Source organism: Macrotis lagotis, chromosome X (assembly GCF_037893015.1).
Source record: "Macrotis lagotis isolate mMagLag1 chromosome X, bilby.v1.9.chrom.fasta, whole genome shotgun sequence".
NCBI lineage: Eukaryota > Metazoa > Chordata > Mammalia > Peramelemorphia > Peramelidae > Macrotis > Macrotis lagotis.
In genome coordinates this window covers 358,917,953-358,990,041 of record NC_133666.1, presented here as the reverse complement: position 1 = coordinate 358,990,041, position 72,089 = coordinate 358,917,953, and positions in this window count along the sequence as shown.

Sequence of the window (72,089 nt, the reverse complement as noted above, 5' to 3'; positions counted from 1 at the left end):
TGGGGTTAAGTGACTTTCCCAAGGTCACACAGCTAGGCAATTATTAAGTGTCTGAGGCTGGATTTGAACTCAGGTCCTTCTCTTGACTACAGGGATGGTTCTCTATCCACTGAGCCACCTAGCTACCCCTGAGTCATGATATTTCAATAAAAAATCATCAACTAAGTATTTTATGTGGGACAAAAAGGGCTTTGATTATCAACCCCTAAAAGAAAAAGATTACTTGAGAAGAACCTAGTAAACAGGAATTTTTATCACTTTCATCAAAACCACAGAATGAATTTAGGTTTAGATAGGAATGCTCCTGCTTATTTTCAAACTGTGCTTCTGTCTTTTCCCTGGATGCCATTTAATCTTTTCTAGTTAGTTTTCTATTAAAAGTTTTTTTTTAAGAATAGTGCCAAAACATTGTAAATCTTACTTTATTTTATATTTTTTCTAGTCTGTAGTTTAGCATTTATTCTTATTTTTTTTACTTCTCTACTCTTATGTACTTTAGGTCTTATAAAAGTGTGTCCTATAAAATTACTTAATAAATTATCATTCTGTGTGATTTTTGTCCATGTTCTTTCAAAAATATTTGATAGATATCTGCAACAGGCTAGACAACTTCTATTATGTCTTCTAAAATCTGGTAACACTTGGGCTAACCATTTCATCCTTCATTCTCACTACCTGCCTGGCGCATTCTTTCCTGTTACTATGTATCTCTGTTGATAACATTAATACAATTTTTGTTAGCCTACATATAAATGTATAGGCATGGTCTTGTACAGATATATGAAAGATATTTGTTTGATTTTATGTGTCTGTGTGTGTGTGTATGTGTGTGTGTGAGAGAGAGAGGGAGAGAGAGAGAGAGAGAGAGAGAGAGAGAGAGAGAGAGAGAGAGAGAAAGTGAATGAAATTAGAGAGAAAAATTTCTTTGATGAAGGATTCTAACTTTGTGACTGTTCACTTTAAACATGAATGTCCCAGTGTCTGAGGCTGGATAACATATGCACAAAGGTATTCATTCCTGTATCCATGTTTCTTAAAATGTACATCCTTTCAATCATCCTTCCTCAAATTCAATCATCCTTCATCAAATTAATTGATGAGGCTGCTCAAATATTTAAATGGGAACATAAAAGAGTATGTATAGATACAAAAAGATAATATGCTGTTCTTAAATTTACAGGATATCTCTCTTTGGAAGTCCCTAAACAATTCTCTCTGTAGAAAAGTATTATTTATATATGAATTATACAAAATGACTTCTGAACTCCCCACTGACTGATTCTGGAGTTATTTTACCCTTAAAAAGAGCATTTGGAGAACCTCCTCATCCATGGAGAAAACTGTTGACTTTGCATAAATCATTCTGTACAAAACCCCACAGATAGTTAATCTGGTTTGTCTTTTTTGTGCCAGTTTTAATGTTTATATTAAAAACATCATTAATGTTATTTCTGTGGTTAATCTATCACTAAATCTTGTAAAGTCTTGACAAATCTAGAGATATTTTTTAGAAGACATATTTTTTAGTCTATTCTGTTGAAATATATTTTTGAAAACAGTACAGTCATACATGGCAATATTTCAGTGCTCATAAAGTTATAGAGTTATTATTGGGCTGTGAAATTATTCACACACAGACACATATACCCCTCTAATAATTTCTAGGATAATCTGAATATCATGATGGAAGTAGTTCATTCCCATAAATATTTTGTACAGGTCAAAAGTGAGGCATATATACCCTTTCAATAACGAAATCATCCATAAACTTTTGTGCTGCTTTAAATTTTTTTAGTAATAACATATTTTAATTCATTTTGTTAATATCAATTACATGTAAAAATTTTATATCTTTTTATAATTTTGAGTTTCTGATACTCTCCTTCCCTCCTGCCTCTCCTTGATTCCTTGAGAAGTTAGGAAATATGTTATTACTTATAAAAATCATGTGAAGCATATTTCCATATTACCCATGTTGCAAAATCAAACATGCATACACACATAAAGAAAACAACGTTTTAAAAAAACTATGCTTCAATAAGCAGCAACCAAAGTTTGCAACGTTTTTACCTGGCAGTGGACACCATTTTCATTATGGGTACTTTGGGGTATTCTTGGATCATTTCTTTGCCAGAGTAGTTAAATCTTTTACAATGTTGATAATACAACACCTTACTTTGTACTAGTTTATGTTTTCCCAGGTTTTTCTGAAATCATCCTACTCATTATACCTTTAAGTTTGATAACATGGCTAAAAACATCATGCTTAAAAAGTATGGGAGCATGGACACATCCTTGTCTCACTCCATTGGTGATCAGGAAATCTTGAGAGCATTGTGCACTATTCAGCACCAGGCAAGCAAGCTGTCATGAAGATGACATACAATACTGATGAACTTCTCCAGGCAACAAAATTTGATGGGATGTCCCATAATCCCTCATGTATGACAGTATCAAATGCCTTGGTCAGATCTACAAATGTTGTATATAGACCTCTCTTTTGCTCCTGGCATTTTTCCTGAAGCTGTCAGACAGCAAACCCATATCGACTGTTCCTCTACCCTTTCTGAAGTCACACTAGATCTCAAGAAAGTGACCAACTTCCAGGTGAAGGATCAGTCTATTGAGGACTCTGGTAAGAATCTGACCAGCAATAACTAAAAGAAAAATACTCCTGTGATTGTCACAGGACAATCTGTTCCCTTTACCTTTATAGAGGTGGATTATGGAGGCATCCTTGAATTCTTGGGGGATAACTTCTTCATGCCCTATAATCTGGAAAATTTCAGTCACCTTTTGGATGACCTTGAAGTTTTCACCTAGAATAGAACCAGAACCAGGTGCTTTGGCATTCAAGGCCATTAGTGGCCTTCAAAAACCTTTTCTTCACTGAGGATGAATATGGCCTCAAGGTCAGGTACCATGCTCATGGCAAATTCTTAAACCTGAAAAGGTTACAAACAAAGACTAAAGTGCAGGAACTGTTGGTGCATAATCTTCTGTTTGCAGATGATTGTGCACTCAATACAGCCTCTGAAGTTGAGATGCAAAAAAGTATGGATCAATTCTCTGTTGCTTGTGATAATATACAATTTTCTTATAACAATTAACACCAAGAAAACCCAGGTACTCCAACAGCCAGCACCACACCTTCCATATGTGGAATAATCAATTACAGAAAATGGAGAAGTTTTGAGTACTGTGGATAAGTTCATTTACCTTGGAAGGGTCCTTTCCAGGGAGATACACACGGACAATGAAGTTGACACTGGCATTGCCAGAGCTAGTTTAGTATTTGGGAGACTCTGAAAGAAAGTCTAAGAGAGAAGAAGTATTAGAATGACCACCAAACTGAAGATCTACAGAGACCTTGTGCTGACCTCATTGCTAAATACCTGTGTAACCTGGACAGTCCACTATTGCCATGCCAAGAAACTGAATCTCTTCCACTTAAATTGTCTCAGGACAATTCTGAAGATCACCTGGTAGGAGAAGATACAAGACATTGAGGTCCTTTCTCAAACTTAACCGCCTAGCATTCCAACATTACTACAGAGAGTGAAGCTACAATGTTGTTAGAATGTCAGGCTTATGCTTGCCAAAAAGACTATTTTATGGAGAACTCACAAAGGGCAAGTGCTTATAATTGGGTGGGTGGGGGGAAGAAGAAGTGATACCAGAGACACCCTGAAGGTCTCATTAAAGAACTTTAGAATTGATTGCATATCCTGGGAGACACTGACACAGGACCTCCCAGCTTGGTGTGCCCCCAATCAGTGAGGGTGATGCACTCCATGAGGGAGGCAGAATTGAAGCAGCTCAAAGGAAACATGACATACATAAGTTTAGAGTACCCACCCCAGGTGTTCACATGGACTATTTGTTTCCAATCCGTGGCAGAACATCCAAGCTCATATTGGTCTGAGCAGTCACACTGTAATTTGTCTCAAACATTGTGATGTTATCTTGTTTTGGTCTTCTTGGATAACAAAGAACAAGAATCAATCACTATACCTCAACTTATTCAGCCATATGATAAATATTCCCTTTTTGCTGCTACAAAAAATAGCTGCTATAGTGATTTTGTACAAATAGGGTATTTTTCTTTAATCTCTTTGGATTCAGAATCAGTAGTGGTATTGCTAAGTCAATGAATGTGTAGTTTCATAACCCTTAGGTCAAAATTCTGAATTGTTCTCCAGTATAGTTGGACTAGTTCATAACTCCACCATTAGAGTGTCACTGTACTTATTTTTCCACTTGTCATTTTCCTTTTTTGTCACAATTGCCAGTTTGATAAATGTGAGATGATATTTCAGTTTTGTCTTAGTGTGAAGGTTAAAGGTTATCCCTATTACAGATTATGCTTGCTCTTGGTTCTAGGTAAATGTTATGTATAATTTTATGAAAAACTCAATTTATTCCTATGCTTTCTAGTCTTTTTAATAGAAATTGTTGTATTTCAACATTTCCACTTTTCCATACAATCCTATACCTCAACTTATTCATTCATATGATAGATATTCCCTTTTTGCATTTATTAATATAATGATTTTGCTATTGCTATTTATTTGCTATTGTTATTAATGCTATTTGTTATTAATACAGTCTATATTGATAGTTTTCCCAATATTGAACCAGCCTGGCAATCTTGTTATAAGTCTTACCTGGTCACAGTGTATGATTTGGTTTTATATTTCTGAAGCCTGTTTTATTTCTATATTTTTCTCCCCCCAGTTTGGATATGAAAAAACAAATTTGGTAGGATTTTTTTATATATTTTTAAATTTTTTTTATAGTTTTAGGATTTACTGTTACTAAAATGTTTGATATAATTCACTTGCAAATACACTATATTCTAGAGAATCTTTTGTTGCTGTTATTAGAAAGTTTATTCAAGGTTTGATCACTTTTTTCTAAGATAGATCTATCTAATTATTCAATTTGTTCTTTTAATCTCAATAATTTGTATTTTAGTAAATATCTGCTTCACTTAGATTGTCCATTTTACTGGCAAACAATTAGGCAAAATGTTTCCTATTTGAATTTTACCTTCATTAGTGGTACATTAACTTTAAAAAATTTTTTATACTAAATTTGAATTTTTCCCTCTTTTTAATGCAAATTATCCAGTGATTTATCAATTTTATTGCTTTTTTCATAAAATCACACACATTCATATAAGTATTTTTGATAATATTTTCCTTCTAATTTTATTCTTTTTTAAATATTTTTGAAGATTTTTGTGATTTAAAATTTGTTCTTTTTTCCCTCTTTAGTTGCCTGCCCAAATAATTGATCTGTTTTTCTCTTCTACTGATAAACTCATTTAGAGATATAAATCCTCCCTATGTAATGCTTTAGCTACATCCCACAAATTTTGGTATGATACCTTTGCTGTCATTCTATTTATTGAAATTATTTTATGATTTGTTCTTTTACCCATTCATTCTTTTAGATTAGATTTATCTTCTAATTAATATTAATCTAAGCTTTCACAGCCTTTTATTGAATGTTGAATATACTTTAAACTGCTTTATTATCTGACGATAGTACATTAAATATTTCTGTTTTCTGCATTTGGTTGTGAGGATTTTATGCTCTAAAGTATGCTTAATTTTAATGAATGTACTATATATATATATATATCTGAAAAAATAAGTAAATTCTATTTTATTCATCTCCTTAATTTATTTTCTTCTTTATTTTATGATAAAATTTACCTGTCTGTGAGAGAGGATAGTTGAGATTTTTCCACTAGTATAATTTTGTATTTCTTCCTAGAATTCATTTATTTTTTCCTTTAAGATTTTGGTGCATGCATATTTAGTATTGGCATTATTTCATTTATGTATTTTCCCATAATAAGGTCTATTTTTTGATTTATCCTTGTCTAAGATACTGATTGTGACTCCAACTCCTTTTCACTTCAACTGAAGCAAAATAGATTCTTCTGGAGCCCTATCCCTATATTGATGTTTTTTAAAATTTATTTAAGGCAATGGGAATAAGAATGACTTGCCCAAGATCACACAACTAGGCAATTATTAAGTGTCTGAGGCCAGATTTGAACTCAAATCCTCCTGACTCCAGGGCCAGTGCTCTATCTACTGTGCCACCTAGCTGCCCCTCCTATAGTAATTGTTAATCCATTTTGCTATCTGTTTCTATTTTATGATTAAATTAATCCCATTCACAGTTACAATCATGATTACTGAGCATTTCTGTATATTTTATTTTCTTCTACATGTCCTCTTATTATTCTGTCCTTCTTTTCAAGTTTTTTGCTTCTGACTCCTGCCTCACTGCTTTCCTTTATTCACATTCTCTTTTATCACCCCCTATTTTTTCCTCCTCCCCCTCCTGTTATCCTTTTGAGTAAGATATAGTTCTATAATCAACTGTTTATATATGTTTGCGTATATTTTTCTTCCTTTAAACTAAATTAGATGTGAGGTTGAAATGCTTCCTGTACCTTGTATCCCCATTTTTCACCATCCTCTATAAAGACTATTCCTTGAATATCTCTTTTTTGTGAGATAATTTTCCTCTTCCTCTCCCTTCACCTTCTCCCAGTTCATTACTCTTTCTTACCCACTCCTTTTTGCTGTATTACCTCAACATAACTGACTCACTTTCAGACTCTCTTTCTATGATGAATGCTCTCTATAGTTCATTAGCTTCAACTTGCCCAATTCTAATTTTATAGAATAATTTTCCTCAATTTTTTTGTACATCTTTTCCCATTTGATGAATTCTCTTTTCTAAGGTGCTTATTTTACCTGTCAATTGTCTTTTCTTTATTGTCTTCTCTTGCTCTCACTTCACTAATTTTTTTCCTGTGTCACTCTTATTTGTTTTTTAAAACATTTTTTCATTAAAAAGAATTTTGTTGGACCTATATATCCAAGTCACACTTTTTTTCCCTTTGAGGCTTTACTTTAAATGTTTTACTTCCTTATCTTTTTGGGTTTGTGTTTTGTTCTCAGTCAGCACAGTAGATTTTTATGATCAGGTTCTTTTTTGTTTGCTCTTACCCCCCCTCCCTTATTTTTCTTGACTTCTAAATTAATGTCAAAGTTGGTCTCTGTTCCCTGTATGGTGATGTGATAGGATACTGTTCTAAGCTTTAGATTTTTTTGTACTGGAGTTTTCAGAGTAGGATATACAGGTATGGAAGTTTTCAAGGCTTCCAAGATAGTAGAGAGAGGGATGTGGTCAATACTCTCCTAGTCTGTGATCTGGTCCTTTACCCAGGATCCAGGGAGAGGTCTGGTCAATGATCTCCTAGTCTCTTAACTGGTCCTTTACCCAAGATGTAGAGAGAATTGTGGTCAATACACTCCTAGTCTCTCATCTGGTCCTTTACCCAGGAAGTGCCTCTGATTCCTTTGAATTGTGATTGATTTTGCTCCTCAGAATTTCTGTTCACTTAGTGCCAAAAATTCTATTCTTCATTACTGAGGGTGATCTCAAAGTGGGCAGAGACAATGTTATTTCCAAAAAAGATCTTGTCCTGCATCCCCTCCCCTGGAGGACCTTGCAATCTCTTTTTGTGCAGTGACCAGATCTTGTTTCCATTTGTGGCCTAAGGGTTCCTGAAGCTCTTGGTGCTTCTTAATCTAGTTACAATAGTTTTGTTGTATTCATATGACCCCCATGCTAATCTCTACTCCCTGATTTCTCCTTTCCATCTCATAAATTTTCTTTAATTGGAATAATGTTTTCCTGTCTGTCACTCCAGAATTGCTTTTGAAACATTATTGTAGAGTTCCTTTCTCTACTTTATTATCTTGGCACTGTCCTATCTTGAAACATTACAAAAATCAATTTTGTGAGATTTTAATACTCTAGTACATATAGCATGTTTTTTCAATAATTTTTTTCACCAGATGTAGCTATTCATTGTAAATTATTATTAACTGTTATCACTATTTCCTCACTTATAACAAGTTACAGGTAATAAAGTGGAAGCATCCAAATATAATGATTGCATTGTCTCTGTAATTATTAAAGAATAACTGTCAAACATATTTCATTTTAGTTTATTATTCTTATATTTTAATCTTGTATACTCATAGTCATCTAGTTAAGTTGAGATGATCTGTTTTGTCTCTTGCCAGTTTACTTCAGCCACATTTGTTTTAACATTATGTTTTTTGCAATTTTGAAACAAGATACTCTTCTAATATTTTAACATAATCTTCAAAATTTTTTTTCTATATGTTCTTTCTCTTGGCTACCATGTTTATCAATTTTCCAAGGAACATCATGTGTTTGCTATCTGGGTAAAAGCAATGCAAATCAACAGAGGATTTCAATCTACAACTTTTTTTTATGCTGATCAGTAAGTCTTAATATTAACACAAAAATATTACTTTATTATTTTCAAAAATAGCAAGCATTCTTACGCCTATGTTTTGTTAAATAAAAGATGATAAGAATATAGGTAGATAGAGGAGGTAGAGTCAAGAATGTAATCTTACATAATAATGTAATTATGCTTCACATCTTATGGGAAAGAATGAACTCCTTCATATTACACATATTCCTTATTATATTTCATAGCTACTTATAGGTTATTATTAAACTAATTTAAATATTTTTTACAAAAATCACACCCAGGATTTTTGATAAAATTGTGTAAAAATATCTTAAACCAAGGAAATTGCTGTCTCAAAGAATTCCACTTTTGTGGGAGTCAGTTCATAAAGAAAGTAATAACATTAAGGGTAGCATAAATTTTTAAAGATCAATTAATACTACTAGGAAATTCCTATAGAAAAGAAATTTTTTTCTTCTTTGAGAACAAAGTGGAAAATTGCCTCTCATTGAATGTATAAAAGGGAGTAAGCTTGTGGTTGAGTAGCGCATATACATATATATATATATATATATATATATATATATATATATTTGTATATAAATATTTCCTAAATAACATTATCTTTTATTTCTTCTGTCACATGGAAAATCTCAGTTGGAAATAAGAGGCAGAAAATAGGGATAAATTTAGGATTCTACACCTCTTAACTTACAGAGAATCCCATGAAGCAGACAAAGGTTAAGGGAATAGACACTGCATACTAGGAACCAAAAAGAAGTTAAACTTGGTTAGATTCAAATAAGTTAGGAGTTTATATTGAAAGGTTATAGCTTCATGGCCCAAGACTTTCCTGAGATCCTTAAATAACAAGAGGTACTCAACATACAGAAAGTAAAGTGGCAGAGCTCAAAATTAGGTCCATCCTTATCTGAAATCCCCTTCAGTATGTTGCAGTTGTTCAGTTGCTTCTGATTCTTTGTGAACCTAAGTGGAATTTTTTTGGTGAAGGCATTAAAAATGGTTGGCAATTTCATTGTCCAGCTTATTTTACAGATGAGAAAACTAGGCAAATGGGGTTAAGTGACTTCCCCTGGGTCACACAGCTTTGAATATGAGTCTTCACGACTCCAAGCCTCAGTGCCACTTATTGACTCCAGAACAATCCCTGAAAGAGTGGCCTATTAATCCATAGAACTTTAAAACCATATCTTTGAAATACATATTATTTTTAAAAGAGTTCAGATTAACTATTGACATGGGGAAACCAAAGTGAATAAACATTCATAGAGTCCACTTTGTGTCATAGTAATGTACACGAAACTCAGCAAATTTATCTATCCATGTATATTGTTCAAGCATGGGCATTCTCATTTTCCTGATGTGAAAATTAGGATATAATATAATCTTGCTACCTACCTTCAAATGAAGGCCAATGTAAAGAAAGCACTTTATAAATGTTAGATAGATGGATGGATAGATAGATAGATAGACAGATAGATAGATAGATAGATGGAGAAGACTTCTTGATCTTGAGATTAAAGAAAAAGAATTTCATTACCTTTCTTTGCCATATTCTCTCTTAGGACAGTAGCTTATGGCTTGAATATAGAATTTGTTATCCAGTATTTAAAGTGGCAAAGCTGTACTCCAAGCCTTGTTTTAAATTCCCTTCTTATTTGCCATTGGTCTAATTTCTTATTTTCTGCTCCAGAATCACAGCCTAGGTCCATCAATTTCTCTACCCTGATTTTTCTGGGAAAATAGTTCTTTATGGTTTCCCCTTGAATTTCTCAGTAACTTTTCCCCTTTAATCTTTAGTAGAATAATTTTGGGGTAAATTTGAACTGGACTGTTTCCTCCTCTTCCTTTAACTTTTCTGATTTACCCTACATATAAATTCATTTTTAAAAGTCAAGAAATAAGGAATATGGAAAGTATGAATACTATGACTCCAAAACCAATTAGAAACAGTGGAGGTTAAAACTGGTTGAAACAAAGATTCCTGAGAGTTATAATTAAGCAAACCATTTTAAGGTCATTTAATGGTTAACATACAAAATGGACAATAGGTGAAAGATGGAATTTTTAAAAATAAAACTCATAATGATGGAAAGGGAAATCAACACACACACACATACTCTGAGGTCATAGTCCTATATTTGTTCTCAGGAAGTATAAGTAAAACTGAAAAATAAAAGAATGAATACAAATTGTTAATATTTATCATATTATATATATATATATATATATATAAATGCAAGAAATTTCTTGTTCTCAAGGAGCTCACACTTTAAAAGTGTGTTACCTTGAAAGGGTTTAAATGCAGGAAAGATGAAGAGATTCAATGGTCCAGAGAGTAAAGTGACAGAAGACAAAGTTCACTGATTCTTAAGGTGAAAATGTAGGATAAGAGATGTAATCCCTCTGGCTGTGTATTTCAGGATTAAAAAATTGGGCAGAGGACAATGCTTAGAAATTCAGAAGGTACAGAAGTAGGTTTCATCATTAGGGAAGGTGTTAAAACACTGGGAGCCACGTGACACATACTACAATTTGCCTTGTAAGGAGGGCATCTTGCATCAGAATAAACTTCACTAGACTTTTCTCTGGTCACTCAGTTCTACTCGATGAGAAGTGGTGCCAGAATGAAATTATATTTTTCTCTTTAAATATTCACAGTTTACTTCAGGGGCAGGGAACCTCTGGTTGAAGGTAGTATTTGGTCTGTCATTGCCAAGGCAACTGCAGGTGGGACTCAAAATTCAATAAATCTACGAGTTTTTAGGGATCAATTAATTAAATGTTTGACCATGTATAACACACAAATTGTGTTATACAGTTACCAATGGCCATTGGCAGAATAAAACAGATTCCCTGCCTCAGGAGAGCATGTGGTCCAATGGGACTGACTGCTATATCACTGTAAGGAAAGGAGAAAGACACCCAAGTCTTATATCAAGAGCTGACTGCCTTTCCAGCATATATTTTCATAATGAACTCTTATAGTATTTTTCAGATAAATTCATTTCTCTAATTTGATAACAAATAGAATTGAATGAGTTAACTCATTTTAATGAATAGAGAGAATCCTAGACCTCAGCCAAGGGGAAACTCTTTAAAGTCTATGGACAGCGATATGAGGGAAACTTCCATTTCCCCCCACTTAATTTCTTCTGAGAGACTTTTCCTTCAGCCTGCTGAAGTAGATTTGGCATCTTTGCTCTTGAGGATGAAAGCCAGGTTTTAGAACTAATTTACCCTATGTCCTTTTTTACTTCTTACCCTCCATCAAACTTGACTATGTCCTCCCGGCAGTTTTGACTCTCCAAGTCTTAGTTAGACTTGCTAACTAAGCTAAAAACAAAGTAGTAAGAAGGTTGATAAGGACTAGTTATGAAATATGCTACAATTTAATGAAATATTTATATTTTCAAATAATCAGTCTTGGGTTTGGACCTGAAAAAAGATCATTAATCTGATTTGATAATGTTTATTATCAGTAAATGTCTTCCACAATTATGGTTTACTTTGAGGTATACAAAAAACCGAACTTTATCTTGTTGGATTACTATGATAAATTTTTTCATTTTTTAATCTCAACCATCAGTAGGTCATATGACTTACCCTGGAATGATCACTTTTATGGCAATGGAAAATACTATTTTCTAATTTATCTTGAATTGGAGCATCTACTTTTAATACATTAAAAATTTTGTAAACTGTTTTCATCAAAGAATATAACCTACCCAGTTCTCAACTTTTTGGTCTACAATTAATTCTGACATTACACATTGATGTCTTTTAGTTTATGTTCAGTAAACAAGCAAATTTGATGTTATATGTTTTAAAAAGCAATATGATATTCTGAAACCTCATTATATCCATCTGTTATGAACTATTTGCTAAAGTTTATTCAGTTTTTATTCTATAAATAAGCAATGTGAAAAATTTGAAGCAGTGCCATGGGATAACGGTGAAAGTTTATGAAATGTTTAAAATTGAATCAGCTGTGGCAGAGGTTGCTTCCAGAGAACTCAGTTCACAGATGATAAAGGGGGTCAAAAAACTATTTATAAGGACATAACAGTGGTCTTTTTACTAACAATGGGAGTAGAACTCTATTGTTTTTCTCATATCTGAATCCTAGCTTCAGTCCTTGGTGGGAATTGTAGGGTGAAAGAAGTACTAGTACACCACGTTTTTGTGCTTCAGGAAAATGGTAACAATCACTCTTTAAAGCAAAGAGAGCTTATGGTCCCTCATAGACCTGAGTACAGGTTAAGAGAGTAGAAAACTCTCCTTAGATCACACACTACCTTGGAAGAAGTAAAAACTTAACCTCCCAAGAAATGTTTTTGAAAAAAAATTGAACAAAATCCCTAAGTCTTGGAATAGCACACCTCCAACCCTGGAAGTAGAGTCACACATTAGCATAGGTGACTCCTGGGTAAGTGATAAGCCAGTGACCAGTTCTCAGTCCTAGAGCAAAAAAGCATGGGACTATATTCTCTGTTCCCCAAGAACAGAGTTTGTCTATCAAAATGAACAAAAAAAATGTGCTAACCATAGAAAGGTACTATTCAGATAGGGATGATAAAAGTGACATCTCAGAAAAAGCAGTGACAAATTGCCTACATGTGAAACTTCAGAGGCATGATCTCATTCATGAATTGACCTCAAATTCAAAACCTCAAGGAAGAGCTCAAAAAGAATTTTAAAAGCCAAAGAAGAGAGGAAGAAGAAAAATTTAAAAAAAGAGTGATACATGAGAATTAAGAAAAAATTGAGAGATCCAGGAGAGATAATTTATGAATTTTGGTCTACTAGAACATCTCCATCAAAAAGAGACCCTAGAAAATACCTTTCAGAAAACTGTCATGTAAAACTACCCTAGTTTTAGGACAAGAAAACAAAATAGTCTTTGAAAGAATCTACTGATAATCTCCAGAAAGAGACCCCAGAATAAAATCTCCAAGGAATATTGTATTCACATTCCAGAATTCTCAGCTAAAGTAGAAAATGCTGCACATAGTCCCCAATGAAGCGATTTAAATACAAATGAAGCACAAACAGAATTACACAGGACTTATCAACTTCAATTACAAAGGATCAGAGGGCCTGCAATATGATATTCTGGAGGGCAAAGGACCTTGTATTACAAACAAGATTTAACTATCCTGCAAAATTCAGAATATTCTTTTAAGCAAAAAGATAGGGGCAGCTAGGTGGCACAGTGGATGGAGCACTGGTCTTGGAGTCAGGAGTACCTGAGTTCAAATATGGCCTCAGATGCCTAATAATCATCTAACTGTGTGACCTTGGGCAAGTCACTTAACCCCATTTCCTTACAAAAATCAAAAAAAAAGAAAAAAGAAAAAGATAGATTTTCAGTGAAATAAAGGACTTTTGGAATTCTCTGATTAAAAAGACCAGAACCGAACAGAAAATTCAATCTTCAAATTCAAAACTCTAGAGATGTGTAAAAAGGTAAATGGAAAGGAGAAAAAATGTTAGTTATGAATGTTAAATTGCATACATTCCTACAAGGGAAGATAATATTTATAACTCTTGAGAATTGTGGTTCTCTTAGAATAGTTGAAACATACTTAGAGATAAGGTATGGTTGTAGGATGACCACGAAAGTGTTGAGCCATTGGTCAATACCTTAGTTAATAAAGGTTAAATATAGTTGGCAGAATGGTAATTAGAGAATATAGGTATAAATGAGTCATGGTCAATGTTGATTATGAGGCTTGCATTTCAATTGGCACAGAGGGAGTACTTAGGTGGTCTGTACATAATTAAATCATAAAGCAATCTTACTTTACTTGATACTTTAGTTAATGAGGGTTGTAGTACAATAGGGATAGAGGGAGAGGCTATACTTAAAAGGGCTGGAAATAAATAGATTTTGATCTTGTATTATCCCATACTTTAGTTCACAAAGGTTGTGGTGCCATAGTTATTTTACTATAGGAACAGAGGGAGAAAATGTACCTAGAGGAACTGAACATAAATAGATTATGAAGCAATTTTATTTTAATTGAGAATTTAACTACATTTTGAGGGAGTGTACTTAAACTGGGAGATTATAAATTGTTTATGACTTGATTTTGCTTCACATGATACTTTAATTCATGTCCATAGTGGATACTTGAAAAAAATAATTAATTCCAATTTGATGTTATTCATGACCCTCGAGAACACTTTTTCTAATGGGACAGAAGAGGTGTGTGTATTTAAAGAAGCAATTTGCTCATCAATCAGTCAATTAATCAACCCTTGAGAAAGGTGCTACTTATCAGGATAGATAAAAAGAATATATTTTGACAGAGGGATTGTAGGTATAAAACTAGGTTAAAAAAGACGTGAAAAGGAGGCATAACAACCTTACAATTAAATGCAGAAAGGCAGAAATATTAAAGGCATGTTTTTTCAGGTCATGATGCAATAAAAATTACATGTTATTACCACGGAACAATTAATTGGAAACTAAATAATTTTAAAGAATGATAAGGAGCTGTGGAGTTTGAACAAAGTTCAAGGACTATTCCCTTCAATTTAGAAAAAAGCAGATATCTTATTGTCTGATCTTGTGACCTCTTAGACTTTTCTTCTTTAAGGATATGATTTCTCTCTCATCACACCCAATTTGGATCAAGGTACAACATGGAAACAAAGTAAAGATTGACAGAGTGCTTTCTGTGGGGGTGGGGGTGGGGGTGGAGGGAGGGAAGTAAGATGGGGGGAAAATTGTAAAACTCAAATAATATCTTTAATAAAAATTAATTAAAAAAAAGAATGAGTGGATCAAACAACAAATCCTAGACATAAAGAGTGTCCTGGAGTCAGGAGAACTTGAATTCAAATCTGTCTCAGACATTTGATACTTACTAGCTGTCTGACCTGAGACAAATCACTTAACCCCCTTGTCTTGCAAAAACCAAAAATTCCCCCCCCAAAAAATTTATCCTAAAAACAACAATTTCATTAAAGACAATAACAGTGAGACATGATACCAAAATTTATGGGATATAGCCAAAACAGTTTTGAAAAAAGCTTGAAAAAAGAACAAATTGAAAATCTCCAATTACATAACAAATTAGAAATTCTGAAAATCAATAAATCAATAAATATTGAAATCAATAAAACTGAAAGCAAGAAAACAAGAGATCTAACAAATAAATCTAAGAAAAGCTTTTAAGAAAAAAGCATTAATAAAATAGATAAACCTTTGGTTAATTTGATTTTAAAAAAAGAAAGAAAGCCAAATTACCAGTTACTGAAATGAAAAGTGTAAACTCACCTATAAGGAGGAGGAAATTAAAGTGATAATTTGGAACTATTTTGCCCAATTGCATGCTGATAAATTTAAAAATCTATGTGCAATAGATGATTATTTACAAAAATATAAACCACCCAAATTAACAGAGGAGCAAAAGAAACACTTAAATTAAAAAAACCTCATTACAGAAAAAAATAAGAAAACATCATTAAACTTCCTTTGAAAAATTCCTCCAGGCCCAGCAAGTGAATTCTACCATACATTTAAGAAACAATTAATTCCAATTCTGTGATTCTATAATAGTTCTATATAATTCTATAATAGTTCTTCTAAATTCCTTTTATGACACCAATATGGTGCTGATAACAACCAGATAAAGAAAATAATAGACCTTTCTCCCTAATTAATATTGATCAAAAATCTTAAATAAAATTTTAGCAATAAGATTACAGCAAGGTATTACTTTGATGATACACAATGATTAGGAACATTTTATACCAAGTATGAAAGGATGGTTTAATATTAGGAAACAATCAATGTAACTGAACATATCAATAACAAAATTAACAGAAATCATATGAATATCTCAATAGATGTTGAAAAAGTCTGACGAAATTCAACACTTATTCCTATCAAAAACACTAGAGAGAGAATAGGAATGAATGGAATTTTCCTTAACATAATAAACAGTATCTACCCAAAATCATCAACAAGCATTATATATAATGAGGATAAATTGGGTACGGGGTGAAAAAAGGATGTCCATTATCTATTACTACTATTCAATAAAAATACTAGAAATGTTAGTGTTCGCAAAAAGAGAAGAAAAAAATTGAAGAACTTTGAATTGGTAAAGAGGAAGCAAAATTTTCATTCTTTGCAGATGAAAAGATAGTATACTTAGAGAACCCTAGAAAAATCAACTAAAAAATCTCCTTGAAACAATTAACAATTTCAAGTGTAGTATAAAACAAATGTATATAAATCATTGGCATTTTCTATATATGAACAACAAAACCCAAGAAAAACAGATAGAAAGAGAAATTCCATTTAAAGTAACTATCGACAACATAAAATACTTTGGAATCTACCTCCCACTACAAATCTAGAAACTCTATGAACACAATTACAAAATACTTTTCAAACAAATAGTGAATTCTAAACAAATGGGACAACATCAATTGTTCATGGTTAGCCCTAACTAATATAATAAAAATGGCAATTATACTGAAATTAAATTACTTATTCAATATCATACTAATCAAACTACCAAAACACTTTTACAGAGCTAGAAAAACATAGTAACAAAATTCATCTGGAGCAACAAAATTTCAAGAATATCAAGAGAATTAATGGAAAAAAATGCAAATTTGTACTGGTTAAAAATAGAGTAATGGACCAGTGGATTAGAGTAGGTACAAAAGAAACAGTTGTAAATGACTACTATAATCTACTTGTGACAAACCCAAAGACATTATTAGCTTCTGTTTTAAAAATTCTTTCTTCAATTAAAAACTAGACATAGACCCACATTTGCTCCCTATGCCAAAATAAAAGCAAAATGAGTACAAAATTTAGACATAAAGGGTAAAATCACAGACCAATTAAAAGAACAAGATAAATGCTCAATCTCCTGGATCTATGAAACTCCAATGTTCTGAGGAAACACTGAACCACCTATCTGCCTCAGCAACACAGATAACAAGAAATATGTTTTGCATGAGTCTACCTGAATAACTTTATCACAGTAATTGCCTTCTCAGTGAGTGGGATGGAAAAAAAGAGTTAGATAATTTTGGAATTCAAAATTTTAAAACTATATGTTAAATTATTTTACATTTAAGTGGAGAAAATACAAATACTTAATAAAATAATTTAATAACTTAAGACAAAAGTGATGTGTAAAATTTCACTTAGAAGTTCAAGGGAATTTGGCAATGTGTATAATAGCAAATTTCTTAATGATTAAATAAGAAGTGTTTTTATGTTGGTCTAATAAAAGGGAAAAAGTCAAACTAAGGCCTTTCGTATTTGAAATTTTTACATTGAGCTTAAAAACTTTCCACAATTTGTTTTGATGTATATGAATTTATTTGTTGATATATGACATTATAAGATGCACTAAGGGTTTCTAAAAACCTTGAGAAATGTATTTTAAATAAATATTTTATTCCTTGGCTTTACTTTAAATTCGGCTTCAATTAAAATTGTACCACAGGAAAGAAAATTACCAAAGTAATACAAAAATTAAGAAAAATCTATAGATTTGAAAAGCAGTAGATGCATAGAAGTGATAAAATCACAAAATTGTTCTTTATTAAATATATGTGTGTATATTTATATATGCATGTACATGCACACAAATATATATGTAATTACATTTTGACATTACAAAAATATAAATAACATCTTTTGGCTTTTGGCAAATAAATTCTTAGTATTATAATTTTTGTCTCATTTGTTTACCTTAATTTTCACCACAAATAAATCTTCAACAAATAATGTGCTTAAGGAATGCCATTGAATAGAATTGTACTGATTTGAAAGCTCTTCAAGAGCATTTTCAGGACTTTTCTTCTTTTGCACCCAAGAGTGATAGCAGCTGCTGTCAGATTGCTGACTCTGGTGCTGACTAAGCTGACATCAAAGGATTTAAAGAGTGTATTCTATAGCTTTAAGTATGACTAAGGAGGTTATGACTCCACACATCCCACTGGCAGCTTTATATTGATTAAGATTAGGAGGGTGTGGTAAATAGATAAGGACAGAACTTTTTTAGAGAGGAAGGCAAACTAAGGGATAAAAAGTTAAAAGGGAGAAAAGATAACAGGGGTAGGAAGAAAAGAGAGGATGAGAAGAAAAAAGTGAGGAAAATAAGATGGAGGAAAATATACAAATAGCAATTATAACTTTGTGAATGGGGCAAAAATTTTGGAATGGCTGAACCAATTGTGTCATACTTCTGTGCTATAAGAAATCATGTGTCCAATGATTTTAGGAAACCATGGAAAGACTTGCATGAAATAATAAAGAGGGAAATGAGCACAACCAAGAGAGCATTCTCTACAGCAATTGCAATATTGGTTTAAGAAAATTTTGAGTGATTATGTTGTTTTGTCTATTAAAATTGTCAAAATTGGAGGGGGGGGGTCTAGCTGTTTATCTAGACACCAGAGAACACATGCTAAATGAAGGCCACAACTTAGAGAAACATAAATAAATTGTTGCTTGACCTAATTTTGTTTCTCTCTTGGTAAGACCAAAACCTCTCATAAAGTTTGTCCCTAGGATGAAACTTGTAGGAAATTTAACACATATTTATTCTAACAAGCCAAAATTGCTGGGAAGAATGATCATAATGCTTATTTCATGAATGGCTATTGCTGTGCTGTCTGCCATAGATGTTGGCCAAAGCATGCTTGTCATGACATTTCATCTCATGGCTACTTTTTGCTCCAATGTCTTTTGTTAGCTTTACTCTGGGTTAGATGCTCTCATCCATCTTCCTGCTCAATGGACACTGTCAGTGTAGAGACTGGATGCCAATACCATCCTCAATGTGATCTTTCCTCCAGAAGTGATTGGACTTCTCTTCTTTTTTTCCTCTCTCCTACATGATATTCCAACTTGGGGAAGGGCTTCTCCTTAATGCCCTCTTTAAATGCTATGATAAAATAAGGACAAGGAAGGTTAAAACCAAAATGATTTATATTGCAATAAGTGACACTGCCAAAGAATCAGGAGCAAGACTTCTGACCAATAGGAGATACACACACACACACACACACACACACACACACACACACACACACAACATATATGTATATACATATATATATGTTTTGTGTAATTTTATGTAAATTTGAAATAGATAGCAAGTTGTTTAAGGTAGATTTTCACTTTCAATCAAATCATATTTTTATGTATTATATTATGGGAATGCTTTATTTCACAAATTAAAATTTAAATAAAAGTTGAAAAATATTTTGCACCTTTAACTTTGCTAATTATCTTGACTACCTTTTTTTCAACCCTTTCACCTACCATTTCTCTCCTCAATGCATTGATTTTCTTTAAAATAATAGCTTTGTTGGGAAATTACTTTTATAGCTAGAATCTTACATAAGATTAATTCTTAAAATATACAGAAGACTGAGTCAAATATGTGAGAATAGAAATCATTTGCCAATTGGTAAATGGTAAATTATATGAACAGGTAGTTTTCAAATGAGGAAACTGTGTATATCCTTTAATCCAGCAATACCACTACTGGGTCTTTATCCCAAGGAGATCATTAAAAAGAGAAAATGACTCACGTACAAAAATATTTATAGCATCTCTTTTTGTAGTGTCAAGGAACTGGAAATTGAGATGATGTCCATCACTTGTGAATGGCTGAATTAATTGTGGTATATGAATGTGATGGAATACTATTATTTTGTATGAAATAATAAGTGGGAGGACTGCAGTAAAACCTGGAAAAACCGCCATGAACTGATACAGAATGAAGTGAGCAAAAGTAGGAGAACACCCATTTTACATGTTAATGACAACATTGTGTGATGATCAACTGTGATGGACTTAGCTTCAATTAGCAGTTCAATGACCAATGAATTCTGTAAGACTTGTGATGGAAAATACCATCCACTTCTGGAGAAAGAATTAAGGCTTCTACATGCAGACCAAATCATGCTATTATGAATTTTTTAAAGTTGTTTTATGCATTTTCTTTTCCTCTAGTGCTTTTCTTTTGTTTTGATTCTTCTTTCATATCATGACTAATATGGAAATGTGTTTAACATAACTGTACTTGTATGACCTAAATCAGATTACTGGCTTTCAAGGGGAAGGGAGGAGGGAAGAAAAAATGTGGAGCTGGAAATCTTACAAAAATGAATCTTGAAAACTATCTACATGTAATTGGGAAAAAAAGAAAAAAATAGCTTTGAGAAATGAGTATGAGTACATTTATTTATGCAAGACTGAGACTGCCAGAGATCCTTGGTTCCCATATCTAGTGACCAAAACTTTCTTTTTCTTTTTTTTCTTTGACCTGTTTTTAGACAGGGTAATAGTGCTGATCTCTAGAATAGGAATAATGACTATTTTGATAACCTTGATCATGATGATGTTTCTCAATTATTCAGTGCTTTGATGTTTGTAGTGTTTTTATCCAAACATCTTATGAAGTAATGTTTAGTATACTGTTTTTCAAATGAGGAAATAAGATTTAGAGAATTTAATGAATTCATGTTGTTAAGAAATGACAGTGCTGGTACTTGAATTCAATTCTTCTGAATGCAAGTCCTTTATGGAGATTATTATACTGTGCCTTTTCAGGCATGTACTGTCTCCCATTTTCCTCAGAATTATAGAATTTCTAAAGGAAAATGGTATTAATTTCATGCATGCCATATGCATTAATATATGCATGCTTATATTATGCAGTTGTAAGGAATCAAATACTTGATGTGGGTTTTGATCATGTTACAATCCTATGCAAAAATCTTCAGTGGCTTCATATTGCCTCTAAGATAAAACACAAAAGTCTCAGACTAGCACTTGAAAACCTTAAAAACTCAGCCCTCTCAACTTTCCTCACCTTATTTGATATTATTCCTCTTCACACATTCTCAATTCTAGTTAAATGAGACAGCTATTCTCTACCCATAATATTCTATTTATTTCCCACTTTGATGACTGTGAGTGCTTTACGAATGAAATTTATTCCATCCTCTCCTTTACTTTGTAATTACCAGATTTTTTTTCAAAGCATAATTTCAGGCATTCTGTCCTACTTGAAGGCTTTCTTTTTTATGAAATCATTATGTTCTAATTCGGATATATTTTGCATTTCCTAGCCTGTGCATATTTTATATCCTCATATACCCCTTTGTAACCTTTTTGGAGACGAAGGACTCTTTCCTTTCTTGCTTTGTAACTCAAATGCCTTAGCATTTATGCTTTGTAGTAAGGGTTTATAATGTTTCTTGAATTGAAGTGTTAAGTGAAATCATCAACTTATCAGTGACCATTAATAAGAATTGGATTTAAAAAAATAGTTTTTGCTTAGTTTAATGCCTAAGTTACAAGTTAAAATAAATGGAATATATTTTTTCTATAGCAGAAAAAATCTGCTGTTGTAAAAAGGATACTAATAATTTATCTTTTTCTTCTCAGGAAGCCAAGGATCAGAGGAACAAGTACATGCCCTTACCCTAATGTTTCCTTTAGTCATAGATCAAAGTGGATTAAAAAGTATGTATAATGGCTATATAATTATGTTAAAATTTTCATGTAGTACCTGAAAGTGATATCCAGAGAGTAAAATATATATTTACACTGAAATATTTATTGATATAAGTTTCTATAAATAGTCACCTTCATAGTAATGATTTTTTAGTACATGGATGAAAGTTAGAAAGGTATTTTGAGGGGGGATATAATTGAATGAATCTAGGAGAGATCAAATTAAATCTTCTTTGATGAAAAATATTATCATATATCAATGATTAAAACCGAAAAAATTACTTTTATAAGATCAATTACTGAAATTTAAAATATAAGATTTAAAATATTAGATTATTATATTGAGATTATAATTGAAATAATGATGATGATTATCAGGACAGAGAGAAATATATGTTGACTATTATGCCAGGATACTGAGTCATCTTGTTCTCTTTGTTTGTATATCCTGGAATAATCTAGTCCAGATTTTCATCACAAAAGGCCATAAAGTGAAGTCCATAAATTCAATTAAAAATTACCCTCCACAATTTCCCCACTTAGGGATTTCTAAAACTCAACTTTCCTATAATAGTAGAAACACAATTTCAGAAGTTGAATTAATGTTTAAAGAAAGCTCCTTTAAGAAGATTATTTTATCAAAATCTGATCAACTTCTTTTAAGGAGTGATGGAGGCCAGATTAGTGGCAGATTTCTACATCTCATAATCAGAGGGATCAAATGAGTAAACATAATGAAGTGTATGTAAATCAAGGGAGGGGGTTAGATTTTCACCAACAAGATAGTTGAATATTTTCCAATATAATGATATTTTCCAGTCATTGAAAGCAATAGCAGAGAAAAACACATATAAGCAGCAGTACTGCAAAAAAAAGGAAAAAAAAACACAGCAAATTCTTAATCTCATGCTTCCTTCATTGTCTTAAAAGCTGAACAAACTTAATTAAATAGAGTGTAATCTTATACGATCCATTTGGAGGCAAACCTAGTCATTTTTCATTTATATCTTACTTTAAAAACCGTTTTGGGTTGTCTTGGCAAAGATATTGGAATGATTTGCCATTTCCTTCTCTAGCTAATTTTCTATGTGTAGAAACTAAGAAAACCTGGGCTTGTGGCTTACCTAAGGAACACCCAGCTACTAAGTATTTGAGGCTGAATTTGATCTCAGATCTTCCTGATTCCAGGCCCAGTGCTCTTTCCACTATTCCATCTGACTTTCCTCAAACTATGTTTACAATGGAATAATTGAGAGGAAAAATATACATGTTACCAAGACAACTAAGAAAACATGGTGTCACTGAAAACCTCCTTTAAAATATTTCCCAGGGAACTAACAAATAACAAAATCACTTAGGGGAACTCAAATTTTTGCTTCTACCTGATGAATATCAGACAATGTTCTCTTAACACTATTATTCTATATGTCAGGTTTTGGTCAGGTGAAGTCCAATAGTGATAGTAGATGGACTTTAGGTTTACCAGCAGTTACAAAGAAGGACCTTGATGCTAAAACAATAAATAAAAATAACTTGATTGGGCACTTCTATAGACATACATAAGCACCAGGGGAAAAAGGATATTATTATTCATCAGTATTAAATAACTTGAAAGTTTCTTGATCTATCTTGACCAAGTATCTTATTTGCATATTTTGTCAGAGTTTTAGCTGTCCAAAGTAGCTTTCTGATTCTTAGAAATATTTTCTCTTGGAAATTCTGAAACAGCCCTTGTCTACAGACCATTCTTTAAGGGTATTTCTCCCAAAGGACTTATTTCTCTTATATAAATCACTAGCAGAACTGTCAGGTTATGCTACTAAAGCCTGCTAGTAATGAGACAAGAAAACTTAGTAAATTCTAACATAACCTGTTAAATTTTGTTTTCCTGTATCTCGTTCATATGGTGAAAACATTAAGAACCTTACGAAGCTGTAGGCAAAGTTATAAGAATGCAAAAATAGGAATACATAATTCTCCTGAAAGGATTTGTTTTTGCATGCTATTTTACTTTTTCCTATCTTTACCCTGTGGCTGGTATAGATAAGATATTTGTAGACTGAAGAATATTTAAAAGGATCCATGTGGGCCTGACATGAAATGAGCTTTTTTTTTCTTTTAACATTATCTGATGGAGAGTACATATCAGGGGGGAAATGATTTAAATATTTCTTTATAATTTTTTAACTCAATTTTATACTTTTAATATTTGATTTTTAGTGCCAAGATGGCAGAGTAAGGAATCTACTAAATTCCCCTACAAACAACTAGAAATTGTCATCATTGTTCCAGGATCAGGGAAGCAACTTGTCAGCCCAAAGGAAAGGTCCATCTCACTGGCCTGGAAGGGGAGTGAGGTCCAAGAGCAACCACAGTAGCTAGAACCGCAGCAGGGAGGCTGTAGCAAGGCTCCAAGGCTGGGGAGACTTATCAGCAAGGCCCCAGTCTAGTGAGCAGACTGTGCAGCACAGCAAGGCCCCAGCACAGCAAACCCACCCCACACAAGATGAACAGTGGTGAAGCTATGCCCCAACTAGGGCAAGAGCTGGACCCAGCTCCTGGGTCTACCAGCAAAGAGACCCCACGTCCCTAGCAACGCAACAGCCAGTGATACCAACACCGCTCTAGGGTATCAGCAACAAATGACTCTTCTAGGGCTTGCTATAGAGAGTCCCTTTTTCCATAGCAAGCTAGTAGTAGGATCCCTGCCGGGACAGACCAGGCACAAGAACTATCTTCTAAGACCAGCCACAAGAAAAATTCTTACCATAGCAACCCAGCAGCAAGGCTCTATCCCCTGGGCAGGCCCTCAACAAAATACCACAACCAAAGGAGGCTAACACAAAGGCCCTAAGCACATAGGAGCAGAAGGGAAACCTATCCTCCAGAGAAAAACCTGAAGCCCAATGAAAGCCAGAAGAAAGACCTAGAACCCCAGAAAATATCTTGGGCAGTAGAGGACCAGAGCTCAACTTTCACATAAAACCTCTAAGACACAAAAAAAGTCAGAAAAAATGAGTAAAAAACAAACAAACAAAAGTTTGACTATGCAATATTATGTTGACAGGGAGAATCAAGGCATAACCTTAGAAGAGGACTATAGTGTCAATAGGACTATTGTGAAGCCTCAAAAAAAAAAAAAAACCCATGCAATTTTATCTCAATCCCACAAAGAATTTCTGGAGGAGTTTTAAAAAGATTTTATGAAACAAATTAGGGAAATATAAAAAAAATTGGGAAAATAATGAAAATAATACCAGAGAATCAAGAAAAGAGAATAGCATAGGAAAAGATCTACAAAATTTTACTGAAGAAAATAAATCCCTAAAAAAGAATTGACCAAATGGAAAAGGAAACTCAAAATCTCTTTGAAGAATATAGTTCCTTAAAAATTAGAACTGAAGAAGTGAAAACTAAGGACTTACTTTAAAAAAAAATAAGGCAATTTACATTGACTTTCCCAAGGTCACACAACTAGGCAATTGTTAAACATCTGAGACTGGATTTGAACTCAGGTTCCTTCTGATTCCAGATCAGGTACTCCTTTATCCACTGCACCACCCAGCTGCCCCTAAACTAATGTCTTTCTGAGACATAAAAAATAGTCTAAAATAAAATTTTTTCTTAATAGAAGAAAATGTGAAATTTCTCTATGAAGAAACAACAGACCTGGAAAGTAGATCCAGAAAAGATAAGAATTATTGGACCAGAAAGTAGAGCTAAAATGGAACAGTTAAAAACATAAATTCACCAAAACTCTCCTTTAAATCCCTACAAGTACCTTTAAATAGTGAATTGAAATAAATTCTAGAGCAACAGAACTGACCAAAACATGAAGTGAAACTATCGTACAGTCCAAAACAGCTTGGAAGTTGGCAGTAAAGATGTATTGCACCAGTTGAGAGACGAATCATAGTCCAATTCAGGGTTTACCAACACAGTCCTGGTCCCAGAAGCAAGCCTTGCGAGCTACTTTTCAGAGCTCTCAGTCCACAAACAAGGGGACCAAGAAATGGGACAAAAGAATAATATAGGGGACTCTTAGCTAGCACTGAGACAAAGCCTCTGTTGCTTTATCAATACTCAGTATTGGTCACAGTCCTATCCAAGAGCAATGAGGAGCATTAATGCACCAGAGCTTGGGACTACAGTGGAGAGGAGATGTTCTTCACACTTCCAAGGCAGAAAAGATTGATTGTGGTTGCTGACAGACTAGAGCACAGAGGAGGAGAGTAGTAAATGCCTCTCCTTATATCATACCACCTTGGAAAAACTGTACTGGTTCTAAAAGTATCTCTGGATATAACTGCACAAGACCCAGAAGCTTGGAGAAAGGTGAATTTCACCCTGGAAGCAGAGCCCTTCTTTAAGATAGACTTAAAATAAAGTCATAGATCAGGGAAATGAGGAAGCAGCAGAAAAAATTCTGACCATTAAAAAGTTATTATGATGACAAGGAAGTTAAAAAACACATTCAGAAGATAACAAAGTCAAAACTACAACATTCAAAAAGCCTCCAAGGAAAATATGAATTGGTCTTAGACCATGGAAAATTGCAAAGAGGATATTGAAAATCAAATAAGAGCAGTAGAAGGAAAATTGTGAAGAGAGATGAGAGTGGTGATGCAAGAAAACCATGAAAAACAAGTCAGCAGATTGACAGACACAAAAAATTAATGCAGAATTGACCAAATGGAAAAAGAAGCACAAAAGTTCACTGAAGAAAAACTTAAAACTGTTAACTGGAAAAGGAGTTTATAAAAGATTACTGAAGAAATGATTTTAAAAAATTAACTGTGAAAATGGAAGTTAAATGTTTTATGAGAAATTGCAGAACAAGAAAAAATATTTAAAAATGAAAAAGATGACTATGTAATATATCTCATTAGAAAAAGAACAGACATGGAAAATAGATTGAGGCAAGAAAATTAAAAAATTATTGGATTATTTGAAAACCAGGATCAAAAAAGGAGCCTAGACATTATCTTTCAAGAAATTATCAAGAAAATCTTCCCTGAGATTTTACAAATGGAAGACAAAATAGAATTGAAAACTCCCAAAAAGATTATAGCCAAATTCCAGATTCCAAATCAAGGAGAAAAATATGCAAGTATTCAGAAAGAAATAGTTTTCAACTATTGTGGAGACATAATCAGAATCTAGCAACTTCTCCATGAAAAGACTGGAGGCCTTGGAACATGACTCTCTGTGGAGGCAAAGGAATTAGAATTAAAACTAAGAATCAACTACCCAACAAAATTGAGCATATCCTTTCTGGGGAAAAGATTGACATTCAATGAAATAGGAGTCTTTCAAACTTTCCTGAAGAAAAGACCACAGATGAACTGAAAATTTGATTTTCAAACACAAGATGCAAGAGAAGATTAAAAGATACATAGGAAATCATAAGGGATTTGATATATATATATATATATATATATATATATATATATATATAGAGAGAGAGAGAGAGAGAGAGAGAGAGAGTGAACAGAGGAGGAACTTGAATATGAAGGAAAGATATCTAAAAAAAAGATAACAATGAGACAACACATCAAATTTTATGAGATGTAGCCTAAGTGATAGGGGAAAATTTATACCTCTTAATTACACCAATGAAATATACAAAAAATACACCAGTGAAATGGACATGCAACTAAGGGAAAGCTACAAGAAGAACAGATTAAAAATTCCCAATTAAGGGGCTGCTAGTTGGCTCAATGGCACAGGTCCTGCAGTCAGAAGGACCTGAGTTAAAATCCAGGCTCAGACACTTAAAATTTACCTGTTTGTGTGACCTTGGGCAAGTCATTTAACCCCATTGGCTTAAATAAATAAAAAATAAACAAATATGTAGAAAAAATTCCCAATTAAATACCAAATTTGAAATTCTAAAATTCATAGAAGAGATTAATAAAATTTAAAGAAAACCACTCAACTAATAAATAAAAGTAGAAACTTATTTTATTAAAAAAACCCAATAATATAGATAAATCTTTAGTGAATTTTAATTTAAAAAGGAAAGAAGAAAACCAAGTTACTAGTATTATTAGAATCAAAAATGAAAGGGATGAATTAACACCAATAAAGGAGATAGACTAACACAAACATATACATATACACACACACACACACAAACACACACACAAATATATATATATATATATATATATATATATATATATATATATATATATATATATAATTTTAGGTTTTTGCAAGACAGTGCAGTTAAGTGACTTGCTCAAAGTCACATAGTTAAGTAATTATTAAGTGTCTGAGGTCATATTTGAGCTCAGGTCTTGCTGACTCCAAGGTTGGTACTCTATCCACTGCACCACCTAGCTGCCCCAAAACACATAGATATTTGGAGGTATTATATATTAAACTCTAAGTTCAGAATAAAATATTTTAGTTTGGTGTCCATAACAGCAATGTTGTCCCAAAGATGTAAATCTATTACATAGTATTCTGGATAAATATTCATAATTTTCAGAAATTATACCTAACAGTTTACCATGTTAAAAATAAAACAAAGAAAATACCATTTTATAAATTAACTTTACATTTTATTCCTATCCTCTTATTTCAGCTGTGAGAAGATTTAAATTCTCATTAACTTTAAAGTTTTCTTTCAAGAATTACTCTCATTTATAAAGTTTTATAACCTCGCTAGCCTAAATATTTAGTTTTCCAAAAATCTGGGAAATTCACAAAGAACTTTGCAGATTGTGAGACTGTACATGTCTTTTGTATTTTTCACAAACACTAAATATAGTTAATATTCACTTTAGAACAAAATATGCCTAATCAAATACTCAACTATTTTAAAACATTTTGTGAATATTCTAATATTTAGCTTGAATTTCAAAATCCAGAGCAATCTGATTAAAAGAAATAGTGATAATCCAAAGATATAATTGCATTACTTTAAATTTTAAAATTAACAGTATTTTTATACAATTATTTCTCAAAAATCACAATTCAATAAAAATTAGAAGCCTAATAACAAATAATTTGGAATTTTAAAATATAACCTATAAAGAAACTTTTGCCAGTCAGTAACTTTAATTTAATTGAATGTATTTCCAAATTTCTACTATATAGCTGTGAGATGATAGTAGTATATATGCCAGAAGCTTGAGAGTCATATTCAGGAAGATGAAGGAACATAAACACAGCACAGTTAATTTAAGCTTTTTAAATAAAATATGTACTTAACTTTTACTTTTTTATATTTTTCTTTCTTTTAATAATTTATTACTTATTTATTCAAAATTTTCTTTTCTTTTTTAAGTTTTGATTTCTACATATTTCTTTCTCTCTCATCTTTCTCTAGTCACTGAGGAGGTAAACAAAAATGATGACAATTATAAATGACATCCTGAAAAAAACTATTTCTATATTAGTCATGTTGCCAAAAATACATATAAGGCAGAAAGAAAGAAAAAGAATTATGCTTCAATTTGCACTGAGTAATTCAATTTCCCTTTGGTGTGGATAGCATTAGTTTCATCATAAGTCCCTTGAAATTTTCTTGGATCATTGAATCAGAATATTCAAGTTTTTCTACAATTAAATTATCATTGCAACATTGCTATTAGAGTGTACAAGGATCTTCCAGCTTTTCTCTCTTCACTTTGCTTAACTTGATAGTGCTCTTGCCTTGATTTGTTTTGCTTTTCTTTTTGTTTGTTTTTCTGAAAGCATCCTCATCATTTCTTTTAGCATAATATTACTCTATCAAAAATCATGTCTCACAACTTGTTAAAAAATTCCTCAATTATGAATTCCCTCCATTTCCAATTCTTTCCCATCTCAGAGTTGCTATAAACATGTTTATACATGTAAATACTATTCCTTTTTAAAAGTCTTTTTGTGAGACAAAGTTCATAGAGATATTGCTGGATAAAAGAGTATGCGTAGTTCCAAATTATTCTGTAGTATGATTGGGTCATATCACAACTTCATAATTAATTTATTAATGCATCTTTTTTTCATCCCCTCCAACATTTATCATTTATATGTCTAACGTAATACCTCAGAGTTGTTTTAATTTACATTTTTTAATCAGTAGTGATTTAGGACTTTTTAAAATATCATTATAAATAGATTTTATTTCTTTTTTTTGTAAAGTGCTTGTTCATATCTTTTGACCATTTGATGAATCTCAAATGGTGATCTGAGAGAGCACAGCTATTCATGAACTGGTCATGTTCAAATGCCAAATGCATATTGCTAAAAAAAAAGACTATTTTATGAAGAACTCACACTTGATAAGCATTCACAAGAGAGTCAGAAAATTTCATACAAAAACACTCTTTTTGTCTCTCAAGAATTTTGAAATTGATTGCGCAGTTTGGGAGACACTGGCATAGAACTTCCCAGTTTGGCATACCCTCACCAGAAAGGTGCTGTGTTTATAAACAAGGCAGAACTGAAGCAGATCGAAGGAAATGTGAGATACACAAATATAGAGAGTTCACCCTAGGTGAGTGGACAACATATGTCTGACCTGTGGTAAAGAATTCTGAGCTCATATTGGTCTGATCAGCCATAGTCAGACATACTGTAACTTGTCTCTAACACAGGTCCTTTTGTTCTTCTTCGACAAAAATGGACAAGGCCCAACCAATTGGGGAAAGACTAATTTTTTATAAATTTTACTCAGCACTCTAAACATTTGAGAAATGATAACTTCATCAGAGAAAATAGCTGTGAAATTTTTTATATTACTTCTATGTTTATGATATGTTAAAGCAAAATGTCATTTACCTGATTATCTCTTAATTAGGTTTGTTTTTGCTTTAGCTTTGCCTGAGATCATAATTGCTTTCCCTGTCTTTGTTACTTCAACTGATCATATTTTTCTTTCAATACACATAAAAAGTAATTTAAAGGGAAGTTTCAGAAAATATAGTACACACAAATTTTTGTATATCTGATTATAGCATATCACCATTTGAACCTTTCTTTTTTCTCTTTTTCTGGAGGGGGGCTTGTACAAAATCATTCCAATAAGAGAGTATGACTTGAAGTATAGCATATTGGCACCCACTGAATTTATTAATATCTATGTCCTATGTAAATGGATTTTGTGTCTTACAAATAAGGGAATAATTGGTTTCAAAAATATTAGCTCTTAATAATAGATTTGTCTTTCATTTTCTATGACACCGGAGCAGTAGTTGAAGGTATGAAACAAAACAAATAATATGGATAAAATATAACTCATTATAGTGAAAAAGAAAAGTGATGCAGTAATTGTCAATTTAATAAATTATAATAAATGAACTTAAATAGTCCTGAGTAAATGTCTTTTCATTCATTCATCCATCCATTCATCCATTCATTCATTCCCATCAAAATGGAAAGAACATTCACTTATTCAATAATTTTTAAACTCTTACTATTTACATGATACCATGCTAGATAATGTAGATAAGACAAAAGTAGAAATAATTTCTGCATCAAAGTATACTATATTGAAATAGTACAAAACAATATGCACAAGCAAAACTGTTTATATAGGAAATTAAAAGTAATATAGTGAGAATGTTACCAACTTCAGTTCATGCTTGACAGAAACTGAAGATTTGAAGAGGCAGTAGTCAGGAAAGGGTAGGTTGTAGGAGTGGGAACAGTTTGTGCAAAGGATTATGGAAAAGAGATGTCCTTTATGCATTAGTAATAAAAAAAAGTACCGTCTGGCTCAAATGAGACTGAGCCTTATGCCAAATCATATATGCTCTGTTAATTTTAAATATAACATTTAATATTAATATAAAAATAATCTTTTGTGGATTTTCTACCAAGAAGGAAAGGTAATTGTAGTCCATATAATCTATATCTCTCTAGTACTCTTCTTTTGATTTCAGTAATTCAGTTTAGGGAATTTTTAGGAAACTTAATTAAGAAAATATCTATTGTTTACTGTTTACTCAGAATAATCAGAGAGAGAGAGAGAGAGAGAGAGAGAGAGAGAGAGAGAGAGAGAAAGAGAGAGACTGGTTTTGTCCCTATTTTTGATTATATTTTGATTATTCATTTCAATTACAAGCCTGAATAGAGAATAAGTTGTAAGATTTAATTTGTGAAACTATTTGGATATATTGGGAAGATGGCACTGCCATCATGTTCTAAGAGGGAACCATAATGTCCAAGTACCTTCTCATTTATGTATATTTTAAAGTTTATTTAACTGTATTTGTGTAGGAGTAGAACACAGTATCAATCAATCAACATTTGTCAGTTTCCTCTTTCATCCATGCAAAAAACTAAAAGAATACCTGAACAATTTCTATCAGTGCAGAGTGGAGAATTTGACTTGATATTATAGTAATTGTTAAATTATACTTTAAGCCCTAACTTTTCAATGAAGACTATCTCAAACTGACATTTCATTTTAATAATGACAAAATACATTGATTTAAATGTCATCATTTAAATAGAAATATCCAAATCAAGGGACTTTGGACCATGTAATTTTCTTTGCAAGCCCATTTCATTTGATTGAATAACATACAAATTAATTTTGGAACTGAATAGGGTAATGAATTTGATGGAAAGTCTATGTAATGCTATGAATATTTAATTAATGTTATTTAAAAACAATAAAACCAGGTTGATAAACTTGATTAACATTGTATCCCACATAAAAAATGATATAGTTACCATAGTCACCATTTCTATTAACACATTACTGGCATTTTAGAAAATATATATATATCTGTAGATAAAAAGTAAAAGAGAATTTTATTGAATCACATATTAGTTTCATTTCTGAGTATAAAATGAAATACATTAACCCGGTTTCCAACCTATTGTCTTGAAACTTTCAGAACCAATTATGGGGAAACATATATGTATATGTATATATAGATATATACATATACACATATATACACCCTTATAATCATAGTAATTAATTCCTTTCAAAGGAAGTTCAAAATTCTTATAAAAATACAATCACATATAGGCATACAATTTGGTTTCTAAATTGATTACTAAACTATTTCAGTAACTCTTTACTGAATATTTGTGTCAGAATGTAGTTTATTAAAATGATATATCCATTGAAAATTAATTCCTATATACACTATCTCAAGACATTTTATTTTATACTTACTAATATCAGTACATACAAATTAATTAACAAATGAATATGGTAAATATGAGGTAACTTAAAAACATAAATTTGAAGCTGAAAATGTAAGAAAAATTAGAGCCTGTAAGAATTTTTCTTCTTTTATATTCCTTAAATATCTTGTTTTTACCCATCTATTCCTGATAAATAACTGTCCAAGCATCTCAATATATTTATATAGGAAAATGATTGTTTAGTTTTAGATAGATAGATGATAGATAGATAGAGAGAAAGATAGAGATATCTATCTATCATTATATATATATATATATATATATATATATATATATATCCACATACATACATATAAGTTTGACAAGAAAGGAACATGAAGTCATGGATATAGAACTGGCTTTGCAGTTAAGACCTGGTTTCAAGTCCTGTCTCTGAAATAAACAAATTATATGATCATAGGGAATTCACTGACCCTGTCATTGATCTAGAGAACATTCTAACATTTCCTGTTATAGACATACATATATATATATATATATATATATACACACATATGTATACATATATCCATATATACATCCATATATATAAATATATGTATGCATGTGCATACAAAAACATATACATATAAATATATACATTCACATGCATATGTAACTAGAAGATGGAGGAAGAAAAAAAATATATAACATTTCCATCTATCACAACCTAATCCAAAACTGGGAGAAATCATGAAAGTAGAACTTTTGATCATAGAAAGGTAAGCAAAACCAATAAAAGCAACTACTTGGTGATCTACTTTTTCAGCTGTATAATATCTTTATAATAATAATCTATGCATACATAGAGTATATCTATGATGAAAATATGAGAAACAAATAAGTCAGTTTTTGCAAAGAATTACCCATGAGAGAGCTCATATATATAAGGACCCATAAATGACTGAAGAATGTAGGAAATTTAAGACATTGCTGTTTCTTGCTAATTTTTTAAAAGTATTTGTCTTCCAACAGAAAATGTGGCCCAGAAGCTTCATCTCTACTTCTTGCCCATAAAATTTATACTATACATTTTTCATACACTCCCTCATTAATGGACATTTTTTCAGTTTCCAGTTTTTTATAAAAAGGGTTGTAATATTTTTCCTGAATCCTTTCCATTTTTCTTTGAGATATATATAGTAATGGTATTATTGAGTCAAATGATACACACATGTATTTTATAACTCTTTCAGCACAGTTACAAATTGTCTTCTCCATAATTCTTGAACTAATTCACAATTCTACCTATAGTACACCAGTGTGCCTATTTTCTCTCATCCTCTCCAGCATTTCTCTTTTTCTTTCTTGCTCTCATCTTGGTCAATGATAGGTGACAGGTGCTATCCCAGTTTTTTTTTTTTTGATGATATGTATTTCTCTGATAATTAAAATTTAGAGCATTTATTCACATGATTAACTATTGATAACTTTGATTTCTTCTGCTGAAACTTACTTGATCATATCATTTGACCATTTACAAATTGTGAAATGGTTGTAAATTTTGTGAATTTGGTTCTGTTATTAATATATATATATATAATATATATATAATTGATAGATGAATCCTTAATCTGAGAAATTGTTTACACCCCATTTTCCTGTACTTCTAATTTTGACTGCATTGAATTTCTGTTAAACCTTTTTAATTCAATGAAATAAAAACTAACGATTTATCACCTGGGAATCATACCATCTTTTATTATCTTTTATGAATTCTTCCTTATATAAAGGTCTGATTGATAATTTCTTCCATGCTCCCTAAATTTGTTTATAATATCATTGTTCAAGTTTAAATTATATTTTCAATTTGAGCTTATATTGTTATGCAATATCAGATACTGATCCATTCCCAGTTTGTGAGAGATTGTTTTAAATTTTTCCAGGAAGTTTTTGTTGAATAATGAGTTCTTTTCCTGGCAGTTTTCAGATCTTTGACTTTATTAAACACTATGCTACTGCTCTCATTTGTGACTGTATATTATATAGCTAATCTTTTCCATTTATCAACCATTTAATTTCTTAGCCAGTACTAAATTATTTAGGAGTCTGTTTAGCTGAGTGAATAAGGCCTTAGAGACAGGGAGATTCATCTTCCTGAGTTCAAACCTGGCCTCACATACTTGTTAACTGCATTACCCAAGTCATGTAATTTAACTCTATTTGCTTCAGTTTTCTCATAGGCAAGTGATTTGGGAAAAGAAATAACAAATCTTTGTCAAGAAAAATACAAAGAGTTGAGCACTTCTGAAATGACTGAACAATAACAAAATAAATTATTTTGATGATTATAACTTTATGATAAATTTTATTCTCAGGATTGTTTTACCCTTTTATTCTTCTAGATGAATATTGTTAGTTTTTATGTCTATATAAAGCAATATTTTACTTGTTACATATAAAGTTCAAGTTTCTGGGTAATAATCATTTTATTATTTATTACAGCAAGTAATTATTTAAAGGTATCAGTGACTCTCTTATATGCTTAAGATCCCATGATTATATATCAATGCTTATATAGCCTTAAAGAATAGATGATGTTCCTTAGGATATAAATCAAGTCTAACTGGTTAATAAGTAATGAGAAAATTATTATTATAATGAAAGGTAGGTACTGTCACACACAATGGGTGGGATTTTACTCAGATTAGAGTCTTTGTAATGAATTTCTAGTTGAATTAGGCACAACTCCGACTAGATAAAATAGTTTAGGTAAGGTGTGTATATATATATATATATATATATATATACATATATATATATATATATGTATATATATATATATTAGGTAAGGTAAATATATATATAATAGTCATATGTATTCATCTCTATATATGAATATTATATGCATAGTAATTCTATTATGTTGTATGTGCCTGCACATATTTAGATGTGATTTTTTTTGTGAGAAGTGTGTTTGTAAATGTGTTGATATATGTGTATCTTGGCAAATAAACCCCCACATGTCTGCAGTTATTTTGAATAGAGCTTGAATAGGATTTCTCTTTCTAACTTCTCTTGCTAGAATTCATTGGCAATATAAGGAAATGCTGAAAATTAGAATTAGTTTATTTTAAATCATGCAGCTTTCTAAAAGGTAATTATTTTGTCTAGTTTTTTAATTGATTCTCTCTTATTTTTCTATGTTTTTGCAAGGCAAATGAGGTTAAGTGACTTGTCCAAGGCCACACAGCTAGGTAATTATTAAATGTCTGAGGTTGGATTTGAACTCAGGTACTCCAGACTCCAGGGCCGGTGCTCTATCCACTGCACCACCTAGCTGCTGCTTTAAATTGATTATCTAGAGTTCTCTATGTACCATGAGATTATATGATAAGAGTGATAGTTTTATTTCCTCATTGCCTATGCTTGTTTGAATTTACTTTGTTTTAAAACTTTGATTATTGTTTCTAGAATAATATTGAATGAGAATGGTGATAGACATCCTTGCTTCTTGATCTTATTAGAAAGAAAGAAAGAAATTTATTCTCCTCAAATAGATAATACTTATTTCAAGGAAATCTTCATTTATTCTCTGCTTTCTACTATTTTAATGAGGGATGGGTATTACATTTTATTAAAAGATTGGTATTCATCCTTTAAAATAATCCTTTGATTTTAGTGTTTTTTTAAGGACATGGGCAAATTATACCACTAGTCTTTTAAAAATCTGCCCTGATCATAGTGAAAGATCTTTGTGAAATATGGTTGTAATGTCATTGCAAGTATTTTTTTGTTGTTGTTACATTCATATTCTGGTGAAATTTTTCTATAATTATTTTGTTACAGATTTTGCCCTTCTTAGTTTAACTGATATCAAAGCTTTATTCATGTCATAGAAGAAATGGGGCAGTATTCCTTCTTTACTTATTTTTAAATAGTCCATATTCTTTTGGAATTTATTTAAATTTTTCCTGGAATTCACTTGCAAATCCACATGGTCCTATATTTATTATTTTTTTTCCTTAGGGAGCTCATGTACTTTTTATTCAATTTCATTTTCTAACATAAGGTCATTTAGGTTTTTAAATCATTGTTTTGTTAATCTAGGTAATTTGTGTGGTTTTGGGTAAATATTAAGCCATTTAATTTAGATTGTTAGTTCATTGATATAAAACTGTGCAAAGTAGCTTTTATAATTGATTTAATGTTATATTCCTTGGATTTATCTTGACCCTTTACATTTAAGTGACTGGCAATTTGATTTTCTTCTTTCTTTTCATCAAATCAGTCAACAGATTTTTCTAGTGTTTTTCTCCCACAAAACTAACTCATAGTTTCATTAATTCATTATTTCTTTTTAAATTTTTAATTTTATCAAACTTCCATTTGATTCTCAAGATTCCTTTTCTTGGAATATGTGGATTTAATTTTTTTTGTTTTTTTGCTATATGCTCAAATCATTGAGCTCTTTCTCTTATATGAACAGAGATTAAAGAAGCATTTGTCATAAGTATTGATTTTTGCTTCTCACAAATTTTAGTATGCTGTTTCACTGATGTCATTATCTTTGATGAAATTATTGAATGTTTCTATAATTTTTTCTTTGAACAATGTCATTGTTTAGGATTAGATTAGGTTCCATATTTTAAACTCTACTTCTGAATTTACTGAATGCATTTTTAATGCATTTTGTCTGAAAATGATGCAATTATAGTCATTCCTTTTCTTTTCATTTATTTATGATAATTACAATTCTTTCTACATAGAATATTTTCTGAAGGTACCATTTGTAACTGAGAAAAAAATATGCTCCTATTTCCATTCAGTATCTCCAGAGATATATTTATCTTTCATAATGTGTTTCATCTCCATAATTTTTTTTCTCATTTACTTTATGGTTAGATTTATCTAGGTTCAAAAGGAGCAAATTAAGGTCCCCCAGTAGTACAATTTTACTATTTCCTCCTTTCAGTTATCTTTCATTCTAGAACTGGAATACTATGCTATTTGATTCAAGTATGTTCAATATTGATACTGCTTCATTGTGAGACCACCTTTTAGCAAGATATAATTTCCTTCCTTTTTCCTGTTATTTTGATCACTTTTAATTTGCTGATATCAAGATTTCTACCCTTGGGGCAGCTAGGTGGCTCAGTGGATAGAGCACTGGCCTTGGAGTCAGGAGTACCTGAGTTCAAATCCAGCCTCAGACATTTAATAATTACCTAGCTATGTGGCCTTGGGCAAGCCACTTAACCCCATTGCCTTGCAAAAACTAAAAAAAAAAATTTCTACCCTTAATTTTTTTGTTTCTTCAGCTAAAGAATAAAAATATCTACCTAAGTATCTTATTTTATTATCTGTGTATACTTTTCTGTTTCAAATGTTTTCTTGCATACAATATTTGTAGGGCCCACATGTACAAAAATATTTTAGCAGCTCTTTTGTGGTGTCAAAGAATTAGAAATTGACGGGATGTTCATCAGTTGGGAAATGGCTAAACAAATTGGGATATATGAATATAATGGAATATTATTGTTCTATAAGAAATGATAAGCAAATGGATTTCAGAAAAAAAACTTACTTGAATTGATGCTCAGTGAAGTAAGCAAAACCAGGAGAACTTCGTACACAGGAACAGTAATGTTGCATTATTATCAACTATGACTTAGTTCTTTTCAGCAGTATAATGATCAGAGATAATTCTAAAATACTTGTGATGGAAAATGACATCCACATTCAGAGGGAGAACTGAATGCAGACCAAAGCATCCTATTTTCACTTTTTAAAATATGCTTTTTCTTTTCCTTTTCATGTATTTCCCCCTTTTTGTTCTGATTCCTTTTTCACAGTATGACTAACATGGAAATATGTCTAACATGAATAACCTTGTATTTATACATGTTGTACATGTATAGCTTATGTCATATTATTTGCTAACAAGGGGAGAAAAGAGAGAAGGGAGGAAGGAAGAAATTTAAAAAAAATTAACTTTACATGTAATTAAAAATAAAATACTATTAACACAAAAATTTCTTTTGAATTCTTATTTCTAATCCATTCATTCATTCAACTATTTCTGATTTATTGGTGAGTTCATCTCATTCATCTTCAGAACTATGGTTGCTAATTATGAATTTCTATCTTATTCTCTAGTATTGTTTTCTTCTTTACCATTTTCCTTCCTCAAAAGTCTGTTTTGTTTCTGACCACATATTTCCTTAATTAATCTTCCTTCCTATCACCTCCTCTTTTTCTTAGCTCCCTTCTCTCCTAGTTCCCTCTTTTATAAGATGAATTTTTCTTCCCACCTAGGTATTCTTATATATTCTTCCCTAGTTTAACCAGTTCAGAAGAGAGTGAGGTGCAAATAATTGCTCTTTCCTACCCTTCATTTCCTCAGCTATTGTAAAAACTCTTCCTTCTAAGCCTCTTTTATATGAAATAATTTATCCCATGTTCTCTTTCCTTTCCCCTTCTTCCAGAGCACCCCTCTTTTTAATTCTTGTATTTAACTTTTGAGATCATCTTGTTAAAACAAATTTATATTCATGACTTCTTTCTAAGTAAATTTGTTCTATCTTCCATAAAAATGATAAAGTTCTTTTGGGTTTATGTGAATCATTTTCCCATATAGAAATTTCAACATTTCAAAATTATTAGATCCCTCATAATTTTCATTCGTATTTATATTTGATGCTAATATTTAATTTTGGTTTTGAATCCCAAGTTTTCTATTAGCTTCTGGTCTTTTTATCAGAAAGACTTGAAAATACTCTGTTTTATTAAATGTCCATCCCTTTATCCCCCAGAATATTATATTCATTTTTGTTTAGCAGTTTATTCTTGGTGGTAATACCATATCTGTTTTGCTTCTGAAATGTATTTCAAGTTGTCATTTTTTAGAAGCAACAGCTAAATCTTGTGGGATTCTGACTATAACTTCATGTTGTTTGATTTACTTTGAATTACCACTTTCTGTTTACTTTCAGCATTTTCTTTACTTAGAAGCTCTTTAATTTCAATACAATATTTCTGGAAGTTATCACTTTGGAATTTCTGTTAGGAGGTGAGTAATGCATTCTTTCAATTTCTGAATTTCCCTCTAGTTCTAAGATAACTAAGGAGTTCTCTTTTATAATTTCTTGAAATATTACAACTTAACTTTATGTTTTTTTTGTATTGTGATATTCAGGTACTTAAATAATTCTTAAAATCTCTCCTAATCTATTTTCTAGCTTAGTTGATTTTCCTATAATATATTCCATGTAATTTTCAATTTTTCCAATCTTTTAAAGTTATTAGATTGTTTCTTGATGTCTAATGGAGTCATTTTCATTCACTTCATCAATTCTGTATTTAAAGGGACTATTTTATTCAGGGAGGATTTACGCTCCTTGTTTTACATGCTGTTAATTCAATTTTCATAATTTTCTTGCCTAGATTTGATTTGTTTCCCTAATTTTTCTTTTCTTCTATTATTTGATTTTTAAGTATTTTCCCATTTTAAAATCTTTTAACTAAGAAATTTTTATGCATAATCTACCTTTTTCTTTGTTTACTTGTTTATGGATGTTTTTTGAATAATTGTCTTCTGAGTTGTTGTGAGCTTTTCTGTCCCTGCAGTTTTCTGTTTATTCATTTTCCAACTTATGTCTTGATTTTGGACTTTAGGTTAGTTAGGATTTGCACACTGCTGTTGGAGGATGGGAGGAATGACTGGCTCGAGCTACAGATTTTATATTTTGCTGTTACTTTCCCATCTAAGTCTGGGAGCCTGCAAGTTTTCAAAGTGGTATGATCCAAGGAGTGTCCTTCTGGTCTATTGTAGCCTTTACCTAGACAGGGCTTTACTCCCTCATGACCGCAACTGCTCCTCCACTTGTAGAAACTATGACAAAGAACCTAGAAATGGGATGAAGAAACTATGAAATTCTGGGGAATGTTCTCGGACAGAATTTATTTCTACTTAGGTTTTCAATCCTCTTGCCATAACTTGTTTTCTAGGTCTCTTTGCTGCTGCTAACTGCTGCTGATGATTTGCAGTTACCAGATACTGGTTCTCCCTCATCTGCTCTACCAGTCAATCCTACTGGTAATGTGAGCAGACTTCTGTTTTTTGTCCTCCTAAGTTGTCTTGGGGCTATTAAAATGTCTCGCTGTGACTTTTTGCTTCTTATTCAGTAAAGAAATATCATGTAGTTTTTAAAGATCTTTAGAGGTCTGCATTAGGAAAATTTGGAAGAATGCTTTCTTCTCTCCATTGTCTTGAATCAGCCCTCTCATCTAATGGTTATTGATCTCTTTTTCTCTAATATGTTTATACTCAAACATGAGTTAATCTTTAAATGACTTAATGACACTGATGTGTTATAATACGTAAAAATATTACATCTCAAAATTACATCTCAAAATCTATTCTGATGACAGAAATCTTCCCTAAGAATTTATTTTACTATATGGCCAGAGATTTTGCTAATATAAATATACCATCAAAATGAAGGACTGCCCAAACCACTAGTGTGTAATTCATTCTATTTCATCCTATAATCATATATGTATGGAGGTTGATGCTGTGTATCATTTGAAAGGATGGCAAAAATGCATAGTTTTACCTGAAAATAATATTATTTTCAAGCAACTTTTAAATCTTTATTCAATTGTTTCTTATAGCATTATAAGTATTTATAGATTATTAAATTGAAGGATGTTTACATTGTCTTTCACACAGTATCATTATTCTTGGTAGGTTAATGTAACTTTCACAAGAACCTAAAACATTTCAAGTATTTTCTCATTTTACCATGATTCCTTGACAGCTTTCACAGATGAAAAGTTATCTACTTTTTGCTTTGATGGATCAGGCAGAGCCTCAAAATTTCAGATGAAAAAGGAAAAAAAAATCAATGTTTTTCTCTGACACTTGATTCAATTTCCTTTAAAACAGTTTATCTAGAAGTTGTAATATGATGCTTCATTTCTTCTAGTTGCTTTTTTTTAAATTTCAGATTAGGTTCTTGGTAAGTATTAGAAAGACAAATCATCTTTTGGACTAAAAATGTTGCCCAGTTCCATATCTGTTTTTTACAAAATATAATCTGACTTTTGCATGTATGAAGAGACTCAATACACCAAGGAAATTTAGAGATATAACATGATTTCAAAATAGTTAACTTACAACCATAGGAATGTTCTGTATTAGAGATTATAGAGCAAATAATAAAATGAAGTTTAAAATAAAATGTGAATCAGTATAGTCAGCTGTGTAAATAAGAAGAGCATTATATGTAAGAAGCTTATATCCTTAGAAATTACTGCAAGGGAGGAAAAATGCTTTTCTCCTTAAATTTTATCAATGAATTTTCTTTATTAATATAATTTTTAAATTATTTAATATATATATATATTAATCTGAAATTAAGAAAGGAAACGATTATTTCCATACTCTATTAGAAAAAGTTTATTAATACATAAGACTGCAAGTCCATTATGTACAACTTGCTATTCTTTTAAGCATATAAAAAAGTTATCATGTAACTTTCTTTTTTTCTTTTTTTTCTTTCCTTGACTCAACCCTAGAGATAGCTATCATTAGGTATGCATATATGTATCATCATGCTGAACATACTTTTGTATATCATTTTTCCTTGATAGTGCCTTATTTCATAGATCCTTTCTAAATAGGTATTTAAAAATGGTCAAAATAACTTACTCATTCAAAGTTGTTCTTAAAACTGTATTATTATTGCTATATACAATATTCTTCTTTCTACTCATTTCTCTTTTCATTGCATCATGCAAGTTCATCCTTGTTTTTTCTAAGATCCTTAAGCTGATTATTTGTTATAGCACAAAATTATTCTACCACATTCATATGCTACAACTTGTTCAGCAGTTTTCCAGTTGAAGGAGAGTCCTGCAATTTCCCGTTCTTTGTCACCACAACAAAAAGCTGCTATAAATATTTTAGAACAGATAATTTTTCTCCCATTCCTCTTTTATTTTTTTAATTTTATTTTTCCCAATTACACATTATTAAAGTTTTTCAACACATCCATATGCACATTTTTGTTGCACACTTTTATACCACCTTCCCTTCCCACCCCAACCCCTTCCCTCAGTGGTGAACAGTTTAGTAAAAGTTGTACATATTTGTGTTTAACATGTTTACATATTAGTTATTTTAAGTACGAGGAATTAGGACTAAGGACTAAGGGGAAACAGAAGGAAAACAATGGGATAGGAAGGAAAAAAACATAAGAAAATGTTTTCAAAAAGTGAACATAATATCCATTCAGTTTCTGGGGATTTTTAATTGTGTTTTTGCTAGTTTGTTTTTCTCTGGATGAGGATGGTGTTATCCATAACAGGTCTTTGAGAGTTTTCCTAGTTCTCTGAACCTCTCTAAGGAGCTACATCCATTTTAGTTGGCCAGCTCACAATGTTGTTAATGTGTACAATGTTCTTGTTCTCCTCCCTTAGCTCAGTTCATGTAATTCTTTCCATGCTTTTCTGAAGTCAACTATTTATGGTTTCTTATAGAGTAATAGTATTCCATCTTATTCATGTACAACAAGTTTTTTCAGCCATTCCACAGGTGATGAGCATTCCCTCAATTTCCAGTTCTTTGAAACTACAAAAAGAGCTGCTAAAATTATTTTTGAACATGTCAGGCTTTTCTCATTTTTTAAATTTCTTTTGGATATAGGTCTGGTAATGGTATTGCTGGGTCAAAGGGTATGATCAGTTTTATTGCTCTTTAGGCATAATTCCATATTGCTCTCCAGAATGGTTGAATCAGTTCACAACTCCATCAACAACACATTAATTTCCCAATCTTCCCATAACCTCTCTGACACTGATCATTTTCCCTTTTAGTCATCTTAGCCAATCTGATGGGTGTGAGGTGGAACCTCATAGCTGTTTTAATTCATATTTCTCTAATCAGTAATGATTTGGAGCATTTTTCATATTAATTATATATAGTTTTAGTTTCTTCATTTGAAAATTATCTGTTCATATCCTTTTACTATTTTTCAATTGGATAATGACTTTTACATTATAAATCTGATTCAATTCTCTATTGTTTTAGAAATGAGACCTTTCTTAGAACCCCTAGCTCTGAAAATTTTTTCTTAATTTTCTGTTTTCCTTTTGATTTTGGCAGCATTTATTTTATTATTGCAAAACTTTTTAATTTAATATAGTCAAAAACATTTATTTTGAATTTATAATGTACTTTTTTCTTCTTTGATCATAAATTTCTCCCCTTTCCATAGATCTGACAGATAGAATATTTCTTGATCTATTAACTGTTCTATATTATCATCCTTTATGTCTAAATCCTGAAACCATTTTGTTATAGGGATATAGGGATATAGGGACATAGGGATATAAGTATATAGGAATATATATATATATATATATGTATATACATATATATATATATATATATATATTTAAAATCTGTTGGCCTATTTTTTAACCACACTATCACACTATTTTCTAGTTTTCCCATCAGTTTTTTGGTCAAATAAGGAGTTCTGATTTCAGAAATTAATGTCTTTGTTTTTTTCAAACAACAGATTACTATAGTCATTTTCTGCTGAATCTTTTGTACCTATTCCAATACACTGGATCATTTCTCTATTTCTTAACCAGGTTCAGACATTTTGATGCCTGTTGTTTATAGTATAATTTTAGATCTGATACAGTAGCACCACCTGTCTTTTGCATTTTTTTATCAATCTCCTTGATATTCCTGAGCTTTTGTTGCTCCATATGAGTTTTGTTACTATTTTTCTAAATGTAAAATAGGTTTTTGGTAGTTTCATTAGTATGGCACTGAATAAGTAATTTAATTTATGTAGAAATGAATTGTAATTTTTATTATATAAGCTTGGCTCTAACCATGAACAATTAACATTTTCCCAGGTGTTTAGATCTGATTTTATTTTTGTGAAAGGTATTTTGTAATTGTGCTCATATCCTTATGGGGTTTGCCTTGGGAGGGAGAATCCCAAATATTTTATTTTATCTACATTTACTTTAAATGGAATTTTCCTTTTTATCTTTTTTGCCCTTGAGCTTAGTTGTTCATATCTAGAAATGCTGATGTTTTATGTGGGTTTTTTTAATATCCTGCAACTCTGCTAGAGTTGTTAATTCTTTCAAGTAGTTTTTTTGAGCTTATTTTCTAGGGTTCTCTAAGTAAACCATCATATCATCTGCATGGAGTGAAAGTTTTGTTTCCTATATGCCAGTTCTTATTCATTCAATTTATTTTTCTGCTCGTAATGTTAAATTACCCTTTTCCAATGCTTTATTAAATAGCTGTGGTGATCATCGACATCCATGTTTCACTCTTAATCTATTGGAAATGTTCCTGGTTTAGCCTCATTACATATATTTTTGCTGATGGTTTTAGCATTAATTTTAAATTATTTTCTTCTAGCTATATGCAAAAGCAAGTTTAAACATTTCCTTCCCAAACCTTGAATTCCAAATTCTTACCCTTCCTCCCATTCGACTCCCTCCCATTGAGAAAACAAGTTACTTGTTGTAGGTTAAAAATATGTGGCCATGAAAATATTTACTATAGTACTCATGTTGTAAAAGTAAACATGACGAAAAATCGCCAAGAAAAATATATCGAGAAAAATAAATGTACGCTTCAGTCTGTATTCAGACACTATCTGTCCTTCTCTTGATGATGGTTTTCAGATAGATACAACAAATTATTTTAAGGAAAAGATCTTTTTTTCTATGCTCTCTAGTGCTTTTAATAGGAATGGATGTTGTATTTTGTCAGGTCTTCCTTTCCTCTTAATCAATTTGGGAAATATACTTACTTGTAATACTACTGGGTCAAAGGATATAGGCAGTTTAAAAATTCATTTGGCAAGATTGCACATTGTTCATATTCATTGTTCACATTCAGTTCATAGTTCCACCAACAGTGAATTAACATTAAAATTTTTCTCTATCCCCTCTAAAATTTGTCACTTTCCTTTTCTATTATTTTAGTCAATTTGATAAATATAAAATGATATGTTAAGGTTATTTTAATTTTCATTTCTCTAGTAAGTAATTATTTAAAGAATTTTTATATGATTATAAATTGGTTTGATATCTTCAACAGAAATTTACTTGTTCATATGCTTTTGCCCGTTTATCAATTGGGGAATGAAATGCATTCTTATTGATTTGACCGTATATAAATACACACACACACACACACACACACACACACCTATATCTGAGATTATATATCTTTATATTTTCTCTAATTTTCTGTTTTCTTTCTGATCTTGGCTACAGTTTTTTTAATTTGTAGAAAATCTTTTTAATTTAATGAAATTGAACTTATCTATATTAGCCTTCACACTGCTCTTTATCTCTTGTTTAATCATAAGTCATTCATCTATCAATAAATCTGATAGATAATATAGTCCATTCTCTTCAATTTTTCTTGTAATATATCTTTTTTATGTTTCTGTCATTTATCTATTTTCATTTTATCTTAATAAAGCTATAAAATATTGATCTATGCCAATTTGTTTAAAAATTGTAAAAATATTCTTTAAGAATTTTAAAATAAAATCTAAAACTATAAGAAAAATACTGAGAAAGAAGAGAGAAGTTACTTTAAGAAAAGAAACATTTGCTTGTTTATATATTTATTAAATGCAGGAGAGAGAAATTGTTAAAACATTTTACCTTTTCCTTCATGACCCAATTGTGGGAGGGGAAATATAGAGGGGAAAACCCAGAATTACCAAATCTATTTTTGGACAGAAACAGAAGGTAAAAACCATAGTTCCCAGTAGTCACTGACTAAGCAGTTATACTTAATAGAATTAAGAATAGTGAGCTCTCTTAGTCTAGTCCATGATTCCCTAAGACATGTTTGAATATATTTCCTTGACTATGGATGAAAATGTTCATGAACTTGGATGGAAAATACATATTTATTTTCAATAATTTCTAGCTAAAATTTACCATTTCCTTCATTATGAATGTAGATAACAAACAACAGTAGTATTAGCCATATTTGTGACTATATCATCAAGAAGATTATAGAAATTTTCATATCACACTAAAATTTTTATAGATATTCTGAAATATTATCTATGCTCATCACATTAAAAATTACTGGAGTCATTAGACTTGCCACTGAATATGTTATTGTATCACAATTAAATGTTTGATAGTTATAAAATTAATTTTAAGCTTTTAAACATTATTTTGAGAAAAGATGAATAAGATTGTCAAAGGGTTAAATGACACAGAAAATAAAATAATTTAGGCTCCTTCCTTTAGAATATTTTATTTTCTTAGGAGAGTTGAAAGGAACATAATTCAAGAGGGTGTGGGTATAAACTGCTGATAAGATGCTAATTTACCCATGAGTATCACTTTTTCTATTGAGACAGTTGAATTGAATAAACTTGTAGAAAGGGTGTGGATCTAAAATGATCATGATTTGGTGGTATTTTAGTTGATGAGGGTTATACAGAAGAAACAGTAGTAAATGAGTACAATAATCTGCACTTTGGCAAACCCAAAGACTCTAGTTTCTAGAACTGGCAAAATCTGCTGGGAAAACTGGAAAATAGTATGGCAAGGACTAGGAGTAGACCAACATCTTACCTTTATCAAGATAAAATCGAAATAAGTCAATTAGGAGAACAATCAATAGTCTCTCTTTAAAAATCTATGGAATGGAGAAACATTTATAACCAAAGAAGGCATAGAGAAATATCAGCAATTGCAAAATTAGTAATTTCAATTAAATTGGAAAGATTTTTCTTTAGGTTTTTGCAAGGCAAATGGGGTTAAGTGGCTTGCCCAAGGCCACAAAGCTAGGTAATTATTAAGTGTGTGAGACTGGATTTGAATCCAGGCACTCCTGACTCCAGGGCGGGTGCTTTATCCACTACACCACCTAGCTGCCCCATAGAAAGATTTTGAATGAAAAACAAAAGCAATACAATTCAGGTAGGAGAAATGCAGAAAGCTGAGAAGCAATGCTCATAGTGTTTCTAATAAAAGACTCATTTCTAAGATGTGTGGTGATAAAAAGTCTTCTAAGTTTGTCCTAGCTCATTAAACGGCTGAGAGGAGCTGCATCCATCATAGTTGATATACTTACAATGTGGCTGTTAATGTACACAAGTTCTCTCAGATCTGTTCTCTTTGCTCAGTATCAGTTTATATAATTCTTTCCATGTATCTCTAGAGTCCAACCATTCATTGTTTCTTATAGAACAATAGTACTCCATAATATTTATATACCATAACTTGTTCAGTCATTCCCCAATTGATGGGCATATTCTCAATTTTCAGTTGTTTGCCACTCAAAAAGAACTTATATGAATATTTATAAAAATTTGGGGAATTTTCCCATTTTTATGATTTCTTCTGTGTATAAACCTTAGGAATGCTGAGTCAATTGCTCTTTCTGAATTACTCTCCAGGATGGTTAGATTAGCTCACAACTTCACCAAAAATGCCTTACTGTACCTGTCCACCTGCAACCTCTCCAACATAGAACATTTTTCCCCTTCTGTCATCTTAGCCAATCTGTAAAGTATGAGATGGTGTTGCAATCCCCTGACCAGCAGGGGATCCATTCATCTTAGGATAGAAAAGAAACATGTATACACTCTGGTGGAGACAGAAGGACAACTGACAGAGCCAGTTTATTGAAAACATTAAACATTTTTTATAGAAGAAAACCACAAAATTAGCATACAGGATAAAAACAATGATGTAACTCTAACTTTGGCAAGATGTAATCTAGCCAGATGTAACTCAGGTCAAAAAGTTTTGGAATAGGGTTATCAACAAGTAAGGCCACAAATGATGCAGTTGAATTATCAAATCAGAGTTCTGTGGGAAGTCTTCTGACTTGAAGGTCACCAAAGATTAGGTCATTTAGTCATAACTGACTCTGACCCAAACTCTCTCAAGTAGCTCTCAAGACTTCCCCCTTTTCTGTTTACACAGCAATCTCACAGTTGCCCATCCTGATGCTCAATCTGAGTTATATGATCCTGAAATTTATTGGTAGCATATATAGTGGGTTTGAAAAATACTTGGTAAACAGAAAAAGAGAAACATAAAGAGAATCAATATAAGACATAATTGTATAATACTCTGGGTTCAATGCCCAAAGGGGGGGTGGAATGATGAAACCATTTAATTTTGTTATCAGCTGTCTTTTCAGAAATCAAATCTATTGGGAGGCTTCTTGAATGTCTTTAGTGAACTTATATAAATCATCAATACCAAAAGATACTTTTTAAAATGAGAGGGAAACAACAAGTGATCAATATCATAATTACATCAAAGCTGAAGTTATTTTTTCTATTTCTATAATACCATGTAATCATGTACCAATTACAGGTGGAGAATACAACCAATCATACAATTTGTTGTTCAAATATATATAGTCTTCCCTAACATGAATTATTTAGAGCAGAGGTTTTAATGCATTAATTAAATGATAAAGATTTTCATAAAGTCTTCTTCTAAGCCTTAATTGTTCTAGTACCATTTTTCTGACAAATCTTCAGTAAATTTTGCTTCTCTTATCCTTATTCATAATTTCTTTACATACACATGCTCAAATGATGCAATTGTAACAGTTAATTGTATTTCCCTCTTTTTCTCAGTAATGATCATAAATCCCTCTATTTAGGATGTGATTCTATTTAAGTCAGAAAGAATTATACCTAACTTCTCAGCATCTCTTCTTTGATATTTCCAATAGTAACATTGTTATATCCCAAATAAATTTTCAGCTTCCCCTATCAAAATAACTTCAATCATGTTTTTCTCTCCACAGCATAGTTGTTACCCATGGAGGGTTTTGCATGTAAGTCCAATATTCAATTCCTTTTGCAGTCCCTAAAATTATTCATGATTAATACAAGCATCACAAGTTGTCTTTGTTGTGCTTTCTGTCCTTTCTCCTCTTATGCTTTGTTTTTTGATTTCTTAAATGTAAGTCGTCCATTTTTTTTTGTATTATTTGATTCATCTGGCCTGCACGGTCTGATGTTTTCTTCTGATATTCAGACAGTTTCTCCATCTGTGTACAAAACAAAAGTTTACCCTCGACCCCAGGTTAGTAATTGATCTAGTCTTTTCCAATATCCATCTTTTGTATCCTTCCACATTACTCTATGAGTACTCTTAGGGATGTTTATTATGTTATCTATGATAATTTTGTAACCAAAGTGTTTTTCAGCCAAAGTTTTATTCTTATCATATAAAATCAAATAATTAATAAATACAAAGCTTTATTTAGGCATAGTCTGGTACCTGCTTTCCCACATTCCGTCTTTCCTGTTTATGTGGAAACATTTTTAATGAACTATAGACTTGATCCATGGGTTTATAAGGAATGCCTGTAACATGTTTTATATTGTATAGACAGAATTGTTTAAATGTCATAGAAGTATATCCAGGGTCATTATCTCTTTTGATAAATTTTGGTATCCCTCAAAACAATAGAAAAACGATCAATCACACCTGAACTTTGTGCTGCTGCCATTGTATATCAACTACATGTAGCTACAGTAACATGAATAGATTTCATTTTTCCAAAAGGTGCATAATAAGTCACATCTTTCTGCCATAATTCATTAGGAGTCTGACCTCTAGGATTCTTAAAATAATTTGGAGGGGTAGGTAAATACCCCTTTGTGGACAGGACATTACTATATTGCTAGCTTGCTCTCGTAATTTTAAATTCTTTCCATAGTAAAGAGGCATTATGATTACTTTCATATATATATATATATAGATCCAGGCAATGCAGGGTGGGAATTTATATGTTCAATAGAAAAGGAATTATATCCATTTCTAATAACTTTTAGTATTTCTTTAAAGAGTTGATATAATACTACATCAGTGCTATGATTAATACTTACTATGCATTTGATGACATGATAATCATACTATCTGTAAAAATATTAAAGAGTTGCAGCTGTTCTCTTTTATTTCCTTTTGGGAGTTTATTGATGGTTTCTTTAATTTATTTGTTTTAAATTAAGAAAGATTTTATTTATTTTGAGTTTTTACAATTTTTCCCCCAATCTTGCTCTAGCTCCCCCCCCCACAGAAGACGTTCTGTTAGTCTTTACATTGGATCCATGTTATACATTGATCTCACTTGAATATCATGACAGAGAAATCATATCCTTAAGGAAGGAAAATAAAGTATGAAATAGTAAAATTACTTAATAATATAGCTTTTTTCTAATTTGATGGTAATAGTCTTTGGTCTTTGTTCAAAATACATAATTCTTTTTCTGGATCGGACAGGTAAACTAATTCTTGATCTTCTGGTGTGCTTATTGTTTTTTATGTTTAAATTCTGCATCCATTTGGATCTTAACTTGGTATAGGGTGTGAGGTGTTGGTCTAATCTAAGTTTCTTCCATCCTAACTTCCAATTTTCCCAAGTCTTTTATCAAAGAGAAAGTTTTTTATACCATTAGCTGGACTCTGGGTTTATCAAACAGCAGATTACTTTAAACATTTCCTGCTATTGCACCTTGTCTATTGAACTAATCCACCACTCTGTTTCTTAGCCAATACCAAACAGTTTTGAAGACTGATGCTTTATAATATAATTTTTGATGTGCTAAGGCTAAGCCAGATTCTTTTGGACTTATTTTCATGAAATCCCTGGAAATTCTTTACTTTTCATTTCTCTGTATAAATTTACAACTTGTTCTCACTCATTAGTTTTTTTAAATTTTAATTGGTAGGGTACTAAACAAGTAGTTTAGTTTTGATAGAAAAGTCATTTTTATTATATTAGCTTGACCTATCCATGAACAATTGATGTTTGCCCAGGTATTTAAAGCTGATTTTTGTAATTGTTTCCAAAGAGTTTTTCAGTCTGCCTTGGCAGGTAGACTCTCAGGTATTTTATTTTGTCTGAGGCTACTTTGAATGGAATTTCTCTTTCTAGCTCTTTCTGCTGCATCTTGCTAAACATATATAGAAATGATGAGGATTTATGAGGGTTTGTCTTTATAGACTACTTTGCTAAAGTTGCTAATTATTTCTAGTAGTTTTTTATATGACTTTTTGGTTTTCTTTAGGTATAACAGCATGTCATCTGCAAAGAGTAAGAGTTTTGTCTCTTCCTTCCCTATTCTAATTCCTTCAATTTCTTTTTCTTCTCTTATTGCTGAGGCTAACATCTTTTTTTAGCTTTTTTTTTTTTGCAAGGCAGATGGGGTTAAGTGACTTACCCAATGCCACAGAGCTAGGTAATTATTAAGTGTCTGAGGTCAAATTTGAACTCAGGTACTCCTGACTCCAGGGCCAGTGCTCTATCCACTGTGCCACCTAGCCGCCCCTGAGACTAACATTTTTAATATGATATTGAATAGTAGTGGTGATGATGGGCATCCTTGTTTCACCCTTGATTTTACTGGGAATGCCTCAAGCCTATCCCTGTTGCATATAATACTTGTTGATGGTTTCAGATAGATACTGCTTATTATGATAAGGAACAAAGCATTTATTCCTACACTCTCTAGTATTTTTATTAGGAATGGGTGTTTTGTCAAAAGCTTTTTCAGCACCTATTGATATGATCATACGATTTCTGATAGGTATGTTATTGATATAATTAATTATACTAAAAGTTTTCCTAATTTTGAATCAACCCTGCATTCCTGGGTTAAACCTTACTTGATCATAATATATTATCTTAGTGAAAACTTGCTTTAATCATTTAGGTAAGATTATATTTAAGATTTGTGCACCTATATTCTTCAGGGAGACAGGTCTATAATTTTATTTCTCTGTTTTAACTCTTCATGTTTTAGGTATCAGCACCATATTGGTGTCATAGAAAGAATTAGGCAGAGTTACATCTTCACCTATTTTTCCAAAGAGTTTATATAGAATTGGTACCAATTGGACCTTAAATGTTCAATAGAATTCACTTATAAATCCATTTGGCCCTGGAAATTTTTTCTTAGGGAGTTCAATAATGGCTCATACAATTTCTTTTTCTGAGATAGGTTATTTGGGTTTTTAATTTCCTATACATTTAATCTGGGCAATTTATATTTCTGTAAATGTTCATCCATTTCACTTAGATTCTCAAATTTAATGGTATAGAGCTAGACAAAAAATTCTTAATTATTACTTTAATTTCTTCCTCATTGGTGGTGTTCAAATTTTTCATTTATGATACTAGCAATTTGGTTTTCTTCTTTCTTTTTTTTTAATCAAACTGACCAGAGGTTTATTAATTTTATTGTATTGTTTTTTTCATAAAACAAGCCTTTTGCTTTGTTTATTACTTCAATAGTTGGCTTGTTTTTGATTTTATTAATTTCTCCTTTAATTTTTAGAATTTCTAATTTGGCATTTAATTGGGGTTTTTTTAATTTGTTCTTTCTCTATTTTTTAGTTGTATATTTAGTTCATTGATTTCTTCTTTCTCTAATTTATTTATGTAATCATTTAAAGATATAATATATCCCCTGACAGCTGCCTTTAGTGTATCCCATAGGTATTGGTATGTTGTATCATTATTGTCATTATCTAGAATGAAATAATTAATTCTTTCTATATTTTTTTGCTTGATCCACTCATTCTTTAAAATAAGGTTATTTAGTTTGCAATTAGTTCTGGGTCTATATCTCCCTTGCCCAGTATTGCATAGGATTTTTATTGCATTATGATCTGAGAAATATGTATTAACTATTTCTGCTTTTCTGCAATTGATCATTAGGTTTTTATGTCCTAGTACATGGTCAATTTTTGTGTAAGTGCCATGTACTGCAGAAAAAAAAAGTATATTCCTTCCTATCCCCATTCAATTTCCCCCACAGGTCTATCATTTCTAGGTTTTTCTAACAATCTATTTACCTCCTTAACTTCCTTCTTGTGAATTTTATGATTCAATTTACCTAAATCTGAGAGTGGAAGGTTGAGGTCTCCCACCTGTAGAGTTTTCCTGTCTGTGTCTTGATGTAGCTCTTTCAACTTTTCCTCTAAGAATTTAGTATTGAAATTACTTTATTGTTTATGGTACCTATTAGGAGGATATAGTTTTCTTCCTTATCTCTTTTAATACCATCTATCTTTGCAGCTGCTACCCCTGCTTTTTTCACATCTGCTGAAGCAAAATATATTTTATTCCAACCTTTTACCTTTACTCTATATGTGTCTCTCTGCTTCAAATGAGTTTCTTGTAACCAGCATACTGTAGGATTCTGGTTTTTAATCCACTCTGCCATTCACTTTACATTTTAAGGGAGAGTGCATTCCATTTACATTCAAAGTTATAATTACTAACTTTTTATTGCTCTCCATACTATCTTCCTTCTGTTTGTATTTTTCCCCTTTTTTCCTTTTATCCATATTCCCTGGTATTTTATTTCCGAATATCAACACCTTCAGGGTGTTTGCCGTCTTCTAACAAAAGCCCTCCCCCTTTTCCCCTTTCCCTTTTCCCTTTTCCCTTTCTTCCCTTCCTTCTGTTAGTTTCCCTTTTTCTCCCCCTCCCTGTTGTCCCCCCCCTCCCCCCTTTGAAAGCTTGAAAGGTAAGAGTGTCTAATTTAACTTTAAGCCAAATCTGATGAGATAAAGATTCAGGTGGTTCTCACCTCCTCCCTTCTTCCACTCAATTACAGTAGGTCTGTACCTCTTGATGTAATGAGATTTTCCCTATGCAGTCTCCTTCCAATCTCCCTTCTCCTTATTGACCCCCCTTTGTAAGGAGGTATTGTTTTTAAATCATTCTATTTGAGTCACAGAAAAGTTAGGAGTGTCCATCACTTTTGGCTATGTATATTCTCTCTAATAGAGTTACAATTCTCAAGAGTTATGAGAATCTTTCTACCAATTGGTTATATAGCCAGTTTCATCTTATTGTATAACAGTTTTTTTAACCTTTTCATGTGTCTCTTGAAGCTCCTGTTCGATGCCCAAATTTTCTATTTAGCTCGGGTATTTTCACAGTGAAATCTGGCAGCCTTTCCATTTCATTAAATGTCCATCTTTTTCCCTGAAACAGAAGGCTCCGCTATGCTGGGTAGTGGATTTTTGGCTGCATTCCAAGCTCCCTTGGTCTTTGGAATATCTTTTCCCAGGCCCTTTGATCCCTTAAAGTTGCTGAGGCCAGGTCCTGGGTAATACTTACTGTGGCTCCTTGGTATTTAAATTTTTTTTTTTCTTTCTGTCTGCTTGCTGGGTTTTTTTCTTTTAGCTGATAGTCCTGTAATTTGGCCACAACATTCCTTGCTTTTTTCATTTTAGGATCTCTTTCCAGAGGAGATCAATGTATTCTTTCAATAACTATTTTGTCATCTGGTTCCATGATATCAGGACAATTTTCCATCACTAAATCCTTGTAATATTAAGTCCAAGCTTTTTTTTTCTCTTCAGTGTTTTCAGGAAGGCCTAAAATTCTCAGATTCTCCCATCTTGACCTGTTTTCAAGGTCAGTGGTTTTCCTGATGAGGTATTTTACATTTCTTTCTATTTTTTTGATCTTTTGGTTTTGTTTAACACAATCTTGTTGTCTCAGGATGTCATTAGTTTCTGCTGATTCCAGTCTTTTTTTTAGAGAATAACATTTTTCTACATTTTTCTTTTGCAGCTCCTTTTCCAGTTGGTCCATTCTATTTTTGAAGGACTTTTCTATTTGCCCAAATGTAGTTTTGAGAGAATCATTTCTCTTTTGCATTTGCCCAATTGAAGATCTGAACATCATTTTGTATTTGTCCAATTATATTTTCCAAGGATTTGTTTTCTTGTTGCATGATGTTAATTTTCTCTTGCAATGTGTTAATTTTTCCAGTTTTTCCAATTAATTTTTAAACTCCTTGATTTCTTCAAGGAAGCCTTTCTCTTCTGGAAACCAATTCACATTTTCCTCAGCAGTGCCAGATCTCTCTGGCTTAGAATCTGTCACTTCTAAGTATTTCTCCATGGGCTCCCTTTTCTTTTCTTTGGCCTTTTTTCATCTTGTTTTGGGGAGGGTGGAGCTTGCCTTCAGATGTTTGCTTTTTAAGATCCTAGAAGCTTTTTTCACTTGGCCGAGTAATTCTATGGGCCAGCTAGTAGGGGGTGCTGTTTGCTTTCTCTGTAGTGAGGTCCTCAGCAGCAGGTTCTGAGTTGAATTAATCTGAAGTGAATTAATCTCTTTTTGTTCCCTGAACTCTGTTGCCCTGAGGTGGGTAGGGGTTGGGGTTTTTTATTGCTTGTTCTGGGCAAAGGGCTCAGCTGTAAGTATGGAGCTCAGGTCCCTGGCTCAGCTGGTTGTTCTCCAGGTGTGCCTGAGACTCTGTGCTGGAACTCACCCTCCTGTTGCTCCTCTCCCCTGGCCAAAGACTCCACAGCTAAAGTTGGATCTCACACACAACTCTCACCAAAGGCGCTAAGGCTGAGGCTGGCCCACTGGCTCCCCCCAGCTGCTATCCCTCAGCTGATACTCTTGCTCTTGTCTCCCGGTTAATTCACAATCTTCTGAGACAGACCTTCTTGGCAAGTGTTCTTTTCCTACCTTGTCTTTCTGGGTTTTGTTGATGGAATTTTTGTTACAAGGTTTCTCTCATGCTATTTCTAAAGGGAAAGAGAGAGCACTTATCACAGTGCCTGTCTTTTCTCCACCATCTTGGATGGAAAATGTGGCTGTTGTCTTAATCCCAATAATATAGCATATAATTCTTTTGTATTTATTTAAAAGGAATATATAATTTCTTTTCTGTTATTATAATATGCTTGGATATACCGGTTTAGATTAAAGTCTATTAAATTGCTTAAAAATTTCAGGGAACCCAGAGGGTCATAACTTCTGATATTTTCCCTCATTATATCTATAAAGCAATGCAATGATTAATTCTAGACTTAGATATTATTAATTCTTTTTGGGTTTTTTTTAGGTTTTTGCAAGGCAAATGGGGATAAGTGGCTTGCCCAAGGCCACACGGCTAGGTAATTATTAAGTGTTTGAGGCCGGATTTGAACTCAGGTACTCCTGACTCCTGGGCCGGTGCTCTATCCACTGCACCACCATATTATTAATTCTTAAGGTACATGAAACTTAAGATTCCAAGGCTGATGGTTCATTCTCTTAAAGCAAACACAAAACAAATTCTCTTAAAGTTAATCTTAGATCTGAATATCTTTTACACAAATTTCTTTCACATCTCTATTATAAGCTTATCTTCCTTTTATTCCAAATTTACTATTATTTTCAAAAAGATAATAAGATTCTCTATGAATTTAGTTATATATATATATATAAATTTCAAAAAAACAATGTAAATTTTTTCCAAAGTCAGTGTTACAAGATACATATATAATTTTTAGTAGATATAATTTCATAAGCATGAGATGGAAAATCTTTTCACAAACTCTCTGGGCCAAAAAGATCTTGAGAGATATAATCTGTTGGCAAAGATTTCTATAATTTTCTTACAATAAACCTTTACAAATGTGATGGATTACACTTTACTTCATTCATATTTTGTTATTGTAACACAATTTTAAGTTTACAAAAAATTTTTTGAATCCATTCTTATGCACTTTTCCAATTATATATAATCACATTTTCAAATGAAAGTATATTCCCTTTACTCCCTAAAACTTTGTAGTAAAAATTCTTAAGGACAGATATTTCTAAAAAAAATTTGTGATTACAAGATTTTCTTTAAAATAATCTTATAAATTCCAAAACTCATATTCAAAATTACTTTAAATCATACAAACCAATTGTAAACAAAGTGTCAGTCAAAGTAAAATCTTTTCATAATGTTTTCATGTCCTGTTCTTCTATTCTCTTTCTCTTTTTCTATAGTACTCCAACCAGAGCCCTATGACTACCCCAACCAAAATATGGGGTACACTCTTTCCCTCTGTCCCTTTAGCATCCCCACCATGGTACTGAAGTTCTTATTAACTAAAACATGGACTAAGGCAAAATCACTTCCTGATCTAGCTATGTACAACACTTCTATATAATTTCCTACCCTCTACCCATATTATGCTACAATTCTCTTTAACTAAAGTTATCTAGCTAAGTAAGTTCACTCCTGATTTAATTATAAACAGAACCTCCTAGTACTCTAAGTTCTGGGACAACCTGAAGGTCTCTCTTAAGAGCTTTAGAATTTATTATAAGGCATGGGAGGCACTCGCACTGGACCACTCAGCATAGAGTGCTCTCTTTAGAAAAAGCGCTAAGCTCTATGAACAAGAGCACCTCAAAGGAAATGTGGTATACAGAAGTTTAGAGTAAATACGTCAGGTGTTCACCTGGATTATCTATACCTGACCTGTGGTAGATCATTCTGATTTTGTATTTGTTTGATCAACATTCGTTCACACAATACGTTTTCTCAAACACAATGATGTCATTTTGGTCTTCCTTGATAATGAAAAGCACAAGAACAAAATCATATCCATATCCTCTAAATCTAATCCCTTCAATTATATTCAACCCTTTAACCTAAGAGAAATACAATTCTCAAGTTTTAAGTATAATTTTCCCTTGTAGGGATGTATACAATTTCATATTCTTGACCGGCATTTGTTTTGTTTTTGTTTTTTCCCTCTCCTTTTATCTTTTTATGTATCTCTTGATTCTTATATTTGACTATCACATTTTCTGTTCAGCTCTGGTCTTTTTATCATTATTTCCATAAAAATCCATATTTCCCTCTGATGAATATGCTCAGTTTTGCAGGGTAGTCAATTCTTTTGCTCTTCAAATTATCATATTCCAGGTCATTTGATTCTTTAATGTTGAATCTTTATTTGAGAATTCATGAATTTGGCTGTGATAGTCCTTGGAGTTTTTACTAAGGGTCTCTTTGTGTAGGAGTACTGTGTAGTCTTTCAAGGATGACTTAGTCTTTTTTATTTAATATATATGACAGTTTTCCATGATCCTGAAAGATATTTTCCAATCTCTATTTTTGATCTAGTCTTTCTGGTAGACCAATAATACATAAATTATCTCTCCTGCATCTATTTTCTAGGTTGTGGGTTTTCCCTGAAAGGTACTTAACATTTTCTTCCATATTTTCAACCTTTTGATTTTGTTTGATAGAATTTTGATGTTTAATACATTCATTAGTTTCTATTTCTGCAATTCTTATTTTTAGGGTTTTTCTTCAGTTAACTTTTGTATTTCCTTTTCCAATTTGTTAATTTTACTTTTTGCTGAGTTGCATTACCTTTAGGGTTGGTCAATTTGACTCTTGGATGAGTTGCATTCCTTTTCCAATTGGTCAGTTTTATTATTTTTTTTTTGATGTTATTTTCTTTTTCCAGTTGGTTATTTCTACTTTTAAAGGAGTTGATTTCTTTGGTCAATTTTTCATAATTTTCCTACATGATTCTCATTATTTTCCCAATTGTCCTCTTTCTCTCTTCTTTGGTTTTAAAAATCCTTTTTATTCTCTTCTTTGAGATTTTGGATTTGAGTCCAAATTTGAGTCATGAACTTTTTGGAGCCTTTTCATGTATGTAATTTATCCCTGCTTTCAACTTTTGAGATGGAATTTTTATCATTTCTGTCTGATCAGCTTTCTATGATTAGTGTTCTTTTTTGTTTTTTTACTTATTTTGACTGTTGAGCTCTGCTCTTGGTAGTTAGAGAATATATTTCCAAGTTCTTAGCTGGGACCAGGGTCTGATCCCTGGCTTATTGCTTGCCAAGATGTTGACTTATCTATACAGACATTGTCCAGGCAGAGATTGATTCCCTACCCAGTGCTATCTATTTTAACAGTGTTCCCAGGGTTCAGACATTGTCTGGGTTGAGACTGTCCCTGCTGGCCTGCTATGTTGCACCTGAGACCTGGGCTGCACTGACTAGAAACCTCTTGCCATGTCACTTCTGCTCCCCTCTCCTTCCCACCTCCCACTGCAACTAGCTGGGCTTTACTTCCACTATTTTTAATTTTTTATCTGTAGCTTTACATGCTGTGTAGAGATTTCATTTGAAGTTAGGTAGAGAAAAACTCTGAGCTCATGATAGCTTCATACTGCCATCTTGGCTCTGCCCCAGAAGGCCCACATCCAGAGTCTTAATGCTGAGCAAAGCTTACCAGGTTTAATTTTTAAGATTTCTTTTATACTTTTTATTTATCATGTTTTCTCCCTCAGTTCTAATTTCATTTTTACAACATGAGTAATATGGAAAAATATTAAAGACTATTGTGCATGTACAACCTATATAAGTTTATTATAGCTGTCATGGGGAGAGGTGGGGGAAGGGAGAGATGCTGAAAAATGTAAAACTCAAAAGCTACAAAAGGATGAATGTGGAAAACTACTTTTGCATATAATTGGAAAATAAAAATTAAAAAAATTAACCTCTGTACTACCAAAAAAACCTCCCAAAATCAAAATTTGGCAGGAGTGCCTATTATTAATTAGCAAAGGCTTATGATTACTAGAGTATAGCCAATTAGACCTTAAGGTGAAGCATGACTGAGTATATTCTTTGGATCCAACCAACTTGTAGAATGTTAACATGGCTAAGATTATTGTAAAAGCTAAAAAAGAGTGTTGTGGGGACTGGGGTGGGTGTGATGTGAATGACAATTTTTGGTTGTAGCTTACTTTCTAACCAGAGAGTAAAAGTGCAAAGAGTAAAGTAACTGATAAACCCTCACTATGTCTGAGCTATTGAAACAGCAGCTCTGCACAGCAGCAAGTACTTGACAGTGGAAGTAAATTTCTCTCAGTCACTGCAGAAAGGAGAATAAATACAAGGATCAGAATTACAACTATTACTAAAGGACTTTGACATTCTAGTCTTAAGTACTTTGTTGCTTGATCTCTGTGGGAATTCTTATAGGGTTCACCACCTACATTATAATTTTCAAAAGGCTTAGCTATGAAGAAAATGAATACCCATTACTGTAAATACGTTTCCTAGGGGAGGTTTTCTTTTCCTCTGTCTCTCTCTGTCTATCTCTGTCTGTCTGTCTCTGTCTCTCTGTCTCTGTCTGTCTGTCTCTGTCTCTCTGTCTCTCTCATTTTTATTTTTTGGTTTAGTGGAGTGTATAGGAAGAGGGAAAAAATGATTTAACCTTCATGATGGTTAAGCCCCAAGGAAAAATAATGATGATTGAAGTAATAGGAATGCACTCCAATCCTAGGATAAAGCATAGAATGTTATTAGTGGGAAAAGCATAGACTGTTATAAAGCAATGGATAAAGCAATGAACCTGAAGTTAGGGAGACCTGATTTCAAATTTGGCCTGAGACACTTAGTAAATGCATGACTGGTCAAGTTACTTAACTGTTTGCTTCAGTTTCTTCAACTATATATGGGGTCCTTATGAGCATCAGATAAAATAACATTTGATAAGAACATAACATAGTGCCCTGGTACATAATAGGCATTCTATTAGTGTTATTCCCTTCCCATTCCTCTTCTTAATATGGATCCAGCTACTTCTTTTACTTTATCTTGTACCTCACAAAATAGTACCAACAGTGCTAAATGTGCCTCTGAGGTTTCTTCTAACTTTGAATTCAAATTTATGGTCTTTTGAGTTATATGGAGAAAAGAAGTCAGAAGTTAATATATATCAGCCTTACTTCCTCCTTATTCACCTTAAATTTAACAAAGTACCACACTTGACTGTTTTTGCTCTTGCATCAGTAAGTGGAGATAGCGTTTCAGATGAATGAAGCCATCTGAGAGGTGGCCTGTATTGGGGAAGGAGAGAAGCAACATTGAAATAGAATATCAGCATGTTTTTTATAAAATATTCAATTGCTCTTTCTCTGCAACTAAAGGAAAATATAATATTATAAGTCAAAAACTCCAAGCTGGAAAGGGAGAATGTTTTCATGCTAAATTACCCAAGTAGCATGTCTGTGGCTAAGAATAAAATAAAATTAGAAGTTAACTATTCTGACCACAAGTCTGGGTATAATTGTATCTTTATGTTGATCACATGAAACTTTTCAATATAGTCATTTGAAAATAATTTTGAGTCAAAAAATTGGTTCAAAGTCCCAGGAGATCAAAAAAACAAAAATCAGAAAATAAGACTGACACTGACTTCATATTATTATTCACATTTTTCAAATCATTTCCTTAAACTGTTTCTTATACCTGTTAGTATGTTTGAGCTGGAATAATGGCCCATCATAGAAAATAGTTACAAAATGTGTGCAGTGCTGATTTGACACCTTTTCATTTTGTAAAAACAGAAGGTTTAATTCAGAAATTAACACATAATTTCAGTTTGAAAAATCAGAGATTTGTATGAAATCATTGTATGAAATACTCTTTCTGTGAATTGAATGGCTATCCAATTCTTTTCTTAATTAAAAATCCAATAAAAATATACAGAAAATAGTTTCACTTCACCGATGTCTAAAAACCTTTAGTGAAGGAAATACTACCTCTCTAGGCAACCTATTTCATTTTTGTATATCACTATTAAGTTGGAGACTTTTTCTTATGCTGAACCAAAATTTGTTTGTTTAAATCTCCTATCTTTTAACCACAATTTTTCTCCTTGGGATAAAATTTTGCAAGTCAAGTAGTGTACTTTTTAATTTTTTGAAAATATTATCATCCTCCCCTCCCCCATCTCTCTCCTTTCCATAAAGTCTTTTTTCCTACAATGTAAATATACACAGGTCCTATAATTCTATGACATGATCTCAAGGATATTTTTCTCTATACTGACTGTTCATTTCTCTAAATTGTCTCCTGTCAACCTATATTCTGAAATTTTGAACTTATAAAATTGATTTTTTAAAGCTAAGATTAAGATTTAAAATATATTATTCATTTTTCTTATTATAATATTCTAGTTTATCAATTTCTTTTTTGAGAGGAGGTGGATCTTGATTCAAATACATTAACTATCCTTTTTGTTCTTTTTCTATTGATAAATTTGTTAAGGAAGTCATTGATGATTTGATCTAAATTAGTAAAAAAGTATTAGACAATGAGAATTTAATCAAACAAGTAATAAAAGTGGAAGAATCAGAATTCAAATTCAGCTCCTATGACTTCAAATTCATTATTCTTTCCATAGTTGAAAATATGCTGTCAGAATACCACTCTCAGTATCATGAAATATTAGTCATTTTCTCTAATTGTTAGGTTTTTCTTTCATAATCACCTCATTTATTTATTTATTTATTTGTTTGTTTGTTTTGGTATTGAATGTTCCATCAGCCATTTTTCTTTCCCAGAGATGTTTCTGATACTTACTCACACATATTCTTTTGTATTGGAGGGATTGGGAGTGAAGGATCAAAGAAAAAGAAGGGATAGGATCTCTGCAGTAGGAACATTGGAAGACAGAGTGGAGGAAAGCAGAAACTAATTGCAGGGTTACCAGAATAGAAAAAAAAAATCAAAGTTTTTTTAATGCACCAAAAAAAAAATCAGAAAGAATGAAAACAGCCAATCCAGGCTACAAAATACTTTTTAAATTTGTATAAAATTAGAAGTAAAAGTAAGTGGTTTATTATACAAATTCTAAGGGATGTGTGTGTTTTTGTCTTTGCGTGTGTGTGTGTGTGTGTGTGTGTGTGTGTATGTTTATGTTCAATCCTTTTATCTTTTACTTTGGAGATGAAAATGTTCATCTTACTTTGTGATTGTTAATTTCAGAATTCACAACAAAAGAATAAGTGATAATTTAAAAGAGAAGAAAAATGGGAAATTATAATTTTGTTCACTTTTCTGTGTACTTACCTTTTCAATATGAAGCTTATTTTATTTGTCTAAGAAAACCAATCTGTGACTCACTCAGCCAGCAGTTACTATGTTCTGGAACTATATAGAAAGACAAATCTTATCCTTGTCTTCCTGGAGGACACATTTTGCTCATACAGGAAATATACATATTAAATGAAAGTTAATCTTACAGAATAATACACTTAGTAATGTGAGGGCACTGGAGAAAAAGCATTTAACAATAGGTAGAATTTGAGACATTTTTAAGGAAGTCAGGGAACTATAATAGTTTGTTAAAGGTGTGGAAAAGTGCAGAAGGGAAATGAGATCATATATTAATTTGCAACTAAGCTAACTGTATTATAGAATGTTTGTAAGGGAGTAAACTGTCAGATTATTGAAAAGATAGGAAGGAAGCAATTTATGGAGTTGTTAAAATACAAAGTAGAGACATTAATATTTAATATTGGAAGAAAACATGGAATCCTTAGAGTTCATTGAAAAGTAACATGGCATAGTCAGACCTTGGTAGCAGAGTGGAAGATAGTTTGGAGCTAGGAATGATTTGAAGTAGGGAAACAAAACCATAGACTACTCGGATAGAGGTTAGAGATGACAGATACCTTCAAAAGGGCAGCAGCTGCTTGAGTACAGAGAAGTTGAAATATATGTTGTGAAGTTAAAAATATCACTATGTGGCATGAATATATGATTTGAATGATGGGAATAGAGGAGGGTTTGTATATGGAGATAATGAGTTCAGAGATGAAAGTAGTAGGTTTAATAAACTGCAGTGAAGAATGCAATAGCAAACAGTTTAGGAAGAAATACATTTACCTTTACTGAGTGTCCAATTGAGTTTAGATAACCCACATCTCTACTGGACCTAGTCAGTATGGTTTTGTGATTTCAGTTCTGTTTAGCAGCATAAGAATGATAGTGAAAATTTGAACAATGGAAATCATACAGAGTTGTAATTTGGCAAGATATGATCATGACTAAGACCAAAACTCTAGCAAGAGATTTGAGGTAGTAGAGAGAGCAAATTGGTTCACCAAGAAGTTGATATGGTAAAGGAGGGGTGATAGATGACTGAGGAAAATACCATCAAGGAGGAAGAAATGGAGACCATAATGAGGACAAATAAGTTTTCTGGGGTTTTTATTTTCCTCCTGCTTTTCTTATAATCTTATCCATTAAAAGGAATAGTCCAATCACTTTAAAATTATCTTTCTCCTTGCTCCTCTGCAAATGAAGTTCATTATAGGTATAGGTAGGGATAAAAAAATGCATCAGAAACTTAAGATCTATTACTGATAGACAAGTATGGAATGCTCCTTAGTATCCTTTGCTACATCTTCATTTAGTTCAGATGTGTTCAATCTGCAACTTGCAGGCCACATGTAGTCCTCAAAGCCTATTTATGTGGCATTATTAGATTTTATTATTAAATTTATTGGTTATATGGGTAACATTGTAGTCTAATTAATTATTAAATTCTATATGTAGTCTTTGACAAGGTTTTGTTGGGTGATTCAGGAAAAGCTAAAAGATTGGACACCCATAATTAGACAATATTACTAAGTATGGGTGTCCTCCCAAGGCTCATCCCAAGTCTTTTTTTCTCCCACTATACACTATTTTGCTTGATAATCTCCGATCCCAAAGATTCAATTATCATTTTTATGCAATTGATTCTCCCACCCACTTGTTCAGACCTAGCCTCTCTTCTGAACTTCATCCTCAAATCGCCAATTGTTTATTCTGTTTATTGGACATCTTTAACTAGATATCCCATAGATATCTTAAATTTAACATTTCACAGACACACACACACACACACAGACACAGACAGACAGACAGACAGACAGACAGACACACACACACACACACACACACACACACAGACACACAAACAATCCTTGACTCCTCACTCTTTTTAACCCTTCAGTCAATTAGTTGTAAAGTCCTGTCATTTCTACTTTAAACATCTTCACCTGTGTACACTTTTCTCCTCTGATGCTGCCAACACCCTGCTTCAGTCTTTCACAACCCTATGCCTTGGACTGCCAAAAGAGCTTATTAGTTGATCTGTGCCCCAATTCTTTCACCATTCCAGGTTTTCATCTATCAAATTGCTCTTGCTAAAGATCATATCTGACCATGTCATTCACGTCTTCAATAAAATCCAGTTGCTCCCTATTATTTTCAGTATCAAACATAAAATCCCCTGATTGGTTTTTAAAGTCCACCATATACTGTCCCCTTTCCACCTTTTCAGCCTTCTACTACCTTATTCACCTCTACTTATTGAGACTGAAATTCAGCAACTGTTCCTTTTTGCTGTTATTTGTATGTGACACTAGTATCTCTTTTTGTCAGGCAGTTTAACTGGCAGAGTCCCACCTGGAACTCTCTTCCTCTTCATTTCTGCCTCCTAGCTGACCCAACTGCCTTCAAGTGTTAGATTAAGCTTTACTTTTTCTGAGATGCCTTTCCTAATCTTCCTTTTTGCTTTCCCACTGAGTCTATACCCAATTTATCTCCTTTATAACTAATTGTTTGCATATTGACTCCCATCAGACTGTGGACTCTTTGGGAGTAGGGACATTTTGTTTTTGCTTGTTTTATTTTGGCCTTTCTTTGCATCCCTAAGACTTCAAAAAGTGGCTGAAACATAGTAGGTGCGTAATAAATAAATATTTTGGGCTATTCAGAAAATGTTGAAATGTAGCCATAAAGCTGTGTCTTTTGCATAATTAGGGGCCAAATAAGATGCATTGTATAGTGTTATTCTAAGGAGTTTTGATAGTAGAGGACTGAGTTATGAGAAAAGTAGTTCTCTCAATTTTTCTACATTCATATTCTTTTTTTTTAGTTTTGTTTTCAAGGCAATGGGGTTAAGTGGCATGCCCAAGGCCACACGGCTAGGTAATTATTAAGTGTCTGCAGTCAGATTTGAACCCAGGTACTCCTGACTCCAAGGCCGTTGCTCTATTCACTACGCTACCTAGCCACTCCTGCTACATTCATATTCTGAGGAAACTCTTTAAAAAAATCATCCATCTTTGCCCTTCAACTTTCATTGCTTCTGATAAGCATTTTCTGCCACTATTATATTATTTCCCAATGCAAAATTAATTTCTGTTTATTAAGTCATTTTGACCTATATATTTTTCTGTTCTTTTATATTACATATTTGATATTTTCCCTTTTACTATATTAATTATTGAGACAGCTTGATGACTCAGTGGAAAGAATTCTTTCTGGAAGACCTGAGTTCAAAGTCAGCTTTAGAAGATAAATGTATGGGCCTTGAACAAGTCTGTCTTAATCTACTCAAAAAGGAAATGTCAAAACCCTGCATTACCTTTGAATGGTATGGTTCACAGGACAAGGATGAGTTGAATCTGACTGAAAAAGAAAATACTAATTAATAGATCTCTTCATAACTCTATACATATATATATATATATATGTATATATATATATATATTTATATGAAATGAAATGCATCACCTAACTGAATATCATCCTTGTTTGATGGAACCAGTAAACTTGTCAGGATTATTCAACAATTTTTGAATGATTCACATGTGTAACAACAAAAATCTCACAATTCTATTATAAGCTTTTTACAGAACATTCACTAAATTATTTCATTTGATCCTCACAATAATCCCATTAGTAATAAAATTGATTTGCTCAGAGTTACCCAAATCATTAATATTTGAAGTAGAATTCAAATCCAGGTTTTCTTAACTACAGTTCAGGGATTTATGGGGTATTCTACACAGATTAATTATGTGAGTAGCTGAGTTAGACTAATGATTTCTCTATCCTTTAAGTTTGGTTTTTTAAAAGGGGTATTCTGAAATGAATCAGATATATGGGACTTTAAAATTCTTTTCCAAGTGCCTTCAAAATTAGACCTAGGATATAATCAGGAGATGAGGGCCTCATAATTACTATTATGAGTTTCAACTTATGCTATTATAAACACTAATGGCCTGTGCAGCAAATTTTATGATTTAAATTGTTGCCAAGATCATCCTCAAATATAAAGGCACCAGCAAGAATTCTGTTGCACAGTGGTAAGTATCCAAATTGAATAGTAGTAAAGAGATAGTAAAGAATGTCTCTTAGAATCCAAAACAAAAAATCCCAGGAAACACTGAGGTGAGAACTAGTCATATTCTATTGTTTGATCTGATTTAGAATATCTTAGATTATTTTAGGCTTTCTTTCAATGCCTCCAAATTTACAAATACTTACATAATAATTCATGCTAAATGAGTAAAACTCAAAAGGTAATCAAACAAATTCTCTTATATTAGTCCTTTAACAATTTACTTGAGAAGCAATGTTTATGTCAATCTTTCAACCATTATGCGTTTGCTGTAGTATTAATTTTGCTAGAGAATAATGAAGTTTTTGTAGAATTCCTAATACATTATAAAACCCTGGAAAAAGTAAAGGATGGGTCCAGTTATAAGAATTCTATACTTTAAGAGAGGTTTCCAGTTATATATACATCAAGTAGTCCTATCTGAATATATAACATAAAATGATATAAGAATACTTTTATGGGGGCAGCTAGGTAGAGCAGTGGATAGAGCACCAGCCTTGGAGTCAGGAGGACCTGAATTCAAATCCGACCTCAGACACTTAATAATTACTTAGCCGTGTGACCTTTGGCAAGTCACTAAACCCCACTGCCTTGCAAAAACAAACAAAAAAAGAATATTTTTATGCTAAAACATATTTTCCCATCAATACAATTTTTAAATAATTCCAAAGCACTGAATAGATAACAGCAAAATAATTAATTCATACATTTATGTAAATAATCTAAGAAAAGAACATATCAGTTGATATCTAAAGAAAGGAGTGTAAGGGTACTAATTAATTTTGGTTTAATGTCCATTTCTATTCTGAAGAATTATTATGTAAGTAAAACTTTACCTCTTGAATGAAGATTTAAGACATTGAATCTTAGCAACTAAAATAAACATTATCTTGCATTTATGGATCACCTGTGTGAAGGTATTCTGAGACTTAGTATTGGGAAAATAAAGGAATATAAAACATTGACCCTATTCCCAAGGAGTTTACCTTTTAAATAGAGAGATCATAAGTACTTCAAGAATGCCAATCCAGGGGAAGCTAGGTGGTACAGTGGATAAAGCACCGGCCCTGGAGTCAGGAGTACCAGGGTTCAAATCCAGTGTCAGACACTTAATAATTACCTAGCTGTGTGGCCTTGGGCAAGCCATTTAACCCCGTTTGCCTTGCAAAACCTAAAAATAAGAATTCCAATCCAAATTTTGCTACCTTTTCTCATCCTAAGCATTACCTATGAAGGCTTTCTTGCAAATTCTTCATTTGGATTTACATATTAAATTTATCTGTTTCTTCTATTTTTTTCAGGGTAGCATAGTATCTTTCACCTCTCAAGGTATTATTTCTGATTCTCTTGACAGTCTCTTCCTCCTTTCATTATTGTACATACCTTCATTATGTCTTTTTTTAATTATTTTATTTTTTCCAAAAATATATAAAGATAGTTTTCAACTTTCATCTTTTTTGAAAGCTTTTGAGGTCCAAATATTTTGATGCAGCCTTCTTTTCTACACTTGGCAATGAGTAAACTACACATGGCAATGAGTAATCTGATAAAAGTTATACATGCACAATTATGTTTAACATATTTCCATATTAGTCATATTGTAAAAGAATAATTATAACTAAAGGGAGGGAAACCTTGAGAAAGAAAGAAAAAAGGACAAAAGAAGTTTTAAAAAGTGAGCACAGTATACTTTGGTCTGCAACTAGACCTCACAGTTCCCTCTCTGGATATGGTTGACATTCTCTATCACAAGTCTTTTAGGATTGTTCTTGATCACTGAACTACTGAGAGGAGCTAAGACCATTACAGTTGATTATCTCACCATGTTGTTGTTAATAAATGTTTTCCTGATTCTGTCCACTTCACCCAGCATCAGTCTATGCTTTATTCAGGCTTTTCTGAAATTCAGACACTCATGAATTCTTACAGAACATAATGTCCCATTACATTTTTATATCATAATTTGTTCAGTCATTCCCCAATTGATCAATTTCCAATTTTTTGCTACTACAAAAAGAGTTGCTATCAATATTTTTGTACATGTAGATCTTTTTGTCTTTTTTATGATCTCTTGTGGGAATGCACAGTTTTACTGACCTTTGAAATAATTCCAAACAACTCCACCAACAGTGATTAAGAATGTCTCTTCATGTCCCTTTTGTATTCAAGTTGAAATTGGCAGTTTAAATTGCAACCTAATTAAGACCTCCATGAATCTTTCTGTTGACTTTTGGTATATTTATAATTTTATTTCTTCAATGTGTTTCATTTAGTCACAAAGAATTTGATTGCTAAAACTACATAAAAATCAGAGTTAGATGAGAATAAAAATACACTAGAAAAGATGACCCAAAAGCATTTTATATGTGTATATATATACATAAACATAGATATGCAAATGTACAATCAATACCAAATAAATTGCAATGATAATAATTTCCACAGTATTTTAGAGAAAAAAATCATTGATGAAATAATGTTTTCTGTGTTTTTTAATATCTGTAAATTTAAAATTTATCTAATATATTAGTGGCTGTAATTAAGAAGATAAGAAGCAATTAGACTTGGGAAAAAGAGAAATAGAAGCATAGTTTATGAATATTTTTTCCTCTGCATATAATAGGAAGCAATTGGCCTCCTATGAGCAAGGAAGGTTCACGTTGCAGTCAAGAAAACCTGGGTTCAGTATTTCATTTTTGATACATATTACATGTACAAAAATAACAATTTCGCAGTGCTCCAATGAACTCGTTAAAATTGTAAAGAACAAGTAAGAATTTGCATTGGTATAAAAGGTTTCCTCACCTGGAGACTACAAATACAAATACTATCACAGGCACAATTTTTACCCATCTCCCTGCTTCTATATAGACATAATAATAAATATAGTTATAAATAAAAATATCCCTCTCCTAACAAATTTTATATATGCTTATATGTAGGCAGAATGTGTAAGTTTATTGGTTGAGCATAAAAATACTTTATAAATGCTAAAATTTCTGTTTTGGATGATAAAAATTTCCTTTTTTTTACTTTCAGAAATGAAAAGAAATGTTATAACCATTATATTCTTTTGACTTTTCTTTATTTTACTTCTGAAGAATAGTCTCATAAAAAAGCAGGCTCCCCTAGTATTACACTTTAGACTTGCTGTTTACTGATATTTGACACATGTTAAAAATGAGAACTTAATAGGTTGTAATTATGTGCTTGCTGTGTCTATGAGTAGATGAATGTATTATACAGTCACAAAAGAGGCAATACTCAAACAAATACAAAAATAACTCCTGTAAAGTGCACTTTAACATCAAGACTGAAAGAAATGCATTAAGCTCATGTCAGTAATATGAAGGTAAATATTGTATGATTAATTTACTTCAGAATAAGTTCTGTTAAGATTGTTTCACTAAAGGTTGAACCTTCATTTATAATGAAATATTGTAATTTTGAAGAACCCTGAAGTATCTCTGTCCCTTTCCTTTAATAATTCTGGAAATGAGACTATTTCAACTTTTTATTATTTAAAATCTAACACTGTAAATTCTTGACTTGGGGGGAAGGGGGTGGGGGGAGGAAATAATGCTGCTTGCTTTCTCCACCTCCCTCTTCCCAACAGAAACTGTAACTAAAGACCACATTTTTTTAGAATGAATTAAATAACCTAGAAACTAAGTAGTTTGCACTGTTTTTTCCAAAGATGCTGTTCTTTAGACAATCTTTCTTAGCAATGAGTATTGAACTCAGTAATGAAGTAATCATGACCTTGCCATCACCTCACAAATTCCTGTTTGGATGCATTTTTTTTGTCTAAGTTCTTATTCAATACATGGTCAATTGAATATTGCATAGAACTCCTAGGGAGCCAAAGACATGCCTTTCCAGAGTCATAGCAACCAAGACCCCATGCAATACCAGAAAGTTATGCAGAACCAAGTTGCTTATGTGGAATTCTAGTATGCAGTTTGCTTCCTCTCTGTAATACAAAATATTTCACTATTCACAGTGGTTAGGCTGCTACAAATGCTAAAGAAAATACAGAAGTGACTTGAATTTCTGCTTCTTGACTAGCTCTTCGGATTGGAGATCTTATTGTTCATCTTTATTGCCTAGCCCACCTGGATTCTGCTCTTATACTCTAAGCTAATGATTATAATTGAAATTTTAATATAGGTAAGACAGATAGATGACTCTGGATAAAGGGCTGGGTCTAGAAACAAGAAGAAGAGTTCAAATTTGACCTTAGACATTTATTGGTTGTATGACTATGGACAATTCACTAAACCTCTATTTGCCTTAA